This window comes from Pocillopora damicornis, chromosome 3 (genome assembly GCF_964200805.1).
Source record: "Pocillopora damicornis chromosome 3, jaPocDami1.2, whole genome shotgun sequence".
Classification (NCBI taxonomy): domain Eukaryota; kingdom Metazoa; phylum Cnidaria; class Anthozoa; order Scleractinia; family Pocilloporidae; genus Pocillopora; species Pocillopora damicornis.
The window spans coordinates 23,581,742-23,652,300 of NC_142672.1; the positions used below are offsets into that span (position 1 = coordinate 23,581,742).

At 37.7% G+C, this 70,559-nt stretch overlaps 5 protein-coding genes, 2 long non-coding RNA genes and 3 pseudogenes across 13 annotated transcripts; 6 read left to right on the forward strand and 4 right to left on the reverse strand.

Annotated features, from left to right (window-relative positions):
* The first annotated feature begins 4,439 nt into the window (after positions 1-4,439).
* LOC149048912 (uncharacterized) lies at positions 4,440-6,852 on the forward strand (annotated as a pseudogene).
* Positions 6,853-10,142: 3,290 nt separating this feature from the next.
* Positions 10,143-14,824, reverse strand: LOC149048913 (uncharacterized). Of its 2 annotated transcripts, none has more exons than XR_016185041.1 (5): positions 14,207-14,824; positions 13,839-13,999; positions 13,033-13,317; positions 12,374-12,488; positions 10,143-10,757 (listed from the first exon to the last, which is right to left on the reverse strand). It is a non-coding gene; the product is annotated as an uncharacterized LOC149048913 (long non-coding RNA). The 2 variants fall into 2 exon arrangements; XR_016185042.1 differs by having other exon boundaries at positions 13,033-13,251; positions 14,207-14,495.
* On the forward strand, positions 10,798-12,368 carry LOC149048914 (uncharacterized; annotated as a pseudogene).
* Positions 14,825-15,354: 530 nt separating the features above from the next.
* Positions 15,355-17,898, forward strand: LOC113681275 (uncharacterized). Its single transcript, XR_003447172.2, has 2 exons — positions 15,355-15,555; positions 16,856-17,898. It is a non-coding gene; the product is annotated as an uncharacterized LOC113681275 (long non-coding RNA).
* A 964-nt stretch (positions 17,899-18,862) lies between these two features.
* On the forward strand, positions 18,863-25,302 carry LOC113681274 (uncharacterized). 3 transcript variants are annotated; one of them, XR_016185040.1, is made up of 9 exons: positions 20,566-20,668; positions 21,189-21,530; positions 22,148-22,268; positions 22,410-22,577; positions 23,398-23,453; positions 23,583-23,629; positions 23,838-23,941; positions 24,694-24,847; positions 25,050-25,175. XR_016185040.1 is itself a non-coding variant. In XM_089200647.1 (9 exons), the coding sequence occupies exons 2-9, from the start codon at positions 21,201-21,203 to the stop codon at positions 25,148-25,150; spliced, it is 993 nt and encodes a 330-aa protein (XP_089056773.1). In that variant the 5' UTR covers positions 20,566-20,668; positions 21,189-21,200; the 3' UTR covers positions 25,151-25,302. The 3 variants fall into 3 exon arrangements, 2 of the variants coding, with proteins under 2 accessions (XP_089056774.1, XP_089056773.1); XM_089200647.1 differs by having other exon boundaries at positions 24,694-24,759; positions 25,050-25,302; XM_089200648.1 differs by lacking the exons at positions 20,566-20,668; positions 21,189-21,530 and adding an exon at positions 18,863-19,181 and having other exon boundaries at positions 24,694-24,759; positions 25,050-25,302.
* An 882-nt stretch (positions 25,303-26,184) lies between these two features.
* On the forward strand, positions 26,185-48,139 carry LOC149048915 (uncharacterized). Of its 2 annotated transcripts, none has more exons than XM_089200672.1 (9): positions 26,185-26,344; positions 31,335-31,640; positions 35,183-35,303; positions 35,876-36,040; positions 36,834-36,895; positions 45,926-45,969; positions 46,402-46,505; positions 47,062-47,121; positions 47,574-48,139. In XM_089200672.1, the coding sequence occupies exons 2-9, from the start codon at positions 31,344-31,346 to the stop codon at positions 47,660-47,662; spliced, it is 942 nt and encodes a 313-aa protein (XP_089056798.1). In that variant the 5' UTR covers positions 26,185-26,344; positions 31,335-31,343; the 3' UTR covers positions 47,663-48,139. The 2 variants fall into 2 exon arrangements, with proteins under 2 accessions (XP_089056798.1, XP_089056797.1); XM_089200671.1 differs by lacking the exon at positions 26,185-26,344 and adding an exon at positions 30,967-31,130.
* LOC149048916 (uncharacterized) lies at positions 37,037-40,794 on the forward strand. The gene is made up of 6 exons (XM_089202319.1): positions 37,037-37,359; positions 38,532-38,667; positions 39,263-39,453; positions 39,668-39,812; positions 40,009-40,068; positions 40,589-40,794. Exons 1-6 carry the CDS (start codon positions 37,183-37,185, stop codon positions 40,792-40,794), a joined length of 915 nt encoding a protein of 304 aa, XP_089058445.1. The 5' UTR covers positions 37,037-37,182.
* On the reverse strand, positions 40,830-45,616 carry LOC149048917 (uncharacterized). Of its 3 annotated transcripts, none has more exons than XM_089200652.1 (10): positions 45,004-45,616; positions 44,796-44,898; positions 43,999-44,219; positions 43,861-43,910; positions 43,347-43,428; positions 43,051-43,221; positions 42,781-42,926; positions 42,362-42,473; positions 41,758-41,841; positions 40,830-41,114 (listed from the first exon to the last, which is right to left on the reverse strand). In XM_089200652.1, the coding sequence occupies exons 1-10, from the start codon at positions 45,436-45,438 to the stop codon at positions 40,854-40,856; spliced, it is 1,665 nt and encodes a 554-aa protein (XP_089056778.1). In that variant the 5' UTR covers positions 45,439-45,616; the 3' UTR covers positions 40,830-40,853. The 3 variants fall into 3 exon arrangements, with proteins under 3 accessions (XP_089056778.1, XP_089056780.1, XP_089056779.1); XM_089200654.1 differs by having other exon boundaries at positions 44,796-44,870; positions 45,004-45,114; XM_089200653.1 differs by lacking the exon at positions 41,758-41,841.
* Positions 48,140-52,289: 4,150 nt separating the features above from the next.
* Positions 52,290-54,204, reverse strand: LOC149048918 (uncharacterized). Its single transcript, XM_089200684.1, has one exon. The coding sequence runs from the start codon at positions 53,060-53,062 to the stop codon at positions 52,619-52,621; it is 444 nt and encodes a 147-aa protein (XP_089056810.1). The 5' UTR covers positions 53,063-54,204; the 3' UTR covers positions 52,290-52,618.
* A 6,869-nt stretch (positions 54,205-61,073) lies between these two features.
* Positions 61,074-63,155, reverse strand: LOC149048919 (uncharacterized; annotated as a pseudogene).
* Between the last annotated feature and the right edge of the window lie 7,404 nt (positions 63,156-70,559).

Genomic DNA, 70,559 nt, shown 5'->3' on the forward strand with positions numbered 1-70,559 from the left:
CTCGGTCGAAATCGTGGTTGAAGTCACAAACACTCCCTCCCATTATCCCAAAGACAAAGCAAAAACCGATATCATTGACTGAGTTTGGTCGGAACGGACGGGAGAAAATTTCACACTCGGTCATGAAGCATGGACCTGGCTATGCTCTTTTCTTACGTCATGGCCTCGAACCAAATATCTTCCCGCCTGGCCCTTCCACTCAGTCAATAAATCGTATAATTAACGTTAACGTGGTGTCCTACGACGTAAACCAGCCAGCAGCTATGGCTCAGGGTCAAGGTGATCTCTTCATGTTCCCCATTCTACCAGGGTGACGTATGTCATTTTGCTTTCCAAAGCGAACATACTTTTTACTAGCCTTAACTTATGCGGATGAATAGGGTATGTACAGATATAGAGACTATTGTATTTCGTTATGCTTTGCTTTGTTTCTTTTTTTCTGTCTTTACCTTTGTTTTTGTCGAATACAGGTGTCTGCGCATAATCATTTCTCATTCTTATCCTTACAAATGGGAGACCAATACTTTTCATTTTGTTGTCTTTGTTTTTCCTTTTGATAAGAACAATTCATTTATAATTTATTTTCATATTTATTCAAATTTTTGCTTTCTTACAATATTCGAGCAACTTAGCGCGAACAGATCGCGATAAAAATGCCCTGGAATTAGTTTCGACTTAGCTTACAGAAAAAAAGTAAACTGAAGGTTTTTTTTTAAAGCAAAATTGCTCTATATGGGATAATTATCGACCAATCGTGAGGTCAATATGGCTGGGCTGAGAGGGAGTCGAGGCCAATAAAAAATCAAATAAAAAAAGGGCGACGCTAATATACAACCATTTTGACCAATAAGTGATTTATTATGCGGGAAAAATACTTTAGTTAGCTTTAAGTGTTATTGTCAGAGAAAACCGGGCAGGAGCAAAAGATCGAGGTCGACGTTTGACCTCCACCTTTAACCATGTAAAAGACACCTGAAAAGATTATCAACGGTGGTATTTTCAGAAGTTGGAGTTTTTTTTTGTTTGAAGATAAAAATTTTCTTGAAATCAGGGCCTTCCACGGGCATGAAATGTCTTGATTTTCGGCCAACTTTTGTCGAACCTATAAGAATTAGCATGAAGCGAAAAAAATAGCCCTTCTCTTTTTGGAACCTTTAGCCTAAAATAAACCGATTAAAATATAATTTTCAATTTTTGTCCCAGTTCCATGTCTTTCATGTCGTACTTAATATCACCGCCAAGTCGTTGATTAACCAGACCTAGATTTCTGCCATTTTTACACTATGTTTTCTCAAAAGTGCGCGATTTATTTTTAAGGAAAGTTACTGTTCTTGACAGCCTGATTAAACCTTCACTGAAATACAGCAAACTTAAAATTGGTATCTCTCAGCAACTCGGAATTACTGACTTGGAAAGTTCCACCAAAATAACGTGAAGCAAAAAGTTTCCCGCCAAATTTTCAGCAACGAATTTTTTTTATCAACTTCTATCAGCATTGAGCTCACATCCTCAGCAAGGCCTTCCAGAAGGTGATCAGGTTTAATCTCTTTCACTTGTTGTAGTGGCTATTAGATTTTCATCTTGATAAAGTAGATGCGTTTAATTCAATAAAATCAGATTTCAACTGATGATATAAAATTGGTCCAACTTTCCCGCGAAATATTTTCTGTGTCACGCTACGTCGAACCTCTTTGAATTTATTCGACGTTACTTCAGTACTTCGTCCATCTTTGCTGAACAGTGCAATTAGTAAAATTATAAGAAAAAAGATGTAGAATTGTGTTTCATTACTGATGTCTACGGAAAAAACTGTCGTTTACATAATACCGTAATAAGATCAGTGTGTTTTCACCTGCATGTAGATTGATTTAATTTGTCACGTAAGCCTTCCGAGGAAGGAATGTCTTCTTTACTGGATAATGGTCAGCTTAAATCTGTAATCATGAATTGTCCGTTTTCAACGGAAGAATCCTCGTGTTCTGAGAGTGGAGTACGATCCGCTATTTTTCCACTGTTGGCGTGCAAACGAGATATGACCTCGCACCTCGTAAGTCTTGGAATTAGTGGAAAGCGTGGTCGAGGAGAGGCAGAAGTCAGCGAATCGGAACTGATTCTAAACCGGGCGGGACGTATTGGTATATTAAGAGAGGAAGATAAAGAGGCTTTAATCATTCGCCCCAAACATAGAAAACACTTAACTACCGACTGGCCTAGCCGTAAGAATTAAATTTGCTCTTACCCGGCTCATCAGGGGTTAAAAAAGCTACTTAGTCTCCCTAGGCGTGTTAATGCAAAAATACCCGCAGAAATATTTGTTGAGTTCAAGGAGATTGTTCCTATCGGGGCAGGTGAGTGAAGACTTCTCTTTATACATTTCGTTAATTCTCGCGTACTCGTTGTTTAGGTTATGGGACGTCTGATACGTGCGGTTTATTGCACGTGCCACGTGAATTCTGCGAATTATGCCTCTTACAAAAATTGGACTGGTGAGAGTATTATCAGTTATATGTTAAACTCTTCACACAAACTTTTCAGTAAACATGCATTATGTCAATACAAAAATTAAAACTAAAAATACTGTTGGTATAGCAAAAAAAAAATTGTGATCTTCTTGAATTGTTCATTGCCACTAAAGTGTCTGGGAGGGAGGTGTACGGGTGTGGCACTTGAAAATGAGTAGGCTCCAATTCTGATTGTTTCCTGTGGTTGATTACTCTTGATAGCAATCTACACGAGTCGTAGGCTGGAACACTATAAAAAGCGCGAGAAAAGTGATTTTAATGTACATTTGGATGAAGGCATGGAACAGGTCAGCTTAATAGCATAGTATAAAGTCCAGTAAAGAACGAAAGCGAGGACTGACTTACTAATTACTGGCGTTTACTAGAAGTTTACATTATATAATTGGAACTGTCGATGAAATTAAAATTAGGAAAACAACGTGATAATTGCAATGATAAAAACACATGAACGAAGGGATTTGAACCCAAGAAGTCTCCGAAGCCCGGTCTGACTCCCTAAATTCTAACCCTAGGGGGATAGCCAAGTCCATGTTCGTATGACGTTTGTTTTGACGAGAAATCCTCGTCAAAAATTTGACATGAGGGGTTCAAGCTCACGATGACTCCATCAACAACAGCTGAAGCAACTGAAATATTTTCTTCTATGATGGCTGCATATTTCATGCTATTGTTTACATTATTTATTTTCTGAGGAATAATAGACCATTTCCGAGTTCTCTAAGGCCTCTATATCAAAACGAGGTTCAGTGGTCAGCCTTTAACATGGCAATTATTTTTCATGCTCATACTTATGTAAATAACTCATTTTCACGAGAAAGGTTGTGCACTTGGCCTCATTTTGAAAGTGAGAGTTTTTAAAACTCGGAGGTAGCCTATTTAAGTGGCGTTTATGTAGTAAGGACTAGTTTGTGAAAAACATGAGTTCGTTCGCAAGAATTAAGATGTGCAAAATAAATAACGTTATAGCCTGAGACTTAGCTCCACAATGGGAAAAAGGCAAAAAACGTAGAGAAACAGAGCGCCACCTTTTCCCCTTCCCAGACTACCGCTAGGCTCGCTTCATTCGCCGATTTATTTTCGCCCCTACTGATCTGATATTTCGCTTTTCCCCCAGCAGAGGCTGGTCCCAGATTCATTAATCCACTGCCTAGTTAGATGTCATCAACTAGTTTGCTGTGATCTAAGAACTGATCAATAATGAAACTTCAGAATAGGAGAAGTGCTTTTAATGTAACTACATATAAACACAGTATAATAAAGACGGAGATTGCCAATCCGTGTCAATGAATTCAAGTATTGGACCAGTGCTTGGCTGGTAATCGTTATTTGTGGTGTGCAGTCTTCTTCAGGGCAAAGCTTTGTGACAACTCCAGGAGAAAACGAGGAGGTAGAATTAACGGCATGTGAAGCTACCATAATTGAAGATATTCAGCCACTTGACAAAGACGCAGACGAGACTCCTTTGTCGCAGGCCTCTCAAATCAGTGTTCCTGAGGAAGAAGTAAGCATTTGGTGCGACAAGAAGGAAATCCAAAATGAGAGACGACAGGCACTAAACAATGCCCGGAAAACCTGACAAGTGGACGCTTTAGTCCCATCCTTTCTACTTTAAATGCCTCATGGGACGATATTTCATCTACCCAGCAAAAGAACTATATTCGTAAGGCCAGGGAAGCTTTTGCAACTACGCTGTCAGTCATTAGTCCTGGGCAAGAAAAAGACCTTTGGAAATGTATCCAAAATGATTCAGACATAATCGGGAGGGACGAGAGTAGCTCGTCCAAAAGAAAGCATTTCGACACAAACACTGGGCTCATTGATGTCTTGATCAAAACTTATGATCAAGCGGAGTCGTGGCAAACTAAACGCCAGATCCTATCTCTTTTCGCAAATGACTTTAGCCACAGAGAATTGCAAATGTTAATCCCTGGTTTAACTTAGTGGAGAATTGACTAGGCTCGTCAGCATGCCACTGAGGCAGGAAAAGGACAAGTTGTTCCCGAACAAACAATCTTCCGAAAAAGAATTGATTAGGGAAAAGTTGATCATTTCATAAGCTATATTTCACAACCACAGCTGCAACAAGATGTTGTATTTGGAACAAAAACTCTTAAGCTGTACTCTGACGAACGCATTATCATTCCGGCTGTTGTGCGGACCTTGATTTCCTCTAGAATTATCAAACAGTACACAAGTTACTGCAGAGAGCAGCAGTTTGAGCCAGCAAGCACGCGTTCTCTGTTTAGAATGCTCGACATTTGCTCAGCATCGATACAGAGGTCCCTTCATGGGCTTGATAACATCACAGCGGAAGGGACTGAAGCATTTGACAACCTGCGCGCAATCGTCGACACTTTAGTGGAAAACGGGTTAGGGGAGCATTGGGCTGAAATAATGCGACGACGCTTGAAAGAAGCAAGAAGATATTTAAAGACGGACTGTAAAACGCACGAGGGTAGAAACGAACACAACAACGACCATTGTACCTTACATGCCTTAAGCGACCCGGACATTCACTGTGATAGATGTGACTCCCTTGATTCGAATTTCTGCGACATACTAAAGAAGATCGATGACTTAGTCATCAGTGACGAAACGAGAGCAAGAATAAACTTCGAGCATAAGGAGTGCTCTCCAGCAGCCCAAGCCTGGAAAGCACATTTACTTCGTTCTGTTAATCAGGAATAAGCAAAACAGAACGCTCTTACTCAGCTTGACGAAAAAATATGCCTTATTATCATGGACTGGGCGATGAAATATCTGCTGCAGCACCACAGGGAGCAGATGTCTGAGTTCTTTGGCAAACGGGGAAGGAGCTGGCATATTAGCGCTGTCGTAACACACTCACAAGAGGAGGGTAAATGTCAAGTTGAATGCTTTGTGCATCTCTTCCTCACTTGCGAGCAAAACAGCTTCGCAGTTATGTCAGTCATTGAGCATCTACTCAACACCATCAGGATTGAGTACCCTTCAATTAACAAAGCTTTTTTGCGGTCAGACAATGCTGGTTGTTATCATAGTGGGCCCTTGATCCTCAGTCTTCCGTACATCGGGACAAGATCTGGCGTAACACCATTACGCTACGACTTTTCCGACCCCCAAGCCGGAAAAGAGATTTGCGACAGGAAAACTGCCTCCATGAAAGCTCACATCAAGAGATGGGTGAATTAGAAGCATGACGTGATAACTGCAGAAAATATGAAAGAGGCTTTAGAATCCCACGGTGGCCTCAAAGGCTGTAGAGTAACTATTGTACAGGTTGATACCACTAAGTCGGTTGGCGTGGAAAACAAAATTCCTGGAATCAGGCTTCTGAACAACTTCTTATTTGAGGAAAGGGGAGTTCGTGCTTGGAGAGCTTACAATGTTGGTCCAGGTTGTTTCATTCCGTATGACAAAGTAATTATCGAAGGGCAAGGGGACACTGGACTGAAGGTAATTCAACCTTTTGGTGCCAGAACGAAAGAACGAGGTACTATTGCAGAAAACACTCGGTCTCTCACTGAAATTTTCCCGTGCTCGGAAACTAGATGTGTTCTCAGTTTTAAAAAACTCGAAGAGGTTCAACAACACATGGATTCAGGAAAACACGTAAGAGAGTTGGAGTCGGAGTCCCTGTATGATAGCATCAGAAAAAAGTGGACCGAGAGGCTTACTCGCGTTAATGTAGCCGGCTTTCATGAAGCTGGAACTTACTCCGGAGAAGAACTAGACTTTTCACATCCCTCTTCGAGCAAAAAAGATCAATAGCTACTGGGATGGGCACTCAAAACGATAAAGAAGCCGTCGAGAATGGAGGCTCGCGTAAAGGCATATTTGGTTCAAAAGTTTGACACATGCTGTAGAACTGGGCAAAAGGCAGATCCGGTTCAGGTCGCTCGAAAAGTGAAAATCACTAAGGACGATGCTGGCATTTGCTGTTTACCCCACAGGAATGGAGAACACATGAGCACAGCAGATGAAGAGTTTTTCTCACGGCTTTCAGCAGTCCAGCAACAGACACAAATGGAAAAAGATACGAGTGAAATGCTACGAACCAGGAATTAACGGCGGAGGACTCGGATTTAGAAGCGCTAGAAAATGAAATTACGCTGGAGAAACTACGTATGGCAGTAAACCTTCAAGTGACTGCACCTCAGCATCCCATTGTTGTTCGAAATAGGAACTTGCGCGAAGTTTCAAAGGCGAAGAAACTCGACATACCGATACTGAAAGTAGCTGAGCTGAGAGAAATGTGCGAAAGTCTTCGATTAGAGGTCTCTGGTTCACTAGCAAGAAAAAATCATTCATCGAACCCTTAAATTCATACGCTAAATGTTGCACCTGTTAACGCGTGCGGAAAATTAGCATTAACGCGAATGCTGTCGTTAAATCTACGAATCACTCTCTTAATTTTTTGTAATATATGCTTAAATATTACGGATTGTGGCGCAGCCTGCAATGGAGACCTATGGTGTCTTTCGAAATAGCCCTAAGCAGTAAATACTTTGTTTACAGTCAGAAGGAACATTGAGTTGTACCTTACTTAGAATTTACTTTCTTATTTTTAGAGTTAAAATGTGATATCAACCAGGCAGTAGAAAACATTTTAAGTCTTGTTTTATTTAGTTTGCATGCAGTTGCATGCAGTTCTTGATGTGTCAGCTGTTATTAACAACGTCACTTTTGCTGCCAGGCTAGTCCGTAATGAAATCTATGTTACGCTTTAACAATCGACACTGACTGATTTTCTTCGAAAAAAAGAACAGAGAAACAAAATTCAACGATAGTTAATTTTAAGTGTGAAAGTTCTATGTTTGAAAGAGCTTGAAGACTTACATTTGGGCGTTACATATATTAGGAGGCAAAAGCAAGTGAAAAAAACACTAATTAAAAATAGTTCATAACAGTTGGCACCACTACAGTGTAAACAAGATGGCTAGTCTGATATATTTATATTTTTACCTTACTGAAATGACACAGTTTTTCAGATCACCCTCTTATTATTGGCTTTGAATGGTTTTACTTATCCTTGTGACGGTCGAACTCTGCGGAGAATAAATCTGCGGGGAATCACTGCAGCGTGCCACATAAATTATTTTTAGCGGGGAAAAAAAATCAGTTTTGTATAAGGGGTCTTTCATGTTTCAAGTGTTTAAACGTTTACTCATGTCGATGTTTAGAAGTAAATACTATTCCACAAGTAACGAAACCTGATTACCTTTGCTGAAAATTTTCTCGTAATTTTTCCACTTCCCGTTGGCGGGAAATTTTTTTGCTGAACGACATTTTCGACTAACTTTCGACGTCGGCCTTAGCGATTTACTCAGAGATACCAATTTTAAGTGTGCTGTATTTTAATAAAGGTTCAACACGCTATTGACACAATAATTTACTTCAAAAGTAAACCACGCACGTTTTACAAACAGCATTGCGAAAAAGGCAAAAATTTCGCTCACATTCGTTATCAATTTGGTGCTAATATTAAGTGCGACATTGAAAAAAAACATAGCGTTCAGCACAAGAAAGATTATTGGACCTCAATCAGTTCATTGTGGGTTGAAGGTGTGAAAAAACCTATGGCAAGTTTTTCTCTCTTAACGTTCTTTCATATAGGTTCAACAAAAGTTGGCCGAAAATCAAGCTATTTTATGCCCGTGGAGGGCCCTGATTAAAGGAAAGATTTTATCTTGAAATAAAAAACCCACCAACCTCTGAAAATACCACCGTTGATAATCTTTTCAGGCACCTTTTCTATGGTAAAAAGGTGCAGGTCAAACGCCGACCTCGAACTTTTGCTCCTACCCGGTTTTCTCTGATAATGACACTTTATAAGAATTAAGAATGAGCAGACCTGTTTATTGTGAGTCGGGAAAGAAAGCCAACTGAGTTGTAGCACGGTAAACACACGAGCAGCCCCTAAAGTCGTTTATGTTTTCTTTCCTTTGACTGTCTTCTGCTGCTTTTTGCAACTCTATCGCTGACATTGTCAAGAAAATACGTCCGCTTCATGCAGTCTATTTTTCTTGCATGAAATCAAAGCGGGCAAAGATGGGCCCGTCCTGCTCGCTCAGGTACCCAATCAGTACTCGGGTTCCACTTTATCTTGCCCACGGGCTAGCTATTTAATAAAAAGATGTTAATACATTTGCTTGCCCCTCCAGATACAGGCTTGTCCATACACCCCAAGTGGATGGATCATAACGCCTCATGGCCACTGCATTTTTATGCGAAATGTCGTTTGTGGACTTAGTACTAGTGCTGATTCACCCGAAACTTCGGAAATTGAAAATTGAAACTTCCGCGACGGCCAATTCTTTAAACTGCTAATACTATTTCAGAACTTGACGTGACTGGAGCTGGTGTTGGTTCCGAATGAGTCACTGAGTTTCAGTGCATAAGTCACTGAGATACAGTGCATTTGCAGCACGACTGGTCTGTTAAAATCTTATAACTGCGTAATTGAAACCTCGTAAGGGAAATACTTTGGGCTTCCCAATGGTGAAACGTAAAGCTCTGCATTCTAACCGTACTTTTTAAGGAAGGGTTCGTTCATCATTTGCTATTACTAGATCCAGGCCCCTGAGTAAGGCCTGGAGTACAACAAGCCGGCGAGAGGTCTAGAAGGAGTCTGGAATTAATAAATCAGAGCAGAGGGGCATTTCGCTGCGCATGCGCCAGTAGAATTTCTGTTTTTTGAGAGCAACCACTGGCATGCGCCTGCGCCGCGCGTTCGCATTTGTTTCCCGCCAGTTTTCGAATAGATACGATAGTAGTGGAGCACTAAATACAATGGCTCGTCTATTTGTGTTTATTGTCATTCTTGTGATTTTTTTTCTCAATGTTACTTGGCTGGAAGCGCGAAAAAAATCGAAAAATGGCTGCATGGTATCCGGGAGAAAGTCCCCAGCCGCGTTACTTTCAAAGGGCGAAAAGTTATGAAAAATAATTCGTGTTGTTTTAGGATGGTAGGGAAGGCGATCAATGTGGAGCCCTCCTACATGCTTCACAAATAACGTCCTGTAGAAGAACACAGGCAAACTTGAAATTCGTTTCAGCATGTTAGTGCTGTCTCAAGTTATCATTGAACACTTGGAGTACCCACACAAGCAAAAATTAAAATTTAACCAAAGTTGTTTTTGTTCAAAAGTTTGTTCACATGAATTGCAACCAACAAGGACGAACACCCAAACACAAAAGATCAATGTTGAGTAAAGAAAAGTCAGATAGCAGTAGTACTAGAGAGATGGTAGCTGTATCCGGGGAGAGTTTATTAGAAATGGAGGAAACATTACGGATTTTATCAGCGAGTAAGTAATCTTTTTTCAATCATTTGTCTTGGAAATTTCAGATTTGGAAGCTTATAAATTTCCTTCGGAAAAAAGGAATGCATCTTTGACAAATTTCATCTAAAATTGAACACTTTATTTGGACAAAACTACCCCTGAACCAAAACATAGGAATTGCACCATCTGAGGAGGAATAGGTGCAAAGGCATCCTCAGCTTCTGAATGGAATGTCTGAAAGGATTACAATATGCATATTAAAACCAGTCAAACATTTGGGCTTCCTGTTGAAATGTAAATTACTGAATAAAGATTGCTGGCCAATTCCACCACCAACCCCCAATGAATCAATCAATTCCAAATAAAAACTTTATTGATGTGTATCAAAGACAGATATGTACCTAGCAACTTTACTCTTCAACCTTTTTAAATAACAAGCATTCTGTAACAACCTGGTGGTCTGATGAGACTCTTTTACAGGCAATAAAAACGAACTTGTACAACTGATAGTATCATTGAGAATGAAAGTCAAACTTGTTTCCATAGCTTGTATCCCCCAGGAACAAGACTGAACAAAACTAGATGACTTAATCAAATTAATGAAAAGAGTTTTGTTAACCTCGCTATGATATCATACATTGTGGCAGAAGTAGTAATGAAGCTTGTTTTTGAGAACTACCATGAGGCTTTTACCTGATGAGCCCCTAATTATTATGACTTGCAACAATATGAAATTGAGATTTCACTTGAATGCAAATTTTATTTCCTACTCCATGTAGGATGTGACATGACAGAGGGAATAGCATTGGTCAAGAAAAAGATTTATCGTGACATAGTAGTTATCAAGGCAGAAACTTTGTATGATCCAGACAGTTTTAGAGAATTTTACATATCAGCAGGTGCAACAAAGTTATTCAACACTATTCTGGACTCAGTCACTGGTTCTCGGCATTCAACAGACCGCATACATCTAAACAAAAAAAGGGTCATTTCATTCATTTACAAATCACAAATGGCTAATAATGCTAATCATTGATTATTTCACAGCCATTCACACAAAAATAAGGCCACAAGAGAAAAAAATTGTCAGAGGCAAAGACAATGTGTACCATAGTTGTTAAAGCTTTCAAAGACATTCCAGCTGTACCTGTAATGCAGACCCTTTGTACACATGACCAGAATGGTATAGATATTGTATTGTGCATACAACTAATTACTGCTGCATCATCCATGCACAACATCAGTGAGAGTTATGCTTCTGTGATGCCCAACTGGCTCACAAAGGCATTTTTTAATCCTGAATTTGAGAGACATAGAATCAACATTCATCAATACTGTGACAGTGACAATGTGCAAACAATGCACAAAATAGATGATTTGCACCTATTAAATTTTGTAGAACTGTGACTGAAGTCAAAGGGGGACTTTGATACTGCATATGATGTGGCAATGCACACTGGCTTGGCTGCCTATTTAAAGAAATTTTTTTTTTTCAGCCAGGGGATTGGCCATGCCAATCTTATTGTGGACAAATCATGTACAAATCACTTAACAACTTTGTCAACTCTCATCCAGGATTTTCAGATGCTCCTCTGTAACAGGACAATATTTTCACTGATCATTCCTCATATTCTTTTCCAATGACATCTGGTACTACTGACAATCTCTTGAACAACAGCTTGCCACAAACAACATCACAGCCATCCATTCTGTCATTAGTACCAACTATTGGGCCACTTCACATTTCCTTAAACAGCAGAGAACATATTGTTCATTCCTATCATCCATTTTTCAAAACAGTACAAGAAACAATTTACCCAAGAAGCAAATTGGCAGATAACCCCAATCAGATTAGTCTGATTCTTGAGGTTGTGTGTGGTGGTTGAACACTTGTACGCAGCACTATGATGGCAAAGTTCTCCCGGTTCAAAGATGCAGAGCATGAGACCCTATTTGCTTTACTAAACAGCTATATACCTTTGGTGTTGTCAATATACGGCATTTCTTTCAAACTTTACAATTTCTCTGAGTATTTTAAAGCATAGATCAGGATTTGAATCATGTTCACTTGCCTCCAACACCAGCACTATAACAAAGCACCACTTGTTTGGATCAACATGTGCTCTCAATGGGGAAAAACATGCTCCACAAGTGTATAATCTACTAAGGAATTACATTGCCATTTTTAATGAATATCCTGTGGAAAACACTCATAGCATACTCCATTCACAGAAAAAAGGTTCTGATTCTGCTGATGAACTTAGTAAGAAAGCAAAGTCCATTTTCCAGTCAAAGGGTAAACAATCACACTACAGGTCATTTTTCACCACACCTAAGCAGTTTTCTTTCTCACACAACCAACTTTGGTTACTAAAAGTGAGATGTGCTCAAGCACAGTCCTCCATGTTTATAAAAATCTCTCAGAGTCCAGGACAGAGTCTATTCTCCTCAAATAACAACTGCAACTCAAGTGTTCCAACTCATGTCACACTGCCAACAATGTCCCCCAACAAAAATAAGATGACTGTTTTACCTTTAAGGTATCACTGTTATATCAAACTGGATCAAACAAAAAATGTGATTTACCTCTCTGTAACATTTACAGCCATGATGAGAATCGAACCCTCTGCATGGTTGTTTTCACTCATTCCATGATATTTGCCTCAATGGATCGACTTCATGTCCACTGTGTAAGGAGTTTCTACAAAAAAAGTAAAAGAGGCTTAACAATGCACAGGTCAAATGTTATTTCTGTGAAAATGGTACATGCACAGTCAGTGATGACATTAGTTGCTCAAATTGCCCTTGTTCATGTCACACAGCAAACCAGCATGAGAGTAATCAGAGTACTTGCAACAACCAGTCAGCTTCATTACCAACACCAGATTCTCAGACCACTCTTTGCATAAATGTCATTACTGCACAAACATCTTGACCTAACTAAGAGGCTACTGCCCTTATACATTTGCCAGTGCTCCATTGCTGGAAGACCTAGTGGTAGTAATGCCTGCACTCTAATTGCAGTACATGCTGCACTTGATTTTCTGGAAGGAACCCTTCAAATTCCCACGCAGTTACAAGACCTCAACATTACTATACCTATGTATACTAATGTCATGATAAAAGGAAATCAGTCATATGACTCTTTCAACCTGCCAGTTCAGCAACCAAATTTGGAAGTCACACAAGTCCTTTAGCATGGAAAAAATGATAAACATTTGAAAAAACTTGAAATCACTTCAGACCTGGGTTTCTTTACTGTGAGAGACCTTGAAGACCACTTCATGCAACACCATCATGTGCATCCATCATTTGCAGCTGTATTGATTGTGCCACCAGACAAGTCAATGGTACTTTATTTTAATCAAACAAGTATCTGTCTTTTTTAAGGTCACACACATGGTCTCCAGGGGGGCATTATTGTGACCAGTTCCTCTGGAAATATCAGCCACTTTGTCAAATATCTAGAAAGGATGGTTATGTGAGACTGGAAGAATGGATTACTCGGTTCAAACATAGCAGTTTTAAAGCTGAAATAAATTTTGAAAACGGTTCAATTAGACATTAGAAACAGAACAAGCAGGATTATTATAATTGAGTACTTGGCCATTTGTTGTAACACAGCAAGTTGGATTAAGTTAGTTTGTAAGCTTCGTCTTAAACTTTGACTTAAAATTAATTTTGCAAGGCAGAAGCATTCTTCAGAAATAAGCATGACAGAATAACGCCGACGTCATTCGTATCGTAAAACACATGAACATGAAGAAAGCGTCACCTGTTTAAGCTCGTGAGGAAGAGTCCACGCATTTTTTGGGGGGTAATTGGACTAGTCTGACCGAAAGCCAAATAAATAAACAATTAACTGACAGTGGTGAGGGCTTTGGGGGCGAGTGAGATAAATAAGTTCTATCGAAGTTTTTCCTCCATTTAGTACCTGAAGCCCAAAAGGGCAATTGAAAAAATTCCCTCTTAAAACTCAGGAAAAAATAAGCTTAAGCCGGAGTTGATGAAAACCAAACTATAACCGGTGCCAAGACACATGCCTACCTACCATGTTCAACAGACTTGGAGAGCAAAAGGGCCAAAGACAGTTGTGAGCCATGACTTGGAAAATCCACCTCAACCTCCCAAAAACGAATTCGCCGAAGGCTGTAGTAAGAGCAACTCAATCCTGAAGCTGGAACATTTTTTAAAGCCTTGTGTTCAGTGTGACTACAAAGAGAAAGAAAAGATTATGTTATCTGAAGTGATTTGAAGCTTGGGGGCCACCTCGAACTTAATGCAATTTTATTTCAAAGTTGAAGTAAATTAAGATCACGTTCTAAATTAACTTCTTTCATCGGATCAAATATCTCACGAGCATCTTCACATACAAGTTTGTGATTTTTACAAATAAAACATCAACATCTTAAGACTAACCTCAAAGGTTTGCTATCTCATTTGCACATCTTGATCTTCAGTAAATCAAATCTCAAACTTCACGTTTTCTGGCCTTTCCCGTGTTTTGTTCGCACTTTAATCATTAAAATATCGTCATCAGGGGGGCCAGCAAAAACCACGAGTACCCACAGAGTTAGATATATTGGTATACTTGTCATTTTCTTTCATCCCTCTCCAAAACGTATTATAAAAAAGTGTCGATCACCCAGTTGAAAACCCGTAGAAGCGCGCTGAAAGTCTCACAATGGCGCCGAACGCGTCGAACAAAATTTACTGGCGCATGCGCAGCAAAATACCCTTCTGCTCCCCTCTGCTATAAATCATAGCCAGACCTCTACAGACTTCTCGTCGGCTCGCTACGTCCATTCTGCCAAAGGTCTGATTCCTTCTCTTGGGTTAATAAACGTTCATGCCGTAGCGTTGATACTTAGGTTCTCCTCACAGTCTGTACTAAATTTGATAAATTGCGTCTATGTGACACAAAACCGCTCTTATGCACGTTCTTTTTCCGTTTCGTGTAATGAGCTCGAGTGTCGGTGGATAATTCTTCATCACCTGGGCAATATCCCGCCAGCCAAGGTGCGACTAGGCATAGTCTGATCGAAAAAAAGAATAGAATCGATGGTAAACAAGACGAAGAGTCACGTTCGCAAATAGTGACACCATCGCTGCTGCGTTACAGAACCTGATTAATACTGCATCAATAAATTTTGACCAACGAAAAAGCTAGACGATTCAATAGCAATCAAAGAGTAAGAAATTTTAAGTTGTCTTTTTCTACCCATTCAAAACAGCACTTGATCCGGAGTCACCCGCAGCGAAGTGTAAGTTACATAATACATGTAATGTAACGCACGCGGAGGGGAGGAGGTCATCATTGTTTATTAAAGTACAAAAGAAGGTTAGGAAAAAAAAAGAAGTAAGAATAAGGTAAAAAGCCTTAACTGCATTTGTTCCAAATGATGGCGCTATTGTAGTCTAAGGCATGCGGTGTAGCCTTTCCTTTTTATTTTCTTTATCATGCAATCTAATCAGCTGTAGCAATTTGTACCTTGTCTGACCCTGACTGGATTTACCCATCATAATGGTGACAGTTTCCACGAGCAACTGTCACTCATCCTGTTAGCAACAAAACACGTGTTGCCTTTTTCCCACTAAAACCACGAAAACGTCAGGCGCAAGATCACATCCTGCGCCGATTTGCAAGACGCCAAAACAGTCTGTCTTCGAATTTCCAAAGCTGCTTGGGAGCATTTCCTTTCGAGGATCATTTCTGAAGATTGAAGCAAAAAAGGAGTTCTGGTTATAAACAAGGTCGTGGTACAAAGGTTTGTGTTTCAGTTCTATTTTTAATTGCTTCTGTATTTTGTCTAGGAGGGTAAAATATTTGTCGGCACACGGTGTAGTAAGTCGAATTGTTGCCTAACAAACTGAGTAGCACGAGTGCCAATCTTTGGGTCGATTTTCGTTTGTTTCGAAAAACTAACACTGCTTAATGTAACTTTTCTGGTGAGTTAAACAATTTGATTCATTTGAACTTGACAGCTCTATTTTATAAAAAAATGTGGAGAATGAGCTTAGTCCGTAAATATCCGAGGGCGGGATCATTTGCTTTTTAAATCTCTTCAGTATGTTTCATAACAAAGTACACTCGTAACGCCAAGCTGCAACATCTCGTGTTTCACCGCGGGGCTTCATGAACACTCTTGATCTTTGGCCAGTGTATCCTCCTCTTTCGTTCGATGAAGAAATATTCCTGCGTCATGAACAGTTATGTAAAATTTTCGGAAATGATTACAGTAGGAACAAAAAAATATGAAATTTCCTTATCGCAATACCTTTTTCTTTATCATGATGTTCCAAAACATTTGTATCTGAAGAAGGTCAGTGAAGGTCGTTCGGTGGGGTCGCTTGATTCACGTGTACAGAGTATGCCTCTGTATTATAATGTTATGACGCAACAGAAAGATTAAAGGATTTTCGGTAATTGGAAAAAAAAATAGTATTTAAACACTGAAACATGACTAGGATCTAACTAACCCTCCCAAAAAAAGAAATAGCTGGTTTCACTAAAGTCTTTGGTTTCTTTGTCTCCAGTGTGGTTTCCAAGTCGAGTCAAAGTGGTTAAGGCATACATGTTCAAATTAGAGCATTGATCCAGGCAGTTTTTAGTTCCTCTATTTCTTAGCGAAAAATCAGAGGAAGTAAAAATTGATGAGTCATACTAACAAGCAAAGCGAGGTCAAAGGAACAACAGCTTAAATCAAGGTAGACCAGTTTTGAATACAAAGCTGACGTTTCGATCGTTAGTTAGCCCTTCGTCTTTCGCTCTAACGAAGGGCTAACGGACAAAACTTTAAGCTTTAATTTGAAACTCTTTACGGTGGCTAATTTTCGTTATCAACACAGTTTATAATACTAAATTTGTCGCTTTCCCACCGACGCAGCACTACAATTTCTTTAGAAACTTACCTCCTTTATCAAGTTTTGAATACGTTTGGTTACAAAAGCGCTTTTGACTGACTCATGGAAACTATAGTGAGAGTCCCCAATAGGTTTTTGTGGGGAAAACGAACTGTATTATTTTAGAAAATCATAAAACATGGTAAATTGTTTTTGATTTTGCAGAAAAAAAGCAGCAGACAAAAAAAGACAAAGTCCGCGCTAACAGACGGCGAGGAGGATAAAAGCACTTGAAATATTTAAGATTCTTTGATAGCTGCCTGGCCAAGTTTGGTGCACACGTCGTTAGACACTATGGCTATCATGATGACGGATACTATGTGCTACATGGCGGACGTTGGAGCAGGTCTTGGACGCCACGTGGTAGACGTCAACGCAAACATTATGTGTACTTTGATCAGAGAAATAGCAAACATTGTGTGCACTATGGTTAAAGAGGTAGCGGTAGGAGCCATCGTGTGCACTTTGATAAAGGAAATAGGAAGTAGCACGCGCTGTTTGATGGAAAAAATTGCAGAGCTGTTTAAGAGTCGCCCTGAGGTTGTAAAAGAATGCATGAAATTGCCTATGTCACCGATGATCTATTAAGGCAAGCTTTGAAAATACGTGGAGTTGATTTTCACACAATAATCATTGCACGCTTTTGAGAAAACAATATCGCTTCGTATCAATCATTTATTCTCAAGCTTTCTTTTTAGTCAGATTTAGCCATACCATGACTGATAAGTAGTAGCTTGGACTTTTGCTGTGGGATTGTAATGTCTAAAAGTCACCATTTGTCTGCTGAAGACTGGGATAAATGTAATTCACTGCTTTTTCTTATCTAAGAAATGGGAGTACACTTTAAAATCCAGAAATCATGCATATGACCGAAGTTAAATATGTGTCTTGTCACTAGCCTCAGCAGACTGAGTTAGCGACGTAGGAGCATTTACAGACCAATGTATTATGACGTCTATTTGCTGATTTAAATAATTTGGGAAACACTTTTTGTGTCTCTTTAGAGGAATGTTAACTTTTATTTACGAAACTCATCACATTTCAAAGCCCCTAACTTTTTAAGACCTGAACTAATGATATTGTATTTTTCTATTAGTCTTGTTCAAGGGCTAGCCTCTTGCAAGGATGCAGACTGCCTATATCTTCGTTTTGATGTAGTTATAAAAGCCTGATAAATGGTATTGAAAATCAATCTGTAGGTGAAAATATAGACATCGTATGTTATTTATGTTTAACTTGCCGGGGTCATCAAAAATGAATATATACCAGCCCGCCCCTCCCCCTCCTAAAAAAAACAAAAATAAAGAAGCATGTCAGAAAGCAGGGGTACGTCAGCTAGAAGGCGGTAAGTCTTCTTGTGAAGGTTGTCTTCATCACATTTCTATCTTGTTCTCCAAAATTCCTTTGGCAAAACTCTGGAGATGTCATTAATCACAAACAATTGACTGATACATATGCGTCTCATCCATCCTGAGGTCAGACCAAAATTTTACTTTACGAAATTCAATTTCCCCTTAAAAGCATCAATATAATTATACCGCACAATCATATCACCCGGATTCACGCACTTTTTTTCGTGTTTAGACGCCTGCTATCATCTGATTATCGCGTTGCTTTGAATCACGCGGAAGCTTTTTTTTAAAACTCTAAGGGTCACGATCATTCACACATTTACTCGTCATAGGTAACAAGTATCGTTCTTTCTGGTTCTAGCCCCTAGTTCCTGAATTCCTTTAGAGTGTCTATGACACAATTTTTTTGTTTTTTGTTTTTTTTGGCGTAAATATTTGGCTTATCATATGTACAAACCAATTCCGATATAAGAAAATTTTCAAAAAACTTAAAACTTTTTTTATTCGGACCCTAAAGTGCCCTTATTTTGCCTTAAAAGTGTCCCGTGGACTTGTAACGAATTAGTGGATGATGACGTAGAAAATTGTGAAAACTCTTAGTTGACACTTGCAAATCTATCACATCTCTTGTAATTTTGCATCAGTCAGCGTTGAAATACTTTTGAAATGATGTCCGATAACGATGTATACCTGCTAGTAACAAGCTCCACCGAGAGTTTCGATACATCGTACTCAAGAGGTAAAGAAGAAATGGAAGTCGCGAGTACGGTTCAGCCCGACAGAACCGCGTGCATCAAACGAAGATTTCGACGAAGACTGACTAAAACGGTTTCTTGCGTCTTGTCGAAATCTATGTTAGGAATGGGTAGCTGAGGTCGTTTTTGTTGAAATCACATTTTATCCCTACGCACTAAGTGCAGTGAAGGTTCCCTTTAGTCTGTGCTCTAGAGTTTCGTTGCTGTAGAATGATTCCTTTAGCATGCCGTCAGCTAAATTTTGACGAAAGAATCGGCTTTATCACGAAGCACGATGATTTTGTGCCGAGCAGTCGTCGGGCAGTTTCACTACAAGTTGCTCCTTTCTCAAAGATTGCAAAGGCTGAGGAGCCGTCGTCGTTGAGCCGGTCAAATGGAAAACGTGCAAGTTTATCTGATTCAAGTTAAACTCAAATAGAGATTTTAATAAGGAAAATTTCTTTAGCTTAAGTACAGCATTGTCATATGACCCATTTCGCTCAATGGCAAATAACTGACATCAGTATAATGATTGTAAATTAATATTTTGTATGCATCGACTTTCACACAGCGCTTGGATTCGCTACCATCTAATTCAATAAATTTTTTTGCTTCTTTTAATTACCTCGTTGTAGTACTGTTATCACATTGACATTGCTATTGTTGCTACTTTTAAGATTCTTGAGGGCAGGGGGGAATTGATAGCTCGTGGGATGTATTTTCGGAAAGTTAGGTTAGAAGAATATACGGGCCCTTCGAGCTTGTGTTTATCCCAGTATTCGCCAGAGGTTTCGCACTCACACAACAAGATTTCGGTCAGTTTAGGAAGGGCTTGAACTTTTTCACAAATTATGCATTTTTGGTAACAAAAAACGATGGAAACTACAATTAGTAGGATTATCATACGATAAGAAAAGCGCAAATGTAGTCATGTGGAAAGCCAAGGAGTATAAGTACATCCGTCAGGTGCGTGAAATAAACCTGAACAATAAGGAGCTCCGACCATTCTTCGCTCGCGACATGTCAGCCGAAAATAATGTTGAACAATCGTTTACGGTGTGGGAACAGGCTTCTTAATCAGCATTGTTTTAAGCTGAATTCTTTTGTAATCTTCCCCTAATTTGTCTAGTGGCATGTGTTTGTAACAGCCGGTACGGAGCATAAGGCCGACGATCGAAACGCGTCAATTTGGCCATACAGCTACATCCTTTCAAAGTAGTAAACGATGTAACATGATCGTTTTTGCCGCGCGCTTAATGGGTACTCTTTTTGGCCGCCAAATCGTACTTTCAGTGCACAAAAAAATAGTTAAGGTGAACTCGCTAGGCGCTTAATACAGTCTAAGTACAGCTATCAAACAAAAATACAAAAGAAAAAAATTAGTGTCATAGGAACTTTAACTAATTGATTGAAAAGAAAATGACCAAATAAATGCACCTGCTGATGGTCAATGTTAAAACATGAAAATAAGAAGAGCTTGTAACAATAATAATGAGTCAAAGTGACTACGTAAATGCTCCCACGATGACTTATCGGGCGTTGAAGAATCATTTCTTACTAGAAAAATTTTTTTAATGGTTTGTAACAACTGCTACAGCCAGAATCACTAGGAAAAAAAAGATGATCACCAACTATCTTTGTTTGCACCAGAGGGGTCACGATATTGAATTATCGCTTTGGGTTCTTGCAGTACAGCAGGGAATTTTCACCTGTCAAATAAATGCTTTGTTTCTTCTCTCACCAGGTTTTTAAGGTTATTTATGTTAATTTTTTCGTTTGTTTGTTAGAAATCTGAACTACTGGAATTATTTCTCGTGCTCTGATTATTTTCCAAAGGAAGTTGCTTGCATTGTGTTGAGAGCTCACACCACTCTCGATTCATCATCTCCGACGTGAGTTCGTTTTTTGTGATGCTTTATCTCCTCTTTAATGCTGGATTTTAAACTGGTGATTTAAAAATATGCTTTAAGATTGGTTTTAGAAGATATTCGGGAGTATCAAATAGTACTATGTGCTGAACATACGACCTTAACCTACGAGCAGATCTTGCGTGGTCAAAATCAAAAGTATGGGGCTCCTTTCCCTTATCACAAACATTATCAACATTTGGAAGATTTTCTTCACAAAACGGTCGTGAAGTAAAAAGCGTGTTAAGCAAAGAATTACTCAAGGTTAATTCTGTTTTTAAGATAACTTATTGAGATAACTATCTGCTATCGCCAATTGATCAAGTAAAGTTGAAGGTAAAGAAATTTCCTTCGTTAACTTAATTCGTCTATGTCGTATCGCTAAACTCTTACCGAAAGACTCACAAGGAAAACAGTAGAACACGCGAATTATTAGATAAAGTTTGTGTATTACTTAAATTTTGGCAGTAGATTTTAAAGTTTTGAACAAAACATTTGATTTCAGAAGGTACCTGTGATGTCCAGCGAGCTGCTGCTTTATCTTGATTTGATCCTCATAATAAGTTTGGCAACGTTTTGCCAAACTTTGAAGCAATGCCATCCGTCTATATACTCAGTGTACGGCCATTACCTCTCTCGTCATGAAGTATTGACAACCGTTTCTTCCAGTTTCTCCGAGTGTGTTACGATTTGCTCTATTTACATCCGCTGTAGAAGTTTGAACTTTCGCCTGGGGGACAAGTCATGTGAGTTAAATGACTCAGACCAATATACTCATCCTGAGGATTATGGACCGAGGGCAGGATCTGTGTACATGGACACTCCTAATGGACACAGAAATGTTCAAGTAGGAATTGTGACATTTTATCAAATCTGACAGGGGTCCAATTAGTATGTGGCTCGCCAGGAGTTATCAAACGGCCATAACGAGATTAACAGAAAAAAACTTTTATTCTGAGTTTTTAAAGAGCGACCAGGGTGACCAGTTGCTTCAGTATAACCTTTTACGAGCTCTGCAAAATCATTTGAAACAATATTAGAGGACGGTCATATGACAGTGTATGGCAAAGAGGTTGTTTACATTTCTTTGCTCTTGAGAAAGAAGACATAAGCAGATTCCAGTGGCTTTCAACTAAATTTTTAAACCAGTCGCGCTGAACATAACCATAGGTTTCTCGCAGTTGGCATCATTTGAATATAAACAGTCGTAACTGGTTCTTAGAAACAACAATGTGCTTAATTATCCGTTAAGTTTTTTTTCGTCAGAGAAACGAGTGCGTTTTAAAAATTGCGATGATAGCTCAGCTAGAATATTTGATTGTCTAACATAGTGATGTGGTCATTACTTTTCGTGGAGGTAGTCATGATATCACGGCGGCCGGTGGAGCCTATAAATTAAACGTGATACAAATAGGCATATTATTATAGTTTGTTTTTCTTTTTTTAACTCTTTCCTTCCAATAGAAAATTGGCTTCAAGTCCTGCGGAGAAATACACCAGGAATGGCCTCAGGTAAACAGTGGATATTTTTGGATAAAAATCGGAGACAGAGACGCACAAGTGTATTGCGATATGGAAAATTATGGTAGGTAAAGGAAGCGTGTAATTAATATAAGAAAGTGGCTAAAAAATTCCAAGAGATTCACTTTCCGAAATAGGAGAAAATATTCGATCACAAGCAATCGAGTCGGTACATCTTTTAATGCTAAAAATGTTTGATCTTCAGGTGGAGGCTGGACCTTAGTTGTGAGTATCAGTTCTAAGAATAACGATCATCTTCAGAGAACTGCTAACAACTGTCTCAACTCCATATTGTGTGTGCCTTTTTCGGACAAGAATATCACAAGCCGGAAACTGGGCGACGAGGATTTACATAAAATGACAAAGACAGAAGGTAAAGGTAGTGACTCACTTCATGCCAAAGTTTTGAAGATTCCCATGATATTAAATTTCCTTAAATGCTATTTTTCTATAGGAATGCTAGAAGGGGATGTTAGAGAAGAAGGAAAAATAATTAGACCTTATTTTTCCTTGTCGAAAACTAATGCAAAACTGTATGGAAACCAAAAAATGATATGAGTGACTATGAAGAAAAAAAATCAGACCAAAAAAATAAAGGATTAAAAACCGAAGCTTATACAAATTTACGAACACGATTTCGTAATTTTTCTCATTTTACTGTTCTTTTAATAGTGTAAAACAGCTACAGATTGTGGTCAGCTTGTGGTTTATGTACAGAAATATGGAGCCACACTACTGATTGTTACATGGGACATTTAACATGAAAAACACGAGAATAGAGATTCTATAAACCACACCGACAACCCACAATTCCTCTATTAGCTCTGACCACGTCTCCTTCAGAAACTCTTTACACTGGCCAATTTGCATTATTGACTAATTTCATAACACCAGATTATCTTGTTATATCCCCAACAGCGCAGCGCCACAGGCATTAGCCCCTACCCCTCTCAAAACAGTTACATTTCACTTTGTTACCGAGTTAGAATAAGTCTGCAAGAGGCGTCAAAGCGGGATAAGCACACCAGTTGCAATCTCACATGCAGCCCTTGTTCCATTCTTTTCAGTTCTAAAACTTTACATTTTTACATTAACGGACACGCGCAAAGTGAAGTATACCTTCAATTAGGACCACATTTAATTTGAGATTGAAACTATACATACCTCTTTTCATAATATCCATATTTTTCCAGGAACGTTTAGAGTGGACATATTGAGGAATAATGGAATTTTTACGACTTATTTCCAGGTACGAATATAATATGGAATGTTTTGAACACGATAAAATTGTTCTCTCTTGTCACTCTCTCGATACATATTGCTTTTTTTTTCATTCAGTCATTGTTGTAACTGTCTTTTTGTTCTATTTTTGACCAAGATACCCAGTGGACCGGAAAAATTCAACTCAACCTGCAGCTGGGGAAAGTAGGTTCAAGTAATCCTTACCCTTTTTCTCCGATTTATACAATATTTATATTTTAGTTTGTAAATAGCATAAAGTTTGATTACTTTTGTGTAGTTCGCTTGCTTTCCGCCTCTTTAGCCTCTTTGATTTTCAGTCCCTTCGTGTTTACTCTTATGACCTATGGGAATTCTAATCAACATTTAACTATTATCAATCATTCTTTTGTAGTTGTCCGCGAATTATTGTTTCTCATTCTTACCCATATACTTGGGAGACGAACCACTGCACAAGTATTGACGTGGGATATCACATTGCACACAGATGTCATAGCGGTAAGTAAAATCGCAAAGGGTAAGTTTGTTTTTGCACATGCATATGTAATAATAATCATGATAATAACAACTAAAACAATGATAATAATAGTAATTATGGTGATGGTGATAAGCATAACTATCCCCTGATCCAAAAATAAACAAAAAAAAAAACAAAAAAATGTAATTGAAAAAGAATTAAACAACAACAACAAAGCCATTGCAAAAGGTGGAGAGGTTGATTCAATTCGATGGCAAGTTTGGACTCTGAGGTATTAGGAAAAGACTACTTGCTTATATGGATTATGCTGTTTACTTTCCCATATAATCGTTTCTTTTTCATTCCCTTCAACAAGCAAATCATTATTTTTACGGTGCTAAGCTTATACAACTGCTGTTTTTTTTTTATTTTCTTCGAATGGCACGATTATTCTGCTGTAAACTTTCCAAAACAAAGATGTGGGCTGTCCTCGGTCTCAGGTTGTTTAATTTTGCTGCCATTTTGCCAGTGATTCCGTCATCCTGTGTTCCAAACCGTCCCTGAAATAGTACCAATAGCGAAATCAAACATGATTAAAGATGATCAAAAGAAAGGTTGAGGCTTGAAACGCCGACCCAATTTCTCTGCAAAGCGCGAGGCGATAAGAGGGTCCCCTTTACCCCTTTTCGGGAATGGTATGTTATTCAATCGCTTTTCATATGGAGAAATTTCTGGCTTGACATAGGTGTTGAAAATTATGTCTTTCCTTTTTCACTTTTTTGACTTATTCTAGTGTTCGATGTACACGACGATGGGGAGTGTGGCTATCAATGGTTGTCGTCTAGACTCCAGGAATACGGTGCGTGAGTAGATAATATGATGACAAAGTGTTCGACTGAGGGGAAGAATATCTGCTCAGCTAAGGCGTGATTTTCGATTTGTAGGAGGTGTGGTAGACTTCTGGGAATCTATGCATGGTGTTTTTATTTCCAATTTGTTTGTATTTTAGGGTCTAGATGAAAGTTGATTAGTGTAAATTGGATTCACCCCAGTGATAGAAAGTGTAATGCTGTTATTATCATTATTATTAGCATTATAACACTTGCCAATGTTTGGTGCTAATAAAGGTTTATCATTTATAACTACCAGGTTACGAGGGACGAGCTTTGTACGGTTATCATTGTCCCGGACATCCGCTGACTAGTCTCGGGATATACCGCAACCAAGAAGGAATGCTATACGTGAAGTGATTATTGAACAGTCTACGGAAGCAACTTGGAATTGTTTCACGATCTACACTAGTTCCTTTTTTAAATCTTTTAGCTGAGGTCATTCGATGTAATCGCATATCCTTAACACACAGAATTATACAAGATGGAAGTATTACATCCTCATTTAAAAAGGACTGATTATGCAAATAGCTAAAGCCGTAAAAGAAAAAAAAACCTGGAAAAATAAATTTCATCCGTTTTATTCATTCATTGGGTCAAGAGCGGATTAAATGAGGATCAAACGAAGAGAATAAGTAACTTATTACCTCCCGAGTAACTTGAATCATTATATTTATTTCTGTCATATTTACAGTTATCAATGTATAAAAATTTATTAGAATCTCTTCATCTGGCTTTTGGATAAAAACAAGACGATTCATTTATTTCGAGCGTTGCTAGCCTGAGAATGCTTCGGAAGAAAAAGAACTGACCTCATTTAAGTAATCTGTTGCATAGCTTATCACCAAATTGCAGTTATTGCGAAAACTCGCACCGGAGTCCATGGTTTCAATCAAAATATAGATGTTGCTTGAAACGTCATTTCAAAAGCATACTGTGGAGGATGGAAACTTCGAGAAATGGTCTTCAATTAGAGTGTATTTGCTCTTCTATTCGTTTTTGTTTGTTTGTCAGTGAAGCTTTTGTTTGCCTCCTTATGAATAACTTATGGTTACTTTTTGCTTATCCGTGGGAAGTCTGTGCTACCTAGGATAGAACCGTTAGGAACTCAACATAACAACCATCTGAAAATACTAAAAATGACTAGAATGGCAATCTTTGTTGGTCCTTCCACTTCAAAATCTGTGCCCAGTTTAAAAATCGCGAAGGAACAAACTATCCCTATGGGTGATGCACATCACTGTTGTAACAAAACCTATTTGTTTTTCCTGGCATACAACATGCGGCTGACGGCAATGGATCTCTTTTTGTAAATTACTTTTGAAATCAAAAATAACTTCTGAACCCGCGGGAGATCACATAACTTATTAGCATAAAAATGAGGACAGCTTTTTAAAAATATTTATAGTGAGTCATGGTGGCAACGCTGATGACTCCACGAGCAACTATCGACCCGTTGATCGCAGGAAAATAACTTAATGGGAATAGTTTCATTGTCTGGCTATCTTCGGTAAGAGAACTAGGAGGAGCATGTTATCCGGAAAATACTAGTATGTAAGTCTGGACATAATATTTTCTGTTATCTGATGATCAAAGCTCAGCAGGGAAGATATACCTCTTCGGCCCCTTTTCCTTTCTTTGTGGCAGATGGAGGGCTTTAACTGAGAAAAATTGATGTATATCGATGGTTTGTATGGACTGTTCTCCGAGAATTATCTGGTATTCTGATTTCTTGGAGAGAGCTTGTGAAGTGAAGGCACAGCCTTCTCCGCCCATTTTTAGGGGAAAATTTGTGTGTGTTTATTATTTGTCCTAAAATCGATTTTTCTTGTTCAATATTATGAATTTGAACTGTTTATTTACGCCGCTAACGACAGCCCAAATATATATATATATATATATATTTAAAAGAAATAACCAATTGAGAAATAGAAATAACCTTAACTTTTCACAGCCCATGCGCGAGTGCACGATCTTATCTCTGTAAAACAAAAAAATAATTTAAAAAATGATAGTAGAAATATTGAACCTATTCTTCAACTGCAGCAGCTTACAACCAAGCGATGAGAATGATAAGTTATTTTCCATCTAATCGTAATTGCGCTGTTAGCAAAGTAAATGTAAACGAGTTGATGAATTTCAGCTGGTGGTAGGAGATAGCAATTTATTATCATCAGGAAACAAAGTGTATCATGGACTAAATGGAAGTAGTTTAGAAGGACACCTGCCAAAGCTGTATACATTATCGTTTTGCAATTCCACCAAGGGAATGGTAGAATCGCGAATTTCTTCCAAACGTTGGTTGTTATGTTTGTTGAGTATTTCGTTGTTTCTTTTCGTTTTGTATCTTATTTTATAACTGTACTATTTTCATTCTATCTATTTATTAAGATTTTTTACAGGAATTCTACACAGCAACTTTAAACCACATGCAGTAAGACTTAAAACCCATACTCCAAAACTCAGTTTTCTTTTTCTTTTTCCTTTTTTTTCTTTGTTTTGTTTTTTTTTTTTTTTGTATACTGGTACTTTCACCTCACAATTTCGATCTTCAGCAAGGTAATCATGATGTTAACCGTGCTTCTTCCTTAATTTTCCTGTAAAAATCCTCGTCGTCATGTTAGCAGGAGGTTGCCTAGCCTTAGAGCGATCCAATTCCTTTCTATACTCAGTGTGAGGTCATTACCTCTTTGGTCATGCGATATCGATATGAACTTCTTCCAATTTTACTGAGTGTGTTACGATTTGTTCTAATGAGTTTGGCTGTATGTAATTGTTTGTTTTGGTTAATTACCGACTCAAGTTGCTTTAAGCCATGAAGCTCTACACAGCCTATCACGTTCAAGATTATAGACCAATCTCCAACTTTTCCCCAAAAGTGAAACTACAATATGATCAAAGAGTTCCTTCCTTACAAAATTAAGCGCTTGGTATTGAGATGTTGCAGATGCAAACGAGGCTCAACACTATTTAATTTTTTGTCTATTGGGAATCTAACCGGCCGTTCCGGTTTCCCGCTATCTCTGTAAATTTTGTTTGAGCAGCCTAAATGGCGATTTTGGATATCATATGATATGAAAAAACTCGCACCCAAATTTTGAAAATATGAGGGATAGGAGTAAAGATACGCTTAAGGGCTTCTTCCATGGCGGAAACGGATTAGAACACTACATGCATCAAAGTCGTATGGGCTTTTTACAGCCAACAAAAATTTACTTTAAAATGAACTTAAATTAAAAAGTTTTGCCAGCCAAGGTGTTGGATCGGATCATTCCCTGCTAAGTTGCAACGACGCAAAGGGATAATTGAACACGTAACCGATATTTCTTTTGCACTCTTCCCTTTTCCTTGCCGACTCTGGCCGAAGTAGAGGTTATAATGGCTATCCAATAATATCTGCTCTCTGCCTTAAGCAATTCTGCGCACGACTTGAAACCGTTTAAAAGGAAAAACTCATCAAGTTCATCTGGCTCCTGAGTTGAACTCGGTAGGTATTAAAAGCAGCCAGCTATTTCCTGTAAATGCAGAAAGGAAAAAAACACAGAAAAAGAGAAATAAATTTAATTTCCTTTTCCTGTTGTACTTTCTTTTCAAGTTGTGGTAAGGGTGTTTCCTTAAATTAAAACATTTCAGAAAAGCTTGGCCTTTTGAAGGATTTGTTGAGTGTCAATTTAAGAGTCTTATAAAGTGAGAATGTCAAAGAGTTTTCTTTTATTACCTTCCTGAACTCATTTTTAAGGGGATTTTTCAATTTTAAGGGCATCTCCAAACTTTTGGAGAAAGAATGTAGTCGAATTTATATTCTGGAGCTTTTTTTTTTTTTATAAAAGTTGCTAAAGGAAAAAGATCGGGCGTCATAAGAGTGGATCTCAGAAACATCTTGGAAAAGTTCTTGAATGCTATAGCTTGCATTTTTATGTCTGATGTCAAACATCAAATTTGCTATAAGTTCATGATAGGAGAATTGTAAAGGTTACATTTCGGCATCAGTAAATAGAGGAATTGTATTCTGGTTGCGATCAAAATTAAAAAAAAAAAGTTTTCTTTTAGCGAGACAAAATATGACAAAACTTTTCCTCATATTCAAAGGTTAACTTATTTGCCGTCAACAAATTACACGGTTTGCAGAGTTCCTGGTTCACAATTTCCTCTAATGATTGTAGGTTTTTGTCAGCATATAAAATGTTTGTGAAAAAAATCAAGTTTGTCAGATATCATTGATACATACCAAGAACAGCAGTGAGTCAAGGACTGAGCCTTGCGGCACTCCGCAGGTGGTGTTGGTTTCTGAGGATATATGCGAATCAAATTTCAATTTCAACTTTAAAGTTTATGAAAGGTATCGCTTTTCAATTTCTCTCTTCGTATCATTGGCATGAGCAAGCAAATAAGTGCTTCCAATAAGCAAATGGCTGCTGGCACTCAATAGTTTTCATAAATATGTTTAATACGTTTAGACAAAATGGATTGTTCATTCAGTAAAAATGATTATTTTCTCTCTTCAGTGAGCTTTTTTTTTTCTGCGAATTTCGACCCCGACATGAACAAATATGCAAACATGTTTACGTTGCTCGCATACAGAAAGATATTGCAAAATATACTGTTAGACACCTAGCCAGTAAATATTGGGTCTCTTCTCAAAAATATATTCCGATGCGGTATTAAAATAAAATGTGTAAACTACTGGTTTAAAAAAGAAAAACTTAATCGTCGAAGTGCAGTATTGTTCTACTTCCTTGATAAAACCTGCTTAAAATTTTTATCGATTAATTGAATATATCGAAAACTGGACCATGAGCCTAACACACATGCAATGCACTTATCCAAGAAAAACTTCATCGTCAAAGCGCAATATTGTTCTACTTCCTTGATGAGTCCTGCTTATAATTTTTATCGATTAATTGAACATATCAACATATCGAAAACTGGACCATGAGCCTAACATACATGCAATGTACTAATCCATCATCCCACCAACTAATTATCAGCATCATCATATTGACCGTACCTTTCCGCAAATTTTAACAACGCAACTTCCTCGCTAGTTTCAATAACAAAAGCGATTCATTGTTTCGAGATAATTTTCAGCTTGCATGCAGCTGTACTTTAAGAGAATTCAAAGCACATTGGTCGAATGTGTTCATTTGAAAAAGTTTTTCAGCCTTGTTGTTTTCTGAAAATTCGCACCTGTTCCTTTAAATATGCATTGCTGCAAAACAAACATTTAAGCTGCAGTTTTTCCTTCTAGCTGAACCCATACCTACTGCTACTTTTTCTTGTATCATTAAAATTTGCTTTAAAACTATCTCGTTTCACCGTATTTGAAACCTTTGTTCACTTTCTTTGTGAACTGGTAAAGGTGTAGATATAAACTTTTCAAACGGAGAGAGTAAATTGATACAACATATTATTTTGTTTACTAAATAAATAATTAATAATGTGTGAAAAATCCGCGACGAATGCAGATTATTCATAAAAACACTCCATATTATCACACTATACGTGGTGATTCAAATAGCCAGCAATGATTTCCTTTAAAAACATTAAATAAAAGTAAAAGCAAAGAACCAAACCAACGGAGTAAGCGACACACTTCTAGAAAAATGCATCTTCACAGGAAGTAGGACATATAGCTTATTATAGGCCCACGATAATCAATCTCTGACCACAAGCAATTCAGTCACCTGAATTGGGAACGGTTAAATACCCACTTCTTTCTCTTGGAATAAACCCTTTCAAACCCTTCGTTCCTTTAATAGCAAGCCATAGCCACGGTCACGTTACGACATAAAACTCACCCTATTGGTCTTTATGATAATTCTATTCCACAAGAATTTTTAATTCTGTATAAAACGTGCCGCTATTTCGGTTTTTGCTAACATATTTATTTTAAATGTTTACAAATTGAAATATCAGTTTTAGTAAATTATTGTCTCTCTAATAGATTCCATTAGATTTTAAACGAAGCTCCTGTATCAGATTTTCCATATCTATCTTCCCTGTTTCGAATTCATTTTTTGTTTTATAAATCTTTTTGGTTTTAATTTTCATGTTCACTGGCTAAGGTTGAAAATACAAAAATTCAGACTGTTAATTTTTAATGATATGTTTTGAGCGATAGGTATCATGTGTCCAATTTTTAGATGAAAAGGTTCTTTGCCTTGTTTACTTTATTGAGACGTTAAGAGCAAAATTGTTTGCACTTTTCCCTTGAAGCATTAATTCCCGTATATTAAAAACACTCTAGCTGGATTTCACTATCCGTTGTCAATTACTTCTCGTGATCTGTGCTCGAATCATGCAAGCTCCTGTAGAGGACCCGAAAGGTGCCACACCTATGGTAAGTACACTATGAGGAACTATATTATTTTGAAAAGTTTCCAACGGTCATGGTGGGCTGAGTTTGGCTGCACCAGCCGGCGAAAATTCCTTAAAAATCTTCTACTTATTCACACTCGCGTTTAGGCAATGATGAAATAGATAACAATTTATGTATTGAGTATTAAGTTTATTTCAATCAAATTTTTGTTTTTCATATTTTCAGTAGAAAACCATGATTCTGTGTTATTTTGGTGTGCTCATCGTCATATGGCATGCACAGCTGACCCAAGCCATTGCACAGTGCGGTCCCCCCACATATTCAGAGTATGGTCATCATCTTTCCGGTCACGTTATTACAACAAGTAAAACTTCCAGCATTACTGAGTGTGTGATGTTCTGCTTGAACGAGTCTCGCTGCAAGAGTTTGAACTTTCATTTAAAAGATAAGTCATGTGACTTGAATGCTGCTGACAAACGTACTCACCCAAGGGATTTTGGTCCGAAGAAAGGATCAGTTTATATGAACAAGGTATGGTATTGGCGAATTCTATATAAATAAATTAAACGAAATAATGTTTATCTGGCAGTACACATCGAAAAATTATGCTATTTAATTCTAAATCCGTGATCCTCCCACAGTTATTCTGATTTGAGAGACGATAATGTTTTCATACATTTGTCGTCTCACTTTTGCCACCTGTGATTGGCTCACATATGGAATCAGATCAAAGTGCTCTGTGGGTAAACTCGTGAATTGACAGATGATTTTTTGGATTATGTTTAATGCTATCTGGAGACAAACGGGAACAAGTTTTGAGTGATATAACTAAGCCAAGACTGCCACCGTCATTTTCGATCTCCGCCTGAGTAGATTTTAGTCACGTGCTAGGTACCGTATAATCAAGAACAAGATAGAATTTCATTTCAGGCCTACTTATCAATTTTGTGGTGTATAACTTTCGCATTTTAGTACGTAATATTTATTTTGAATCTTCAAATTATCTTGAAACTTAAAAGAAAATTGTTCTTTAAGAGATCACTGAAAACCGGTAGCTAAAATTGTTTGTTTAGGTGTTATTTGATTTTCGTGTTAACTTGTAATTTCGTCCGTCGCCGGCATCTTCTGTTGCTTCACACAGGAAAAACACACGATACGAAACGCAGTGATCGATTTTGTCCTCAATCTCACGCCACAACAGAAAAAACTTTTGAACATCTGTAAACTCCGAGCGGTTCGCAGTAAGTGATATTTTCAATGAATCTTCGGATTGTTTTCAAGTTCAAGGATTGTAAATTACAATTTTATGAAAAACGAAGGTTGTTCTGTTATTTCAGTATGAATCCTTACATGCCTGCCAGTCGCTTGCGCCGCTTGTTGGAACTAAAACGAAAAAAAAAACTCTTTTAAGATTATCATTGGCTTCTTTTTCACCCCACCACTATTCTTAGCAACAAAGGTCGCCATTTCGTTTGTTTATTGCTCGCCAAAAACTATCAAATACACTCAAAAGCCTAAAATCGAAAAAAAGTTTACAGGAATCGACCAATCGAGCGAGTGAGCGAGCGAGTGCCATTCTCCACATCATATCTAGAACTCGCTCTTGCGCATGCGCGCAATTCACGAGTTAAAAATAATGACCTCGCAGAATTAAAATGTGTTCCTCACGTATCTTCAAAATTTCAGGTTCGATTAATAAAATCTCTATCCACGCGTATCCTTTTCGATTTAAAAAGTGAGATTTCTGCCTCTGGTTCAGCCTTTTGTCCAAACTTGAGAAAAAAATACTCTTGTATTAGGCTTCGTTGTTTCATGATTGCGATCAACTAATGAATACATCCTTTCCGAATAACCGACAACATTTCGCAATTATTATATAGGATGCATTTGTGTTATTGACCAACCGTCTTTCTTGGATGGTTGTTTGTTAAAATAGGGCGTGGTACACAGGGTTCCCAAATATTAGCAACAGAGAAATAAGTAAACAAATAAACAAATGCGTGAATAGATAAATGATTGAATAAACGAAGCCATGTAGTCAATAACATATCAAAATACAACATAACAAATTTATTTATTAAGTGTCGATGTCTTCAGCTTGGAGAGCTATTTGGGGACACTAAAAATAATAGGAAAAAAACAATAATAAAATGAGTTTAGACACGGTATCATAAGGTAAATTCATAATTAACTGAGATCTAAAATTTATCCAAAGTTGAAATTTAAAAGTTAAAGGTTACGGAGTTGTCCCCACTAAAATATACAGAAAAATGCTAAAAATATTTTTCAAAATTCTCAAGAACTACAAGTTAGACAGGAGCTACAATTGTCACCTATAAGATCTTCAAGGTTAAAACGCTATATGTTTTACTTAAAGGATTGTGAGGTAGGTTTGCCTTGAATTTGTTGTCCGATCTATACCATATATATGGTCCAAAGTACCTTAAAGAATGTTTCCCGTAATGTTCACTATTAAATGTGGGTGAATGAAATTCCATATTCCTTAGGTGATGTTTGGATGACTGAACACTAAAAATGTCAACGACATTACTAAGTACCAAGCTGCACTTAACGTAATGCATTAAGGTAGCAAGATTTTGTAAACGCCGACTTTGTAGGCTAGGTAGATGGGCACAATTGGGGAGATTGAAGTACTCCACTGAATGTGTGTTATACACAATCTTAAGGGCCCGTTTCTGTACTCTTTCAACTTTTCTGGCGCCGGAGGCTTTACATAAGTGCCATATAAGGTGAACTATGGCAATATTGAGGACTTATAGGGATCAGATTTCTTTTTTTTTTACACAGTTCACAAATGCGTTTGCTAAATACAAGGTGTTCTTCGATGTTAACTCCGAGAAGGCTAAAGTCCTCAGTACTTTTAATGACATGCGCATTGGATGTTAATAAAGCTTGATCTTTATCATTCTGAGAGTTGATCATCAGCAACTGGATCTCATCGGGGTTGACCACAAGACAGTTATCGTTATACCATGTCAAGGTCTATATGCTTTTAATACTTAAAAGGTCCTTGATCACCATTTCAATTGTTAGGACTTCAACGTGTTTAAATGTTGGCGTTTTTACAATTTTAGAAGCTATAGTTGAAGAAATAAATGTACGCAATAAGTCCGCCACCTCCTTTCGGCTTCTCTCCTTCCTGTACATTTGATAGCCTTGTGGTCGGAACTGGTCACTTTTGTATGAAGAGTCAATCTTCATTTCAGAAAGTATTATGATTTGTGATTTTAAACCCCTATTTAGTAATTTCAGCTCGTCGAACTTATTCTGAATGCTGTTGATGTTTAGGTGAATCATAAGTAGATCATGTTTCTAAGACTTAAGTTGTTCAACGAGGTCAGATTCGTTCCAGTTCGAGTCGACAAAAAGCAGTATCAGTTCAGAAGCTTAGCTGGTACTAATCCGTGGGTTCCTTAATCAAATCATAGGGTTCGGCGTAAGATAGCACGGTAAACAAACATTTAGTGCAGTACCCTTCGTAAGTTCGACCTTTGCTGGAGCAATTTATATTCTCTAGGAGACATTTCACCACACTTCATGTGAGTTCGTAGATTACATGCCGTATACTTTAAAGTACAATGATTTCGAGCTACTGTTCGTTCGCATAGCTGGCAAGCATTTCAACTATTTTCTCCAGGATTTGATCTTGAATTCAATGCATCGACTTGTCCAGGATTTGTGCTTACATCACCGCAGGACAGGAGACGCTGTAACCTGAAGGTTAAGTCAGAATTTGGGTAGCGAGTAATTCTCATGGCAAAGTGGCCTTTCGGGCGAGTAGTACATGCGACATGTCGGATAATATGTTGTCGCGAACTTTGATAGAAAAGAGCCTCCTTAGCGTAAGTAACCTCCACAAAACGGTGCCCGTTGATAGAGGCCCGGGTCAGTCGCGTATTAAGAGAGTAAGAATTGCTTCAAAGTAAGAAACAGAGGCATAGCATGTTGACGATGTAGGACCAACCCATAACTGATCCGACCGCTATGAGCACGTAACCATAATCTATGATGGTTATTTCTGCCAATAACCATCTACAATCTATAATCTACAGGATGATGAATTCAAATCTTGTTCAGAAATTCTAAAGAAATTGCCTCATGCGAAAAGCGACTACTACTGGATAACTATTGGAAATAGAGACGTACAAGTTTACTGTGATATGGAAAAACATGGTAAGTACAAAAGGATAAAATAAAAAGCAAAGAGTAAATTGTACTTTAAAAAAACCTTAAATTCTGCCTCTGGTAAGAGAGAAAAGTTACAAGTTCTGTTACTGTTTTTGACAAGTGGCAGTTTTGCTTTAGTTGAAATTTCGGCCAATGCACTGAGGTTGAATTGTCACTTTTGCCAGTGATAGAGCTTCTGAGTACCTTTTCGATCCCAAGTATCCGATGTATCCCGTGCTAAAAATGTATAAGCGTTTCCTGGGAAAAGTAGGTCTGTACATTTTGTCGAGGAAACAATCGCGGGAGTAAAGAAGGAACAAATAAAGGTATATATTGAGGTTTTAGTTGTTTCGCATTTGCACATTTATTCACATAATCTTTTTCTTTTTCTCCCTTCTTGCTGCCAAGAAAATTTCTTAAGCATGAAATCGTGAAATTCCCTTTTAATGCTATCGGAAAGTTTATCACCGAGTAAGCGTCCTATCTACAGTTTTCTCAGCTCACTTTTATATTTATCGAACAAAGACAATGTTTATAACCTGACATGTGGCTACATATTGTATTATGATTTTATGCAGGCGGTGGATGGACCTTAGCCGTGAGTATCAGCTCCAAGAACAACGATCATCTTCAAAGCGAGGCCAACAACTGTCTCAACTCCGTACTGTGCGTTCCTTTTACGTACAAGACCCAGGGTAGAAAATTGAGTGACAGCGATATACATGAAGTAGCAAAGGAAGAAGGTGAATATGAAAAAAAGACAAATAACAATAATGATAATAATAACAAAAATGGTAATAACAGTATGACATAAAGAGCGCCTATATTGAGGATTTGATCAATCCACATTCTGAGTCTACATAATGTGTGTTTAATAGCTCTTTTTAATGTGCAATATAACATTCTTATTTATAACTCATTATAAATCATTGTCAAGACCCCTCCCTATTCAATGTTGCATTTTGCAGCTCAACGATAACGGGAATCGCCAATCATAAATTGCAGACTGTAATTAAAGATTAGTCTTCTGCGATTCCTAAAGCGGCCGGCGCTTCGCGAAACTCATCCAAGCTAGAACTTAGTCAGTTAACAAAGTGATTGGTGAAACAGGCAGAAATAATTGGTATTTTCAACGATCTGATAAATCAATTGAAAATTTTCTCTTAATGACAAAATGTCTCCTGTTTTTATTTTATTTTATTTTTTTTATTTATTTATTTACTTTACTACTTAAAACAGCTAACAAGTTAACAGTGATGCATATAAAGGTTTTTTATTCCTGAAATATTGGTTTGGAATTATTATCTGAGTGGGTTTGTCAAGTGAAGATGAAGGCTGTGTATTCAGCTATGACTTTACAAAGCGTGATTAGTTATTCACTATTGTTATGGTAACAACATGCAGACATGATCGGTCTTACATCTATATATCAAAATGCTGTCTTGAAAATGTAAGGGTATACACTTAAATCTCTTTATAATGGGTAACGAAACACTTCTTTGCATTGCAGTCAAACGTATTTTTGCGTCCTTCCAGGAACTTCTAGGGTCGATGTGTTACAAAGTGATGGCACTTTCTTGCATACATTATTTTATCAGGTAAATGTCTGATACTCATTCACCCTACTTACACAATCTAAATGGCTAACACCCATATAATCTAAATTTAGATCATTGGGTTCAAGCCGTCTCAAATGATCATCTAAGTCTTCCCAGTAGCTCATTAAATATGCATAAACATTTCGACCAATCAACTCCCTTCACTTCGGATTCGTAGGGGGGAAACCTTTACCGATTGGAATAGTTACGAACTCGCTAGCTTTTCTTGGTTTGGAAGTTCAGGTATTATCGGCTTTGTCGTGCACTTTTGGCGCTTCTTCGTTACTATGACCGACAAGGATACAAGTAGAGCTCGCAAAAGAACATACAATAAAATAAGCGATGTACAAAGGTCAAAACTACAAGAATATTATGACGGCGGCATGAAAACATGCGGTTCTGATAATACGGAAAAAATTGGAGTGGCAGCCGAGGAAACTGGGCTGACTATTGATCAAGTAAAGGTAAGATATCTTTTAGTTGGACTGAAACACTACCATGTTTCATGTATGTGGAATACCCCGCCACTTATTTGCATCTCGTTGAATAATAATAGCGATCATTATGGTGAGTGCTTCTTTCTTCAAAGCTCACCGACATATGTAAATGATGTAGCGGTATATTGTCCTTTAGAATTAATTCCCTTACTCTGTGTGCTGCATAAACGAATCTTTTTAAAGGATTGATTCTTAAACAGAATTTCATCCGTCATATACCGAGGTCAAGGAAGTTAACTGTACGATTGTACTATTCATAATGAGGCCTTGTGGTAATTATTTCCCTCGTTAATTAAAGTAGGCTTACTTTTTTTTTTGAAAATAATTGCTTTATGCAGTTTTATGCTCGAAAATACGCTTGCAGTGTGCAGTATAATCAATGATCAAGAATATGCCGGTAAAAGAAGATATGTGTTTACTCATCCGTTATTATAAATTTAAGAATATATATTGTGTTACCATTACAAATATTGAGAGCTAACCGCAAGCAACCTTAGTTAAAAGTGGGCTAACCCGAGTGCTCTGTAGGCCAACAGAAGAGCTAGTTAGGCCAACCTGAGTACTCTGAGGCTAACCAGAGTACAAGTTTGGCTAATTGGAGCTGAAAAGTAGGCTAACCAAAGTGTTAATAATAGGTAACCCATAGCTAACGATCGAATCCTGGTTCGAAGTTTAGGTATCCTCAATCTAGAGCTGTTAAATGTTATAATCACATCATCCATTCGACATACATGTACATACCAAGAAGATCTACCTTTATTGATTTGTTGCCAGCCAATCATTCTGTACTGGATTGAAAATTTGCACTGTATACAAGCTCAGAGTTTCTGTGAGTTCCCTGTGAGTTTCTGTGGGTTCCCTGTGTTGCTTGTCTGAATTTAAAAACCTACGGTTATTATTATTTTGTCTTTATTTCTCCACCTTGTTGTTGTTGTCAGAATTTTGGTGAACAAGATCTTAATTTTTTCATACTTTCACATATATGCCACAGCTACTTTTTGGACCATGTCCCCTGTAGGAATTTACCCTGGCTGGGCCTCTATAGGGCCAGCCAGTGAAAGAGAGCAAAAAGGGAAGGGTTTCTATTGTAGCTTGAGGCATTTTGAAATACTTTATTTTAATGTGGTACATTTATGTAGAAATGGATTGGAAATGCCAGACAAAAGGAAAAGATAAATTCTGGAGTACAAGCAGCTCCAAAGCCAATTAAGATCCCAACTGGTTCACGTGGCTCACACTCCTACAACATGTTCTGTTCAGAGTATTTCAAGTCAGGTGAGAACCCTGATAATGTTTTCAAACACTAAGGACAGATTATTTACATGCATTATAACTATTATAGACCATGGCTAAAATACAGGGTAACATTAGAGGTGTACAGTCCTGGGGCATGGGTGTGCAAATCCCCCCCCCCCCCCAGTTTAAAAAATTTTCAAAGTCCAAAGGTGCCCATACGCCTATGGGTATCATTAATAAACCTCTACTAGTCTATTATTTCTAAGAAATGAATATTGTGGTTTTCTCTGCTAACTGTGCCTGCTGGACTTTTATTTTATTTTGGTGCCAGGATACCAGATTTAAGTCAATAATGGACAGTGGCCTTGTTAAACTGTGTCTAAACCCCAGGGGGGGTACTTGCAGGGGTGGGGGTCTGACAGAGCTCTATATTGCGACCCAAAAGGGTTTTCATCCTCAGCTACTTTTAACCTTTGACACCATAATAGAGTTGTTGATTAATTTATTTTCATTTTTAGTTGATGCAATATCTTTGATTGCGGAGGAAACTGAAAATCATGCAGTGACATTGTAATAATCAAACCAATTGAATTGATATTCAGTGGAAATGAAAGCTTTAATTTTTTTTTGCTAGATGAGTGCAAGAAATTGTCCTTGGCTCAAAAGAATGAAGAAGCTGCCAAGAAATGGCGTGACATGACATCTGCAGAAAAAGATGCGTTCAAAGGAAAAGCAGAAAGTTTAAAGGCCCCTGATGTTTCAGAGCTTAGTGAGGCTCAAAAATCTAAATTGATATCAGTTCACAGAAAAAATCTTCTAAATGAGGTAAAGGTTTCAATCACTTTATGAAATAATCTCCAGCCAAGCTCAATTCCAATTAGGTAGCATAAACCATGCAAATTCAGAATAACTTATAACTTTATTAAAAGTGGATGAGTAATTTCTAATTATCGTACTCTGTGGGAATTAATGCAACATGCAGATGTCTGTGTCCTTTTGAGTAATCCTTGTGCCACATTTACTTTTTCATCTGCTTCAGATCATGTTTCTAGAAGACTTGGGCTGTGAATCTTCTCTGATTTTTCAAGACACTTCAGGCCAAGTGTACAACTTTGGATCAAGTGCAGGTTTCTCTTTCTTATGCCTGAATCCTGACATCAACATCAAATTCCGAGACCACTTTGGTATATATTATTACTTTGAATTAGTAATATTATAAACATCGAAAGTGTTCTATTGATTTGTTGGCTTATATACTCTATAGCTTATACTATAAAGTGTGTCATCCAATTGACAAGATTATTCATGATTGTAAATAAGGTGAATACATCATCAAAATAGACCTGAAACTACATAGTACCTCTGTATTTATTTATTTAGCTTGCACAAATGAGAGGTACACATACAAAGATGTACAACAGCTATTCAATTCCAAATACAGTAAGTTTAAGAATATACATATTATTCACTATAGTACAGATGTTAAAATGTAATTGTTGTCATCATCATCGTCATCATCATCATCATCATCATTATTATTAGCTATGATAATAATAACAAAGCTGATGATGTCTATAACAAAATCCTTAAACCTGATTGGTTCTGAACAGCGAATATTTGATCCTTAATCTGAATACTGTAATAAGAAAACTGTCCAATTTGGCCTGTGTGATTACAGCTGCTTTTAACTGGACAGGTCAAATCTGACAATTGTGCAGCCAATAAAAATCCAGTAGAAAATGCCACTAGCTAATGAAATTGAATTACTTATTCTTACCTTGTGTCTCACATTTTGGCAAAGAAAGTGTCATATGGGACATGTGGAAATGGTCAATAAGACTTACTGTCATACATTTCAGGGGTAATCAGGCTCATTACTTGCCCAATTACTTCCTGAATTGTACTCCACTCAGTGCTATTATCATTACCAATCAATGTTTCTCTTTCTCTTGCACAATAGGCGAAGCAATAAAGAAACCAGGCAGCAGGGTGCCGTATCTACGTGGGGGTTTTACAGTAGAAAATCTCCCAGATGGCATTTTCTTCAAGAAACCCTTCCATTATGGCACTAAACAACTCCAGGCCATAATGGAGAAAAAAAGCGAAATTAAATTCGTGATTACCAGTAATGCAAATACATTGCACATGTCCATATTGAAAAAATGAAGAATTGCAACTATGACAGAAAACACAGGGTACATAAAGCTGTCCAGCAAAAGTACTGGTCAATAGTTGATATCCCTTTTACTTTTCAGCAAAACCCACAGAAATGTGAAAGTTATGTGTTCAATAAAATTAACCATACCAAATTTGTGATACAAATGTTGGGCATAGTGAAGAAGCCCATCAGTCAAAACATCTGTCCTTTTGTGAGCACTCATTTCTTTAGTGACAGAGGAAAACCTTCGCAGAAAGGACCATAACCTTTCCACCCCTTCACCATCTGTCAATCCAGTTCCCTTGATCCTTCTTGGACTGTACTGGATCTACAGACAATCATATTGAAGATAAAACCATTATTGAAGATAAAAGCATTAATATGGCATGGACCTTGCATCAGATATTTAGCAAATACATGTACTAGCCTGCAGTGCAGGCAGATTTTAGCAGTGTGAATGAATATTTCCAACTTGAGTGTTCAAAGCACCATCTTGAATTAGGAAAACAGTGGAGAGTTGGAGCATGAGACCTCCTCACGCATTGTATTTTCGCCCCAACTTTCCAGTAAAACAAACACTCAAAAGATGACAACCACCAAAACCACCTGCACTGCAGGCTATATACTTAAAAATTTAATTTTAATTCTAGGCAAAATTAACCTTGAGTAAAGGCTCACTGGTTAGTGGTCATTTCCAAAGCTGATAGGCTTATGTAGGGTGGCCACTCTTTTATAAGGAACATGTACATGTGCTTAAATATTTCACCTTGCTTGCTTAGCTGACCCTTGTAGATCATTTGCTTTCAATTTTAGAAACTGCTGTCAGATTTCAGATCCCACACTGCTTACCCATTAGTAGGTAAGTATGAGATGTGTATGATTACAACTGTATTTAACCAATGTTGAGGTATTGCCACACATTTCTTCACATTGCCACAAGGCCATTTACTGTTAAACTGATATATACTAACCTGGCATGATGCCTTGTGCCCATAGCAATGGAATATGGGTATGGCAACATCAACACCTTCCAAGAGGCTTTCCTGAGATGAACACTAATAAATATAATCATGTACATGTAAATGAAAATTGTGTCAGTAGTAATAAACTATTCTGAAGTTAAGATGTGATCCTCACAGATATTCATGCAATTTAAATGTAAGCAATAATGGGAATTTAACCAAACACAAAGAAGAAAAGAATCTGGCCCCACTGGGATTTGAGCCCATGACATTGTCATTGCAATGCTCTACCCACTGAACTATGAACCCCCATATGTTGGGAGCAAGCCAGTACCCATGAAAGGAAGTGATGAAACAGACAATGGAATTACGTCAGTTGCAAAAATGACATTTTATTTGATTAAGCCAATTGCTCAAAATTCAGTAAATAACTCTGATGATTACATCTTCATAATTCCTTTCCACAATTCACATAATTCCAGTCTGTTCCAATAAATTATTTTATTTCATCCCAAATTTAATAGAAAATACTTTGGACAATTCCACATAATTAAATACCACTTTAGATTACCATTTAGCCTCCTGCACATCCATGTTCAAAAAATTTAGTTACCTTCAAATGGCGTGCTAATAGACAAGCAATGTCATACATGATGATTACTCTGTTTCTGGTGCTCTCATTAAGACTTCTAAGCCTCTTAAGCTCATAAACAGAGTATGATATTCTGTAGAGAGAAAAGATTGTTGAAAAGGTGAATCAATAACCAATTTTTTCTTTTATATCTTTTTACACAAAACTAAGACAAATTGAACATATTTCCTATAATATGACATTCAAATTAATAACAAAGTTATACAATGGTGATGCTAATAGTGTAAAGAATCATAGGATGCACTTGTGTTGTATATACAAGTGTGCCAATTGTCAGCTTGACAAATTCATAATAATGGCTCTATCATGTAACTCTCTAACAGACAATACATATAGGATTGAGCACAACATTAGGTAAAATGTATTTACATACTCCATACCTTTCACCATGCTTTATGTTATGGAATCCTTTGGGAAAGTCATGTCTGCATACTCGCCCAAAGACACCTTTCTCGTCAAAGAGTTTGTTTTTGCCTTTTGATCTTAAAGCTGAAAGAACCTCTCCAGCATGGAACTTACTGCAGTTCTGTGAAAAAAAAGGGACAAAAACAGAAAATCTTGAATTTAAAGGGCCAAAAGGAAAATCATACAGTTATCAAATTAACATTTATGCCATAATGCATGAGCATTGCATTATCTTAAGTACAGACCTGTTCCATGTCTGCTCCAGCTTTGCCATAACTGTTGACAAAATTGTCAACATCATCCTGGTCTGCAAATAGGAGTGTTCCATGTTTGGGTGTTCCTAAATTATGCCCTTTGTCCTTCTTTCTGCACAGTCCAAAGCACCCATCCATGCTTTCAATGAGAACACCATCATCCTGTTCAAAAGAGAGGGGAAAAGAGAAAAATAGATATAAAAAAGAACAGCAACAATAACATAAAATTAATACTGCAGAATTACAGTGCAAGCTACTATTCAGAACAAATTACAATGTATAGTTACCCTTGGACATATAGGACACCAAGCTCCATTGTACAAACTTCCATTGTACTTTGTACAATGCCTGTACTGATACATGAAATACCTTCATGTGAAAACAACAAAATGTCAATCAGGACTTTCTTAAAGAAAGTCAGTAAATGTACATGTACAACAAGAAAGATGTTTTGTAAATTAATGTAAATTGAATCATGACCTTAAAGCAAACAGTCAATGTATCTTTGAATCATATGAACACAAAAGCGACAAAAGCAAAGCATGGGTTTGAGATCTATGTTAGCTGGGGGACTAGATAATAAATAAATGAATAAAATAATAATATAAATAAGCACTTGTAAATCATGTGACTACCTCTACTACTACTAATAATAATAATATTAATAATACTAATATAACAAGAACAACAACAATAATAATAGTAAAAATAATATTAATTCTAATATCAATAATACCTTAGAAGACATTGTACATCCACAAATTAGCAGCTCTGATATTCTCAACCTATATGCAAACATACCTGAATTCTTCAAAGCATTCTGAATTAAGGATACTGTAAATTGAGCTCACCTAAAAAAAAACACACCATTCAACCAGAATCAATCAATTAAAAAAAGTCATGTCATGTCTCAAAAAGACTGTTTGTGAGCAAACCTACATGTGTTGGCTGTAGCTGAGGATTGAGTTCTGTGATCACTTCTGTGATGTTTAGCAGGGACACTTGACAATGAAGAAAGACCTTCTCCACAAACTCCATCAGTTTGAAGCTGAATCCTGTGGTGGGATTTGCCGGTGACCCTGGCCAGAACTGGCATTTCAAGAGTGTGACAGCATGTGGCTCACAATCACACACTTGTACATATTTGAGGTGATGATTTCCTGACATTCATAGAAAAATAAATGAACAACTTAGGAAGTTAAGTAAACAAAATGAAAAAAAACATTACATACAGCTTTAAATACCTCTTACTTTGTTGAGGGCTGTATAGACACCTTATTAACCAAGTGCAAGGGCCATACTAAGAGAATATTGGCCCAAGGTCTTGACAGTACAAACCAAGTGCAGCGAGGTCTGTACAGACAAGTCCAAGGGCCAATATTCTCCCAGCATGACAGAAAAGATTCTTACAGATAGATGCAAGCCAAGTTTATTGTTTCTCTTTGGCAAGCCATTAAAAAACTTAATTGCATGTGGGATCATTCAGGACATTACCCGGTCCAATACTTAGAAAATATTGGACAGGCAATGGGGCAATCTGATTGTTTGATTTTAGTTACTGGCCCTGACATGTTGAGATAATTTAAATCGTATCATTATCATTAAGATCATTAGCGTTCTTGATTTTAGGCAAGCGGCAGGAAAATGTGAAAAAGGAACAGATAAAATTGAAAAAGAACGCTTCGTTTTTAAACCATTCTAGTATTCTCCAACCACTATAAATGAAATGAACTGACCTGAGGCATCCAGAAGTCTGAACAGCTTTACTGCTGCGGTTCTGCACGTATGGCCATAGCTAACAGTTACCTCGTCTGCATACAAAGGAGAAAATACCCCATCCTTAAAATAAAGAAAGCATTAGAAGTAGATAAAAGTACAGTTTAACTAGATATGTTTCACTAAAAGTAGCTAGAATACAACTGGCCCCAAAATATTCATACACACCTTCCATTGCTCAAGTACATGAAACTTGTTTCGATTGACATGTAGAGCTCGTGCACATCCAACACAAAAGTACTGGCGAGGGCCACAGTACTCACATCTTGTTGTAGCGATACTCTTTTGACAGTTCACACAGTTCACATTGTCTGGGAGATGCTGTTCTTCAATGTACGAATTCAGCAACTTTTCCCGTACCTTTTCCCAGTTAGCAGAGATACTCAAAACGCGATTTTGCTGTTGAGTTGAGAGTTCCTGCTTATCGAGATCGCCAAGAGGGACATCTTGTTCTACTGGACTGTTGGTGTCCTGACTATTTTCCTCCGTACTCTTATGAGGCTGCTTCCCAAGATCCACTCTCAGCGGAATCGATACGGTGGTTTTCTTTCCATTGCGCCCAATATTCTTCACATCTAAGAAAACGGGCTTTAACCGACGCATTTCGTAGCGATCACCTTGGCTCGTCCACCGAAGAGTGAAGGATCCGATTGGTCGAAATGTTTATGCATATCTAATGAGCTACTGGGAAGACTTAGATGATCATTTAGGACGGCTTGAACCCAATGATCTAAATTTAGATTACGTGGGTGTTAGCCATTTAGATTGTGTAAGTAGGGTGACTCATTTATTTGATCATTTATTCCAAACGTTATTTTAAGGAAGACGACTTCATGAAAAATGTACCGAAGCTGGAAGGTAACGAAATTTATTCAAAACCAATACGATGAGCGAATAATTGAACACAGAATGTTTCTAAGGTGAATTAAAGCTGTTACTTCAATCTCGTTTCCTTTTTTATGGAATCAGAGCATGTCGTTGATAGCAAAAGCATGAATTTTTAAGAGGTTAGTTTAAGAAGATGAAAAAGTAAAATAAGCTCGTCACGAACATACTATGAATTAATCTCGTTTTTTTTCTTACTTTTAAGATACCCAGTGGGCAAAACAAATTCAACTCAACATGTCAGGGAAAGTAAGATAACTTTTTTTTTTTTCCATTACTCGTTTTTGCCCTACTTGATTGTTGCATATCAAACAGCAATACCAAAAGGCAATCTTAGAAAGCGCATGTATCACGAAAACAGTGCTATGGAATTTGGGTGTTTATTTAAACAACAAAAAGTGCTTCTCGTTGAAAGAATGAAGTTGACATCAATATAGCACAGAGCTGGAACACCAATCAGCGTGGCGATAAGGGAAATCGTTCCACATGTCAAGCTATACCCATAAACCGTCACAAATTCTCGACACTTCCCCAATTTATTACAGTTTAACGCATTTGAAGTTCTTTCTTAGTGTAAAACTATGAAAGACTGGCTGACCGCTTCAATTCCCAATGCGATATAGGGCTGTTGCTTGATTACTTATTCTGAAAAAAGGAAAAAAAACCTTTCGTTTATTTCAGTTGTCCACGTATTATCATATCCCACTCCTATCCAAATGGTTGGGAGAGTAGCAACTGCACAGGGATTGAAAAGGGATATCATATCTTGCCGAACAACTACTGGGGTAAGTAAATATGTAAAAAGTAAATGTGTTCGTGGACATATGATAGTTTTGCGGATTGCGTATTCCCAGCGTGTGTAAAAGCCTGTTCCAAGCGTTCAGTGTGACAAAGCGGAGCGCGATCTTTAAACGCCACGATGATAAAGGCGGAACCAAAAACAAAGAAGGCTTGAGTCACGACCCGCCACGGACCCGTTTCTTTTTGCTTCGCAGTTACTACTGCGCCGTTTACAATCGCGCTTTGTTTTACTTATTGAACATCTGGAACAGCTTGGCGTGTAAGTAAAACCCTCTCTTCCATTACGAAGGAAGAAACGATGACACAGACCGTTGTAGCCCTTGGGAGTAATCAAAGGAGCAAGTACTTGCAAAGACAAAGGGGATCTTCCAGGCATTTTGGCTGACAGAAACTAAAAGCCAAGTAATTTCAATTGCTTACCAGAGCAAAGCATATAAATAACAGAAGCCATTCAGAGCAACGCTAGGAAATGCAAGCGATTAAGTTTCACTTTTTAGTGACTTTGACTTATTGTGCGAATTTGTTAAAAAATAACTATAGTTTTTGATGGACATGATAACAGAGAGTGCGGCGGCTTGGCTTGGTCTTCGTCCCAATACAGTGAGTAATAATAATAAGATAATAGATATGAGATAGTAATTTCCACAATCAATTATTATTTATGATAATAAGCAAATATTACTGTAAATTTTTTAAAGCTAATTTACTAGCATCTTTGACTTCTTTCTCTTGACCAAACGAAATAAAGCGTTATTCCCCAGTAGTCAGATAGACCGAGTTTCTTTGGATGGATCTAGGGAACAGCTCCATGTGAATTTTTACAATTTATTCCTCAACCTTTTCTATGTTTTGCTCTTGCTTGTTTGTTTTTTCTTTTGTTCTTGTTTTTTTAATCTAGTTTTCCCTTACCTTTTCCTTTTTTCCCAGTGGTAGTTCGAAGAGTGTAGCATACTTTCGTTGATAATGGTTTAAAATATCTGATTCAAGAGAGCCTTGATGCTTCGCATGTTACAAACATATCACTTTTCCGTTAATAATTTCATCCCAAACAGGTAACGGAAAACGTGCCCTGTATGGTTACACATTTGGCGGCAATCGTGGAATATACAATAACAATGCGGGGATGATGTATGTTAAATAAACATTGGACAGGTGTTGGCATAGATAAATCTGATGTGATATGTAAAGTTACTATGATTTACACAACCTTAAATCGAAAATTTATCAAGGGGAAAATTATTTCTTACATAGCGTTCAAGGGAACAAAACTCCTTTCACAAACAGTTCGCCGTAGTAGAGCTATGGATTAACCGAGGAAATGTACCGATGATAATTGATAGAACGATTTATTTGTAATTCCTATAAGACTTAAGAGTTGACTTCGGATTTATTACTGATTAATCTATGACTGATTATAGTTAGAAGTTTGTAAAACGCTCTACACTAAACGCCATAACGGAAATTTATTCCTGCCTAACAGATATCTTGATCATGCAAACAGTAAATAACTTAATAAAAGAAAAAATACTTAGAATAAGTTATTAACTACGTAAATAGAAAACTTGGTAAATCAATACAAAAAATTTAAAATTTGAACATAAATAAAGAAATGATTGCAAATACGATTGATAGGTCTTACTTATCTTAGTAGTGACGTATACTAAACACAGCGAGAGAAAACCAAGATTCGGGACGGCCATTAAATCCATGAAAACCATGCATTAAATTAGCAGAGTGGAATAACTTAAAAGTGATGAATTGCGCAAGCGCAACTTTTCTGAGAAGGAAACCAGAAAAAATCCAGTTTAAGTTACCGTTAAATCCGCCATCTTTCCCATCTTATTGGACGAATTACAAATGCTTGAAACAAACTGCAAATCCACGGTGCTGGTTTAATTTCAGTTATTTCGCAGTGCGTTATTACATTACTAGGCCCAGATAATCAAAACGGAGGCATTCGCCAATAAATAATGCTATTTTTATAATTTTAAGGCGAAGTTTTAACGTCGTTCAGATTTCATTAAAATTTCCACCAGCTCCGTTAGGAAATGATTTGATTTAACAACAGTCGTTTATAGGCGAAAACATCTATAGTCAGGCACCATGCACTAAATTTCATAGCAAACTTATTTAAGTTAACTCCGTGTGTGGAATTTAAGTTCTCTCGTGATAGGGATTCTGCCATACGGACCGTTTCCACCCAAACGTTTATACTCCGCGTGCGCTCATTCACCTTTAATCTACAAAAGAAGGTAGGATAAATATGAGATCCCAAGATCTTATCATTAATTCTCCTTCCTGTCTGCCATACAATTCTTATGATGTTAGTTCAGAGGATTTGGTATTGGATCAACTAATTAACCCTCTCAATGCTATTTTTCTTTATTCTCATCGCTTGTGTACTTGATATCGGAAGGATATTGTGAGGGGATCAGAAATTCTGTCTCGGTCATTCATGGGAGTCAAAGGGTTAAGAGAAGCAGTATGTAGGTTTGAATACTCGAAAGTCTATCTGTTTTAACTGAGAGCTGAAGGAGAATTTCACTGCAATGAGTGAAGTATGGTTTATGTTTAATGCACTCATTCAATTGAGCATCCAACATCAAATTTAAACTGAGATTGCATCAGGCTGGGGATAAACAATTCAGGCGAAGGGAAACTTTCATTAGATAAGAGACTGAAGGTACGTAATAGCTTTCATATATATATTTTGTACATTTTATCCACAAGTGGTTAATCATTTAGTGGGAGGCTTTATTATTTTTGTTTTCGGTGAGCACCCTCTAGCGAATTATAGACCCCGATATGTCCAAACCAAGCTTAATCTGAACCAAAAGTCATCATGGGATATGAAATGAATCATTGAAAATTGTTACTAAAAACCGACGAGCTGACAGGTAAAATGTAATGAAGATGATTTTTGATGGTAACAGCAAGGAAAAGCCGAAAAACTCCATTACGCGTTCCACAAACCTTTGCAAGCTATTATCAATTGATACATAGGAAACCACAATCATGTCGAGTGTCGATGAAGATACAGAGCCGGGTTAATCATGATTTGTTATTCAATATATTTATTTGTTTCTCTTCGAGTTCAACAAATCCCTTAAGTGCACAAAAAGTAGAAAACTTGTGATACCAACGGAAAAAAAGCAAACAAAGAAAATCAGTACCTTTGTAAACAAACTAATTAAATGTTAAATGTATACGTAAATGAACACATGAAAAATCAATAATCATTAAATACATGGGCGATTGAGAGGTTGTTTCACTAATCTTTCAAGAGATTTGTAAACTTCACTTGTTTCATTCAAACGCAGCAAAAAACATAGGCAACTTTCTTTTTGGTCAGAAGTTACTACAATCTAATAATCAACCTGATACTTTCAAATTTCGCGGCAAAATGCAAAACTTGTCCTTTCATTCATAAAGTTAATAAAATATCGGTCCCTAATAGTCTGGGAGCAAATGTGGTCCCGTGTGAAGTTCGTGCTGAAAGCAAGCACCTAGTGTAAAAGTGTTCATTAGGACCTACTAAACATGAAAAGTTTTGGTGCCAGCTTTGCAACTTGCTCAGACGGCTTTTAAGGGGGGTTAAATTCTGATCCATGAAATCTAGCATGGAAACGAGGCTAAAACACATAATTCCTCATAACTTTGTTAATAACAGACGAAAATACATCAGACTTGCTCACATGATTGGGCATGATCCTCCCTGTTGGTTTATGTTAATTAACATAGGTCACGTGACCTTACGCATGAAAGCGAGGCTGAAACACATAATTTACTATAGATTTGTCAAAAAAAATCCTTATCATGCCAAACTTGCTCACCTTAGTCAGTTAGACATCTTGCATCGATTGGTGCCACTTTGTAGTGTCACGTGACCCCATACATGGAAACGAGGCTGGATATATCTGGTAGCATCGTGTAGGATGGCATTTGTCCTGCCAATTGGAAAATGGAAAATTGCAGACTGACCCCAAAGGCATTACAGAAACTCTAAACAATCACTTTTCAAGCATCAGCAAGAGCCTTGCAAAGGCCTTTCGTGGTTTAAAACCGACTCAGTACGATGCAGTTCCTACCTTATCGTTCTCTCTCAAGTATGTGACGTCAGCCTTTGTTGAAAAGCAGCTGCGCCTAATGAAAACCAATAAAGCGGTAGGACTAGACAGCATTAGTGCACGTTTACTCCGTGATGCAGCAAATGTACTTGCTTCACCTCTGCGGGATATCATAAACCTCTCTTTTGAGAAGGGTCAATTCCCATCATCTTGGAAATGTGCGAAAGTGACTGCTCTTTTCAAAGAAGGTGATAAGTCCGATAAAGATAACTACCGTCCCATTTCTGTCCTGCCCACGGTCAGTAAAGTAATTGAGAGAGCTGTTCATTCTCAACTTTACGGCTACCTTGACTCCAACAATCTGCTTGCTGTGAACCAGTTTGGCTTTAGACGTGCAAGATCTACCGCTTTAGCTCTAACGCAGTTTACCGATGAAGTGCTAAGTAATATGGATAAAGGTTTAGTAAATGGTGAAGTTTTTATTGATCTGAAGAAGGCCTTCGACACCGTTGACCATGTCATTTTACTCGGGAAGCTCAAATCTCTAGGATTACGCAGCAAGAATCTTGAGTGGTTCCATTCCTACCTATCCTCTCGTTACCAGAAGACTGTGATTGGTCAAGCCTCTTCTCCTGCGCGGAAGGTTTCCGTTGGTGTTCCTCAGGGGTCTATTCTCGGTCCATTACTATTTGCCATTTACATCAACGATCTACCCAAGGTCCTTCGGAACACTACGGTCACCTTATTCGCTGATGACACTGCTATCTACTGCTCTTCTCAATCAGCCCGTGACCTACAGACCATGTTGAATCAGGATCTAGACAGGCTAGCTCAGTGGCTCTACGAGCATAAACTTACACTAAATATCTCGAAGTCTAAATTCATGCTCATTGGCGGTCCAAGGAAACTTAACACCTTAGAAGAATTCACATTAACAATCAAGGAGAAGGAGTTAGACAGAGTCAATTCGTTCAAGTATCTGGGCGTAATTATCAATGAGAATCTGTCTTGGACTGATCATGTGGATTACATTAAGACCAAAGTGTCTCAGAGGCTTGGCGTTTTACAGAGAATAAAACATCTTCTGCCAAGAAATACAAGGGAACTCTTTGTAAAAGCCATGGTGCTGCCAATCCTTGATTATGCAGATGTGACTTGGGGGGATAAATCCAACACCACTCTGATGAACAAGATCCAATTACTCCAGAATAAAGCAGCTAAATTAATTTTAGATATGCCAAAGCATTCATCAGCAACAGAAGCTCTTGATCTACTTGGTTGGGATACATTGGAAAAAAGGCGAAGATCTCATCGTCTATTTTTGGTTTTTAAGTCCTTGAATGGACTAATTGATTGGAATTTTAATTTTAATCATTTTAAAGATATACATGATTATAACACTCGTTTTAATAACAACATTTGTAAACCACAATCAAAGCGTACATGGGGTCAGCATCGGTTTGTTTGTCATGCAGTAGATGACTGGAACGCTCTCCCAGACGGCATTAGGAACATTTCCGATTTTTCAGTTTTTAGACGTCTTGTTAAAAACATGTAGTCTCTTCTATTGATTATACCCTTTTATCCTATTCTTGATAACCATATTTATATTTTCTGTTATCCCTACGTTAGATTTATGCAGGGCCTCACTGAAAACCACACTTTGTGACGTGGGCTCCCTGTCAAAAGATCTTATTTATTATTATTATTATTATTGTATTAACAACTACTAGGCAGATACATATCTGGTTATCCGATTTCAGATATAAAAACTTCAACTAATCATTGTCCTATGGCCCATAGCACAGGGACAAGACGGATAAAGCAAATACTGCGGAGGCTCCATTTGAGAATTTATCTTGTACACATAATCAATAATTTTGCCAACTTATGATACTGGTCCCATGTATTCATTTTCGCATGTATATTGGAACAAGGGCAGAAAATGAAAATAACGACCACTGCTGTTTTATATATACAGTCATGAAAGTCTTACTGAATATCTATATACATTGTTCTGTTGTCCATTCCTATGGAATTTCCTGTTCGACTTCGTCTTCATCATACTCATCATCACTTTCAGCATACTCGTTCTGGCAATCTTCAGAGCACAGACAGAGATCAGTACAGACAAGTCCGGCTTTTTGACACTGACAACGGTTGTTAGAGCAACGGGACTTGGCGCACTTGCATCGGACAAGCTGTATAATTGCCTCTGGAGCTGGTGGAAGATTTTTCATGACTAGTACCCACTTTCCATCTTCATCTTGCCATCCATAGCCTTCTGGTGAGGGCAACACCGGGTTTGCTACATGATCGTTGTTCCAAACAAGAAGCTGGTAGTGCGCTCTCAGTATGGCTTGATGGAGAGCAGCTTGTGTGGGCGGCAACCTCTCAGACTCAGCTTGATTTTTCTTAAAGAGGGACCATCTGAGGGCTTTGACAGTTTTGATGTCTGTCTTTGGTTGGTACATCCGACAAACCAGCTGTTCCACTCCACTTCTTGTGCCGTCATATGGCTGTTCCCCACAACCGAGGTTAGCAAGAGCTTGCAAGATAGGAGTGCTGGTGTTATCAAACTCATCCCAACAAATGGCTTTTCCCTTTCCAGAGAAACTCCCAGTAACATCTGCTCCGGTCAACGCATGAAATGCTGGCAGCGCAGCCGTCTTAGTGGGCCCAAGGGCGTCTGCGATTGACTTCAAGTTGATAACTCTACGACTACTGCCGGTTCCAGTAACAAAGCAAGGGTTGGAGCACAAATCTGGATACCGTCGGAGAGCCAAAACAAGAACATCAGTGTCAGGAGAATATATAGATAGTTGGGTAGCACCTTGAGCAGAGGCATCCAGAGCATGTAAAATAATCTTCGTGTCGGCTTCTTCTTGTGTACTTCGTAAATGCCTGACGTCTCTGTGCGTTGCCTCACATTCCGTTCCCCATGCCACAACGACTTGTCTCCCATTGCGAAATAGGATTGTAGAAATCGCTCATAATAAAGTCATATAAGCCACACGAAATACATTATCATTGCAGCTTTTTAGCTTTTATTTTTTTCATTCAAATGCTATACATACAGCATTAATATGCATTACAATGAGTCAACGCTATTGTCCTGGATGATGTGTTCACCTTTGGCGTGTTTTGCAATCCAGCCTCATTTCCATGTATGAGGTCACGTGACACTACAAAGTGGCACCAATTGATGCAAGATGTCTAACTGACTAAGGTGAGCAAGTTTGGCATGATAAGGATTTTTTTTGACAAATTTATAGTAAATTATGTGTTTCAGCCTCGCTTTCATGCGTAAGGTCACGTGACCTATGTAAATTAGCATAAACCAACAGGGAGGATCATGCCCAATCATGTGAGCAAGTCTGGTGTATTTTTGTCTGTTATTAACAAAGTTATGAGGAATTATGTGTTTTAGCCTCGTTTTCACGCTGGATTTCATGGGTCAGAATTTAACCCCCCCTTAAAAGCCGTCTGAGCAAGTGGCAAAGCTGGCACCAAAACTTTTCATGTTTAGTAGGACCTAATGAACACTTTTACACTAGGTGCATGCTTTCAGCACGAACTTCACACGGGACCTTATTTTATGACATTTGCTCCCAGACTGTAAGTGATCCGATCCATTAACGCCACTGATCATTTCACCATGCAATTCATTTGAAAGGAAATATCAATAGCCCCATAAAATTCGTTAATTGCGCCATGTTTCCAGAAAATAAGACTGGAAAATGGTTTTTCCACTTTCCACCATTAAGAAAGTCCACGCAGAAATAGAACTTGTAACGCGACTGCGTGACCTTTCATGAGAAGTAAAAATTGTTTATATTTTCTTTACGAGAAAACACTTCTAGAAAGTTCTTGATCCTTCTGTTATTTTATTTGCCTGTTTTATGACTGCAATTCCCTCAGCGCGTTCCATTAGATTTGGAAGTAGGCTATGAAAAGTCAATGACCAGTACTGAAACTTTTCTATCACTATTTGTTTCACTAATTTCCACTAATCATGAAACTAATTAATTGATTAATTGGTTAAATACCATCGCAGTGAGAGCTTCAAACATCATTTTACCTATTTTGAGGCGATTTCCTTGGTGAAAACCAAGAAAAACCGTGTGGGTGGTCTATCTGCCGATTTAAGGAGTAAGAGAATTTCTCAAATGAAGCAAACCCCTAAAACACTCCAAAGCCTCCTTGCAGACTCAAAATGAAGACTGGTTCTTATACGGAGCCTTGTAAGTGCCATCATACATGTGTGCGTACAGCATCATACATGTGTGCGTCATATTCTGGCGCACACTTTCTTACCTGCGGCGAGACTTCTTTTTTTCTGGCGCGACTTTTTTTGCTGGCGCGACTATTTTTGCTGGCGCGACTTTTCTTTGCTGGTGCGACTTTCTTTTGCTGGCGCGACTTTTTTTCGCTGGCACGACTGTTTTTTGCTGGCGCGATTTTTTTTTGCTGGCACGACTTTTTTTCGCTGGCGCGACTTTTTTCTTAAGCGCTCATTTGTAGAACGCTTTTTAGTTTTATTGTGGGCTCAAACTACGAGCACGTATAGTTGTAAGCAAGATGGCTGACTCGTCTGATTCTGATCTAGAGAAAGTAAGTAGTATTTAATTTAGTTCTGAATACTGTCGTATTCGTTAACGAACTGAGAAAATGAATAGATGGAAGGCAGCTAGTTTTATTGTTTCGCTTTTTTTCTGCGTTGACAGTGTAAATTATCCGTCGAAAACACAAAACCAGGCTATGCTCGAAAACCACAACAGACAGAACAAGCTTGATTCTTACTTTATTTTACGCTGACAAGAAAATTCAAGTATAATAATACTCTTAATAAATATCTAGTCCTGTATTTAGATCAAAAGTTCAGCAAAAAATCGTTTCAACATTTCAAGTTGTAAACGCGAAAAAAGTTAAAACAGGAGGAAGATCTCTCAAGATCTTACCTAATCAGTGCAAAATCTTGTTAGTAGTGTACGTCATAAGATTTCGGAAGATCTTAGTGAGATGTTCAACCTTGGGCCAGTTGATTTCTGGTGGGCACATGAATAATGATTTTATAAAAAATAACATTATCATGAAATGCAGTCTGTTTTAAACAATACTAACCTGTACTTTTAGTTTTTATCTTATGATGTTGTTGATGCATTTACAGGTTTGTAACTTTCTACGACAACGAGGAGTGGAGGAAAGTGTAGTTGAGAAATTTGAGGAAGAAAAGGTTAGCATTTGGTTGTTTCATACCTAACACCCCTCCGGGCCAGGTTCTGTGGTATTGGAGGGTGCATTGAAACTAACTCCTAAGCAGATGCCTGTGAGTTGTCATAGCAAGCCAAAATCACTGGCTAGTCAATTAACTTTAGCTGACTACCTTTGTGTCATTTTACCATCAAAAACAACATATTAACAGAAAACCATTGTTTAAACCATCACGACCCCTTACTATTTCTTATCAGCCTTCTACTTCAAAATTGTGCACTGATCAATAATATTGATATCTCAATCTCCCCTCCCCCACACATAAACACACCCAGACAAGGTGGAGATTTGACTTGACATTGTCACAATTGTTAATAAACTCCCACACCACTGGGGCATGATAAACTACTAACTTCATTTGCATGTAATACAAATTATGATTCTATTTCACAGTACAACAAGAACTAAACAGTGAAGGCAGAAGAAGAAGCACCTCCATGGTGTTGCCCCTCTTTGAGTTAATAAAAATACCTTTAGCTGTTACAACAGTTTTTTTTTTTCAGTGAAGGCCTACAAAAACCTATCCAGTGGGCGTTACTGTAAAAAGTTGCCGTTTATGTCAAATGCGAATGCACTCAGTGACATTTCTCCTGATGACACCAAGTCTTGTGTTCATTTTAGTCTCAGTCATATATTTGTTGATGTTTGTTTAAATGACACTTACTTCCCAGTGGCATATTTTGTAATAACTCTTTGTTACTGTTACTGTTTGTTTAACGTCGAATACGCAATAGTGACTTTTTACAAATTTTACCCTTGCTTATTCAAAGGAGACACCTCGGGTACTAATGAGTTACAGTCACTGTTTATGACAAATGTGAACGCATTCAGTGCTTACACATTAACATTGATTGTGATCATAGCCAACGTTTCGTGTTCATCAGCATTAGACAGTTTTGTTATTTGATATCTGTTAACTCAGTTGAATTGGACATTGATTTCACCAAAGAGAATTATCTTATGTTAAATATTTTGTTCTATATAATGAATGGTGACTGGAAAATTCTGTCCATCTTCTCCTTATTGCGTGCGCATCCTTCTTTTGACAAAAAGACGACAACAATGAATCGTTTAAGATAGAAAATTGCTCAAGCAACGCTCGAAATAAATGAATCTTCTTGTTTTTATCCAAAAGCCAGATGAAGAGATTCTAATAAATTTTGATACATTGATAAATGTAAATATGACAGAAATAAATATAATGATTCAAGTTACTCGAGAGGTAATAAGTTACTCACTCTCTTCGTTTGATCCTCATTTAATCCTCTCTTGACCCAATGAATGAATAAAACGGATGGAATTTATTTTTCCAGGTTCTTTTTTTTTACGGCTTTCGCTATCAGCATAATCAGTCCTTTTTAAATGAGGATGTAATACTTGCATCTTGTATAATTCTGTGTGTTAAGGATATGCGATTATATCGAATGACCTCAGCCAAAAGATCAAATAAAAAAAAAACTAGTGTAGATCGTGAAACAATTCCAAGTTCAGCATTTCCGTTGACTGTTCAATAATCACTTCACGTATAGCATTCCTTCTTGGTTGCGGTATATCCCGAGACTAGCCAGCGGGTGTCCGGGACAATGATAACCGTACAAAGCTCGTCCCTCGTAACCTGGTAGTTACAAATGTTAAACCTTTATTAGCAGCAAACATTGGCAAGTGTTATAGTGATACCAATAAAGATGATAATAATGGTGATAATAACAGCGTTACACTTTCTATCACTGGGGTGAATCCAATTTACACTAATAACTTTCATCTAAGCCCTAAAATACAAACAAATTGGAAATTAAAATACGAAGTGTCGTTTAAAAACCGTAATTGGCAGGCTGCAGACTAGTCAGCGATATACAAAGCGCAGCCAAGGAGGTGAACAACTGAGAATAAATCTAGTGATAACAGGGTGGAGGGCTGAACCTGAGTACTAATACTCAGCATAGTATGTCAGTTTATTATTATTCACTCTTGAACGTTATAAATTTATTAAAGGAAATACTCAGAAAATACTAAAGAAATAGTAAAAGTGAAGAGCCTGGAGGCTGAATAACTGTTAAGTTTTCGAGTCGGCCTCCATTTCGATCAAGTTTAACTGTATAAATGTGAGGAAATATGACAGCGGCTAGGATGATCTACCGACTGATATATCAATGCAACTTTAATTAGAGTTTTCTCTTGCTCCGGGTTTACTTTCCACAATAATACAGCGCACGCACTAGGATGAATTTTATTTGGGACATATTGGATTTCATATAAGTGATACTGACTACCACCATAATCATAGCCATTACAAATTCCTCAAATATTATTGATGCATTCGCTGCTTCATTTTTCACTGACAATTCTGTACAATTTGCTGTAATCGGACATCTGTAATCAGACAGTTAAAGTAGCGAATCATACTAAGTCCACTCAGCTAATCCAATAATCACAGAAATGACCAAAATAGCCATAGCAACAACCACTTATCCAAGGTGATTAACGAGTCAGACAAAAAAAAAATCGGACTCCCGCTTCGCGGTCGTCCGATTTTCTTTATCACTCCTATGATTGCAGACCGAATCGGACTCCACTCGGTCCTATTACCATTATTAATTACAATATATATGACTTCATATATATCCACTACCATGAATAGTAAAGTCAATGATATTAACTTTATTTTATTATATCAAAGCTCCAGTGCTTCCACATTATTCAAAATATAGAGAGAGCGAAGCGGAAACGCATGACGGAGGCTTGTCTGATTATTTTATAAACACCGTGCATAGATTCCTACAAGTCTACCACACCTCCTTACAAATCGAAAATCACGCCTTAGCTGAGTAGATATTCTTCCTCTCAGTCGAACATTTTGTCATCTTATTATCTACTCACTCACCGTATTCCTGGAGTCTAGACGACAACCATCGATAGCCACACTCCCCATCGTCGTGTCCATCGAACACTAGAATAAGTCAACAAAATGTGAAAAAGGAAAGACATAATTTTCAACACCTATGTCAAACCAGAAATTTCTCTAGGGGACCCTCTTGTCGCCTCGTGCTTTGCAGAGAAATTGGGTCGGCGTTTTAAGCCTCAACCTTTCTTTTGATTATCTCTAATCATGTTTGATCTCGCTATTGGTACTATTTCAGTGACGGTTTGGAACACAGGATGAAGGAAACACTGGCCAAATGGCAGCAAAATTAAACAACCTGAGACCGAGGACAGCCCACATCTTTGTTTTAGAAAATTTACAGCAGAATAATCGTGCCATTCGAAGAAAATAAAAAAAAACACAGCAGTTGTATAAGCTTAGCACCGTAAAAATAATGATTTGCTTGTTGAAGGGAATGAAAAAGAAACGATCATATGGGAAAGTAAACAGCATAATTCATATAAGCAAGTAGTCTTTTCCTAATACCTCAGAGTCCAAACTTACCATCGAATTGAATCTACCTCTCCACCTTTTGCAATGGCTTTGTTGTTGTTGTTTAATTCTTTTTCAATTACATTTTTTTTGTTTCTGTTTATTTTTGGATTAGGGGATAATTATGCTTATCACCATAACTGTAATTACTATTATTATCATTGTTTTAATTGTTATTATAATGATTATTATTATTACCATTATTATTACATATGCATGTCCAAAAACAAAATTACCCTTTGCGATTTTACTAACCACTATGACATCTGTTTGCCATGTGATATCCCACGTCAATACTTGTGCAGTGGTTCGTCTCCCAAGTATATGGATAATAATGAGAAACAATTATTCGCGGACAACTACAAAAGAATTATTGATAATAGTTATTTAAAAGTTGATTAGAATTCCCATAGGTCATAAGTGTAAACACGAAGGGACTGAAAATCAAAGAGGCTAAAAGGGCGGACAGCAATCAAACACGCCAGTTACACAAAAGTAATCAAACTATTTACAAACTAAAATTTAAATATTGTATGAAATGGAGAAAAAGGGTATGGAGTACTTGAACCTACTTTCCCCAGCTGCAGGTTGAGTTTAATTTTTCCGGTCCACTGAGTATCTTGGTCAAAAACAGAACAAAAAGACAGTTACAGCAATGACTGAATGAAAAAAAAAGCAATATGTATCGAGAGAGTGACAAGAGAGAACTATTTTATCGTGTTCAAAACATTCCATATTATATTCGTACTTGGAAATAAGTCGTAAGAATGCCATTATTCGTCAATATGTCCACTCTAAACGTTCCTGGAAAAATATGGATATTAGGAAAAGAGGTAGGTATAGTTTCAATATCAAATTAAATGTGGTCCTAATTGAAGGTATACTTCATTTTGCGCGTGTCCGTTAAGGTAAAAATGTAAAGTTTTAGAACTGAAAAGAATGGAATAAGGACTGCATGTGTAATTGCAACTGGTGTGCTTATTCCGCTTTGGCGCCACTTACAAATTTAATCTAACTCGGCAACAAAGTGAAATGTGACTGTTTTGAGAGGGGTAGGGGCTAATAACAGTGGTGCTGCGCTGTTGGGGGTATAACAAGATAATCTGGTGTTATGAAATTAGTTAATAATGCAAATTGGCCACTGTAAAGAGTTTCTGACGGAGACGTGGTCAGAGCTAATAGAGGAATTGTGGGTTGTCGGTGTGGTTTATAGAATCTCTATTCTCGTGTTTTTCATGTTAAATGTTCTATGTAACAATCAGTAGTGTGGCTCTATATTTCTGTACATAAACCACAAGCTGACCACAATCTGTAGCTGTTTTACACTATTAAAAGAACAGAAAAATTAGAAAAATTAAGAAAGCATGTTCGTAAATTTGTATATACTTCGGTTTTTAATTCTTCATTTTTTTGGTTTGATTTTTTTTCTTTATAGTCACTAATACAATTTTTTGGTTTCCATACAGTTTTGCATTAGTTTTCAACAAGAGAAAATAAGGTCTAATTATTTTTCCTTGTTCTCGAGCATCCCCTTCTTGCATTTGTATAGAAAAATAGCATTTAAGGAAATTTAATATCATGGGAATCTTCAAAACTTTGGCATGAAGTGAGTCACTACCTTTACTTTCTGCCTTTGTCATTTTATATAAGTCCTCGTCGCCCAGTTTCCGGCTTGTGATTTTCTTGTACGAAAAAGGCACACACAATATGGAGTTGAGACAGTTGTTAGCAGTTCTCTAAAGATGATCGTTATTCTTAGAACTGATACTCACAACTAAGGTCCAGCCTCCACCTGAAGATTAAATATTTTTAGCATTAACGCGAGTAAGCCTCTCGGCCCACTTTTTTCTGATGCTATCATACAGGGACTCTGATTCCAACCCTCTTACGTGTCTTCCTGAATCCACGTGTTGTTCAACCTCTTCGAGTGTTTTAAAACTGAGAACACATCCAGTTTCCGTGCACGGGAAAATTTTAGTGAGAGGCCGAGTGTTTTCTGCAATAGTACCTCGTTCTTTCGTTTTGGCACCAATTAAGGTTGAATTATCTTCAGTCCAGTGTCCCCTTGCCCTCTGATGATTTCTTTGTCATACGGAATTAAACGACCTGGACCAACATTGTAAGCCTTCCAAGCACGGACTCCCCTTTCCTCAAATAAGAAGTTGTTCAGAAGTCTAATTCCAGGAATTTTGTTTTCCACGCCAACCGACTTAGTGGTATCAACCTGTACAACAGCTACTCTACAGCCTTTGAGGCCACCGTGGGATTCTAAAGCCTCTTTCATATTTTCTGCAGTTATCACGTCATGTTTCTCATTCTCCCATCTCTTGATGTAAGCTTTCATCGAGGCAGTTTTCCTGTCGCAAATATCTTTTCCTGCTCGGGGGTCGGAAAAGTCGTAGCATAATGGTATTACACCAGATCTTGTCCTGATGTATTGAAGGCTGAGGATCAAGGGCCCACTATGGTAACATAGTAGCTCCTACCCCGTTTGCCAAAGAACTCAGACATCTGCTCCCTGTAGTGCCACAGCAGATATTTCATCGCCCAGTCCATGATAATCAGGCATGTTTCCTCGTCAAGCTGAGTAAGAGCGTTCTGTTTTGCTTATTCCTGATTAAAAGAACGAAGTAAATGTGCTTTCCAGGCTTGAACTGCTTGAGAGCACTCCTTATGCTCGAAGTTTATTCTTGCTCTCGTTTCGTCGCTGATGACTAACTCATCGATTTTCTTTAGTATGTCGCGGAAATTCGAATCAAGGGAGTCACATCTATCACAGTGAATGTTCGGGTCGCTTAAGGCATGTACGGTACAATGGCTGCTGTTGTTTTCGTTTCTACCCACGTGCGTTTTATAGTCCGTCTTCAAACATCTTTTTGCTTCTTTCAAGTCTCGTCGCATTATTTCAGCCCAATGCTCCCCTGCCCCGTTTTCCATTAAAGTGTTGACGATTGCGCGCAGGTTGTCAAATGATTCAGTCCCTTCCGCTGTGATGTTATCAAGCCCATGAAGAGACCTCGGCATCAACGCTGAGAAAATGTCGAGCATTCTAAACAGAAAACGTGTGCTTGCCGGCTCAAACTGCTGCTCTCTGCAGTAGTTTGTGTACTGTTCGATAATTCTAGAGGGAATCAAGGTCCACACAACAGCTAGAATGATAATGCGTTCGCCAGAGTCCAGCTTAAGAGTTTTTGTTCCAAACACAACATCTTGATGCAGCTGTGGTTGTGAAATATAGCTTATGAATGATCAACTTTTCCCTAATCAATTCTTTTTCGGAAGATTGTTTGTCCGGGAACAACTTGTCCTTTTCCAGCCTCAGTGGCATGTTGACGAGCCTAGTCAATTCTCCACCAAGTTAAACCAGGGATTAACGTTTGCAGTTCTTTGTGGCTAGAGTCATTTGCGAAAAGAGATAGAATCTGGCGTTTAGTTTACCACGACTCCGCTTGATCATAGGCTTTGATCAAGACATCAATGAGCCCAGTGTTTGTGTCAAAATGCTCTCTTTTGGATGAGTCACTCTCGTCCCTCTCGATTATGTCCGAATCATTTTGGATACATTTCCAAAGGTCTTTTTCTTACCCAGGACCAATGACTGACAGCGTAGTTGCAAAAGCTTCCCTGGCCTTACGAATATAGTACTTTTGCTGGATAGATGAAATATCGTCCCACGAGGCATTTAAAGTAGAAAGGATTGGACTAAAGCGTCCACTTGTCAGGTTTCCCGGGGCGTTGTTTAGTGCCTGTCGTCTTTCATTTTGGATTTCCTTCTCGTCACACCAAATGCTTACTTCTTCCTCAGGAACATTGATCTGGGAGGCCTGCGACAACGGAGTCTCGTCTGCGTCTTCGTCAAGTGGCTGAACATCTTCAATCATGGTAGCTTTACATGCCGTTAATTCTACCTCCTCGTTTTCTCCTGGAGATGTCACAAAGCTTTGCCCTGAAGAAGACTGCACACCAGCTTCCCGTAAACAACAACAACAAAATATAGATAATAAATAACGATTACCAGCCAAGCATTGGTCCAATACTTGAATTCATTGACACGGATTGGCAATCTCCGTCTTTATTATACTGTGTTTATATGTAGTTACATTAAAAGCACTTCTTCTCCTATTCTGAAGTTTCATTATTGATCAGTTCTTAGATCATAGCAAACTAGTTGATGACATCTAACTAGGCAGTGGATTAATGAATCCTAATGTCAGTATCCTGGGACTAGCCTCCGCTGGGGGAAAAGCGAAATATCAGATCAGCAAATGAATAAATCGGGGAATGAAGCGAGCCAAGCGGTAGTCTGGGAAAGGGAAAAGGTGGCGCCCTGTTTCTCCTCGTTTTTTGCCTTTTTTCCCATTGTGGAGCTTAGTCTCAGACTATAACGTTATTTATTTTGCACATCTTAACTCGTGTAAACGAACTCACAGAAGTATAGCAACGAATTCCTCTCTATTTAAAATAGAAATTTTGGAGACTGCTCTCTGTTATTTGTGCAAAACAGACAAGGAAACATTAATCCATCTTTTCTAGGAATGCTCGGTAACCAAAACCTTTTGGGCGAGGGTTCATTGTTTTTTCGTTTCAATTCATTTGATACCAGCCTCACACGTTTTGGATATCTATGAGTGTTTAGGTTTTAGAGGAGAGAAAGATGATATTTTAGTAAGCCATTGTTTGCTCCTCGCAAGGTATTATACTTATTGCTGTAAATTTAAGAACATATCTCCATCTATCTGAGAATATGCGCAACAGCTGAAATGTTATTTAGAAATTGAAAAACAAATATCTATCGTGACTGATTCACAGAATAAATTTCAACAGAAGTGGAAAAAAATACTTCATGCACTATAATTGTTATATAATTTGCGAGCGGGCTCCAAATGTGAGCCTGCTCTTAGGCTATAACTTACTCTCCTTATGCTGATCTTAAGCCTCTGAAAATCAATTTTTGCTAAACGCTATACTTTTGGGTTTTTTTTTTAAGCCCTTACTCTTGTCTATCCCACCCAAAATTTAGCCTTTTTGTCTTTCGTAACTGTTAATTTTTTGTGAACAAGTTTTTCTTTTTCTGTGTGAACACTGCACCCATTTCAGCTGCTTGGCTAATAGAGAGATCTTGTTAAATTAGTCAAGCAAGAAAAGTAACAACACATAATCTGAATGGACAAATAACCATATGAGTAAAGTAAGTAAATAACAACAACCACGTACATAACAACGATTTTCATGGCCAGGGAGTTCTTAATTGGCTGAAAAATTGTTTTCTTCTTAGTTGGATTTTTCCCAGCTTTTCCAATCAGTCATCTCTTATATTACATCAAAACCGGTTAAGTAGGCTAGGTAATACGGAGCCCTATAGGTGCCATACATGTGTGCGTACAGCATCATAAATGTGTGCGTACAGCATCATACATGTGTGCGTACAGCATCATACATGTGTGCGTACAGCTTCATACATGTGTGCGTACAGCATCATACATGTGTGCGTACAGCATCATACATGTGTGCGTACAGCATATTCTGGCGCACACTTTCTTACCTGGGGCGACTTTTTTTTTCCAGCTCAACTTTTTTTGCTGGCGCGACTGTTTTTTGCTGGCGTGACTTTTTTTTTTGCTGGCGCGACTTTTTTCTTGCTGGCGCGACTTTTTTTCTGGCGCGACTTTTTTCTTTAGCGCTCATTTGTAGACCGCTGCTAGTTTTATTGGCAGGCTCAAACTACGAGCACGTGTAGTTGTGAGCAAGATGGCTGACTCGTCTGAACCCGATTTAGAGAAGGTAAGTAGTATTTAATTTAGTTCTGAATACTGCCGTATTCGTAAACGAATTGTGAAAATGATTAGAGGGAGGGTAGCAGGTTTTATTGTTTCTTTTTTTCTGTGTTGACAGTGTAAATTATCCGTCGAAAAACACAAAACTAGGCTATGCTCGAAAACCACAACAGGTAGAACAAGCTTGATTCTTACTTTACTTTACACCGACAAAAAATTTCAAGTATAGCAATACTCTTAATAAATATGTAGTTTTATATTTAGGTCAAAAATTAAGCAAAAAATCTTTTTCAAGAACCAGCCTCAACCGTGTTATCATTTATCGGCGCTACGGTCTTTTCAACCTTCTGGGAAGAGCCGCTGTCCTAAATCACTTATTATTCAAGTAAACCAACATGGCAAATAACGACCTTCGCAATGATTGAGGAATATTTCCATTTGGGCTTCAATTATAAGGAAATCATGGAACGAATAATCATCCCGGCGTTGTAGCTAGCTATTTAATTAACTGTGTACAAAATTTTGGAGGCACCGCAAGTGTAATTCGTGGAGACATGGGAACAGAAAACGTGAGAATCACTGCTATTCAACGTCATCTACGACATGAAGGAGGAGATAGTTGGTCAGGGGAGAAAAGCTTTCTTTATGGACGATCAGTTGTTAATCAGAGAATAGAAGCATGGTTGGACAACTGCGAAGAGGAGCTTCTGATTGGTGGATTACTCATTTTAAAGATTTGAGGGACAGGGGACTATACTGTGATGCCAGTGCTGTGCATGTAGAAAGTCTGCTATTTTGTTACGTGGCAATTATCCGTGAGGAACTCCAAAGAATGGCTCGACTGTAGAACCTGCATCAGATTCGACACTAAACAAGGAACAACAGTTCTCCCCATGGTCGACCTTGTCTCTTGTACCATCATCCTTTAATGCTGGAGTATTGCGAAAACTCGCACCAGAGTCCATAGTTTCAATCAAAAGACAACTGTTGCTTGAAAAGTCATTTCAAAAGCAGACTGTGGGGGATGGACACTTCGAGAAATGATCGTCAGTTAGAGTGTATTTGCTCTTTTATTCATTTTTGTTTGTTTGTTGGTGAAGCTTTTGTTTGCCTCCTTATGAATAACTTATGGTTAATTTTTGCTCATCCGTGGGAAGTCTATGCTACCTTTGATATAACTGTTAGGAACTCATCATAACAACCACCTGGAAATACTAAAAATGACTAGAACGGCAATCTTTGTTGGTCCTTGTACTTCAAAATCTGCGCCCAGTTTTAAAATCGCGAGGGAACAAACTATCCCTATGGGTGATGCACGTCACTGTTGCATGGATTTATTGCTTAATTTCCTTTCACTCTAAAGGACTTATTCTTTAACAAAACTTATTCGTTTTTCCATGATTCCTGCGCAACCTTTCTTGCAAACAACATGCAGCTGATGGCAATGGCTCTTTTTCCGTAAATTACTATTGAAATAAAAAATAACTACTGAACCCGCGGGAGATCACATAACCTATTAGCATAAATATTAGGAGAGCTTTTTTAAAATATTTATAGTGAGTCATGGTGGCAACGCTGATGACTCCACGAGCAACTATCGACGCGTTGATGGCAGGAAAATAACTTAATGGGAATAGTTTCCTTGTCTGGCTATTTTCGGTAAGAGAACTAGAGGGAGCATGTTATCCGGAAAATACTAGTATGTAAGTCTGTACTAAAGTGGACATAATATTTTCTGTTATCTGATGATCAAAGCTCAGCAGGGAAGATATACCTCTTCGGCCCCTTTTCCTTTCTTTGTGGCAGATGAAGGGCTTTAACTGAGAAAAATTGATGTATATAGATGGTTTGTACAGAGACTGTTCTCCAAGAATTATCTGGTATTCTGATTTCTTGGAGAAAGCTTGTGAAGTGAACGCACAGCCTTCTCCGCCTATTTTTAGGGGCAAATTTGCGTAGAAATAACCAATTGAGAAATAGAAATAACCTTAACTTTTCACAGCCAATGCGCGAGTGCACGATCTTATCTCTGTAAAACAAAAAAAGAATTTAAAAAAATGATAGTAGAAATATTGAACCTATTCTTCAACTGCAGCAGCTTACAACCAAGCGATGAGCGATAAGTTATTTTTCATCTAATCGTAATTGCACTGTTAGCAAAGTAAATGTAAACGAGTTGATGAATTTCAGCTGATGGTAGGAGATAGCAATTTATTATCATCAGGAAACAAAGTGTATCATGGACTAAATAGAAGTAGTTTAGAAGGACACCTGCCAAAGCTGTATACATTATCGTTTTGCAATTCCACCAAGGGAATGGTCGAATCGCGAATTTCTTGCAAACGTTGGTCGTTATGTTTGTTGAGTATTTCGTTGTTTCTTTTCGTTTTGTATCTTCTTTTTATCACTGTATTTTTTCATTCTATCTATTTATTAAGATTTTTTACAGGAATTCTACACAGCAACTTTAAACCACATACAGTAAGAGTTACAACCCATACTCCAAAACTCAGTTTTCTTTTTCTTTTTCTTTTTTTTTTGTTTTTTAATTTTTTTTTTTTTGTATACTAGTACTTTCACCTCATAATTTCGATCTTCAGCGAGGTAATCATGATGTTAACCATGCTTCTTCCTTAATTTTCCTGTTTTCCTGTAAAGATCCTCGTCGTCATGTTGGCAGGAGGTTGCCTAGCCTTAGAGCGATCCAATTCCTTTCTATACTCAGTGTAAGGTCATTACCTCTTTGGTCATGCGATATCGATATGAACTTCTTCCAATTTTACTGAGTGTGTTACGATTTGTTCTAATGAGTTTGGGTGTATGTAATTGTTTGTTTTGGTTAATTACCGACTCAAGCTCTTAATTTGATCAAATTAGCATCAAATTAAGAGCTTGAGTCGGTAATTAACCAAAACAACTTCATGATCAAAGAGTTCCTTCCTTACAAAATTAAGCGCTTGGTATTGAGATGTTGCAGATGCAAACGAGGCTCAACACTATTTAATTTTTTGTCTATTGGGAATCTAACCGGCCGTTTCGGTTTCCCGCTATCTCTGTAAATTTTGTTTGAGCGGCCTAAATGGCGATTTTGGATATCATACAGTATGAGAAAACTCGCACTCAAATTTTGAAAAAACGAGGGATAGGAGTAAAGATACGCTTAAGGGCTTCTTCCATGGCGAAAACGGATTAGAACACTAGATGCATCAAAGTCGTATGGGCTTTTTACAGCCAACAAAAATTTACAAAATGTACTTAAATTAAAAAGTTTTGCCAGCCAATAAGAAAGGACAAGGTGTTGGATCGGATTATTCCCTTCTGAGTTGCAACGACACAAAGGGATAATTGAACACGTAACAGATATTTCTTTTGCACTCTTCCCTTTTCCTTGCCGACTCTAGCCGAAGTAGAGGTTATTATGGTTATCCTATAATATCTGCTCTCTGCCTTAGGCAATTCTTGGTGTATTTCTGCGCTCGACTTGAAACCGTTTAAAAGGAAAAACTCATCAAGTTCATTTGGCTCCTGAGTTGAACTCGGTAGGTATTCAAAGCAGCCAGCTATTTTCTGCAAATGCAGAAAGGAAAAAACACATAAGAAGAGAAATCGATTTAATTTCCTTTTTCTATTGTACTCTCTTTCCAAGTTGTGGTAAGGGTGTTTCCTGAACGCAACGAAATTGAATGTTTCTTATACAGCTATATGTTGGGGAGTTTATGACTCAACCTAAACTCTGCAATTGTAGAATTTTAGATTGCAGAAAATTAAACCAAAGCACATTAAAATCATACGTTAATGTTTCCCTTGGGAGAGTCCATGTACACGTATCCTGCCCTCGGTCCATAATCTTCAGGATAGCTAGGATGAGTAAACTGGTCTGGGTCATTTAACTCACATGAGTTATCCCTCAAGCGGAAATTTAAACTATTTCATAGTACACACATATATACACAACCATACATACATACATATATACACGCATACATACACACATATTTAATTACTTGGATTTATATTTACAATTTTTCATGCGCTCGCAGTTAGCTTGAGAGCTATTCTTGCGTTTTGGTGGGTCGTATGTTGAACGTAAAAACTATTACAAAAGCGTTCAAAAACTACTTTTAATCAGTAATTTTGTTAAGACTGACAGAATAAATAAATTTAAAATATTATCAAAGACTAACAAAGGATATAAAATGTTAGCAGGTGAAAAAAAAAACACTAAAATTAGGTAAAACATTTCAGAAAAGCTTGGCCTTTTGAAGGACTTGTTGAGTGTCAATTTAAGAGTCTTAGAAAGTGAGAATGTTAAAGAGTTTTCTTTTATTACCTTCCTGAACTCATTTTTAAGGGGATTTTTCAATTTTAAGGGCATCTACAAACTTTTGGAGAAAGAATGTACTCGAATTGATATTCTGGACCTTTTTTTTTTTTTTTATAAAAGTTGCTAAAGGAAGGAGATCGGGTGTTATAAGAATGGATCTCAGAAACATCTTGGAAAAGTTCTTGAATGCTATAGCTTGAATTTTTATGTCTGATGTCAAACATCAAATTTGCTGTAAGTTCATAAAAGGAGAATTGTAAAGGTTACATTCCGGGCATCAGTAAATAGAGGAATTGTATTCTGGTTGCGATCAAAATTAAAAAAAAAAAAAAAAACCGGCGATCACGATTTTGGAGCTAAAGAAACTTGTTAAGATACGATTTACATGCTTGGTCCCAAGCCATCAGACCATAACTTAGATATGCTGTAATAAGATAACGAAAAAAAGTTTTCGAGAGCATTTCTTGGCACAAAATATCGTAAGTTAGGGATCAGTTCAATCGTTTGACTAATTTTGATTTTACGAGGTCAATATGGTGTTTCCAAGACAGATGATTATCGATTGGAATTCCTAGATACTTCACAAACTCCTTGCAATCCAAAGCTACCCTCTTATTAGGTTCATTATAAAATATCATTATTTTGGGTTGTTAAATAAGTTTTCTTTTAGCGAGACAAAATATGAAAAAACTTTTCCTTATATTCAAAGGTTAAGTTATTTGCCGTCAACAAATCACACGGTTTGCAGAGTTCCTGGTTCACAATGTCTTCTAATGATTGTAGGTTTTTGTCAGCATATAAAATGTTTGTGAAAAAAATCAAGTTTGTCAGATATCATTGATACATACTAAGAACAGCAGTGAGTCAAGGACTGAGCCTTGCGGCACTCCGCAGGTGGTGTTGGTTTCTGAGGATATATGCGAATCAAATTTCAATTTCAACTTTAAAGTTTATGAAAGGTATCGCTTTTCAATTTCTCTCTTCGTATCATTGGCATGAGCAAGCAAATAGGTGCTTCCAATAAGCAAATGGCTGCTGGCACTCAATAGTTTTCATAAATATGTTTAATAAGTTTAGTCTAAAAAGAATTGTTCATTCAGTAAAAATGATTATTTTCTCTCTTCAGTGAGCGTTTTTTTTTCTGCGAATTTCGACCCCGACATGAACAAATATGCAAACATGTTTAC

Coding starts and splice junctions, on each gene's coding strand:
- LOC149048917 (XM_089200652.1), bottom strand. CDS start 45,438: ATGCGTCGGTTAAAGCCCGTTTTCTTAGATGTGAAGAATATTGGGCGC. Junction 43,222..43,346: donor GGTGTCCTATATGTCCAAGG/GTAACTATACAT, acceptor TCTTTTGAACAG/GATGATGGTGTTCTCATTGA. Junction 42,474..42,780: donor AACATAAAGCATGGTGAAAG/GTATGGAGTATG, acceptor TTCTCTCTACAG/AATATCATACTCTGTTTATG.
- LOC113681274 (XM_089200647.1), top strand. CDS start 21,201: ATGTCCAGCGAGCTGCTGCTTTATCTTGATTTGATCCTCATAATAAGT. Junction 23,942..24,693: donor TGCACACAGATGTCATAGCG/GTAAGTAAAATC, acceptor GACTTATTCTAG/TGTTCGATGTACACGACGAT. Junction 24,760..25,049: donor GTCTAGACTCCAGGAATACG/GTGCGTGAGTAG, acceptor TATAACTACCAG/GTTACGAGGGACGAGCTTTG.
- LOC149048918 (XM_089200684.1), bottom strand. CDS start 53,062: ATGTACCAACCAAAGACAGACATCAAAACTGTCAAAGCCCTCAGATGG.
- LOC149048916 (XM_089202319.1), top strand. CDS start 37,183: ATGACCGACAAGGATACAAGTAGAGCTCGCAAAAGAACATACAATAAA. Junction 38,668..39,262: donor TTCAGAGTATTTCAAGTCAG/GTGAGAACCCTG, acceptor TTTTTTTGCTAG/ATGAGTGCAAGAAATTGTCC. Junction 39,813..40,008: donor CAAATTCCGAGACCACTTTG/GTATATATTATT, acceptor TTATTTATTTAG/CTTGCACAAATGAGAGGTAC.
- LOC149048915 (XM_089200672.1), top strand. CDS start 31,344: ATGATTCTGTGTTATTTTGGTGTGCTCATCGTCATATGGCATGCACAG. Junction 36,041..36,833: donor TGAAGTAGCAAAGGAAGAAG/GTGAATATGAAA, acceptor GCGTCCTTCCAG/GAACTTCTAGGGTCGATGTG. Junction 45,970..46,401: donor AACTCAACATGTCAGGGAAA/GTAAGATAACTT, acceptor CGTTTATTTCAG/TTGTCCACGTATTATCATAT.